General features: G+C 37.1%; 1 protein-coding gene and 1 long non-coding RNA gene across 4 annotated transcripts; one reads left to right on the top strand and one right to left on the bottom strand.

Annotated features, from left to right (window-relative positions):
- The first annotated feature begins 25,298 nt into the window (after nt 1-25,298).
- Nucleotides 25,299-53,244, top strand: LOC129892125 (LEAF RUST 10 DISEASE-RESISTANCE LOCUS RECEPTOR-LIKE PROTEIN KINASE-like 2.1). Of its 3 annotated transcripts, XM_055967841.1 has the most exons (4): nt 26,110-26,253; nt 51,433-51,640; nt 51,815-51,847; nt 51,946-53,244. In XM_055967841.1, the coding sequence occupies exons 1-4, from the start codon at nt 26,239-26,241 to the stop codon at nt 53,097-53,099; spliced, it is 1,410 nt and encodes a 469-aa protein (XP_055823816.1). In that variant the 5' UTR covers nt 26,110-26,238; the 3' UTR covers nt 53,100-53,244. The 3 variants fall into 3 exon arrangements, with proteins under 3 accessions (XP_055823686.1, XP_055823752.1, XP_055823816.1); XM_055967711.1 differs by lacking the exon at nt 51,433-51,640 and having other exon boundaries at nt 25,299-26,253; nt 51,946-53,236; XM_055967777.1 differs by lacking the exons at nt 51,433-51,640; nt 51,815-51,847 and having other exon boundaries at nt 25,299-26,253; nt 51,946-53,236.
- Nucleotides 53,245-53,390: 146 nt separating this feature from the next.
- On the bottom strand, nt 53,391-57,869 carry LOC129892334 (uncharacterized). The gene is made up of 3 exons (XR_008767308.1): nt 57,144-57,869; nt 54,134-54,200; nt 53,391-53,897 (listed from the first exon to the last, which is right to left on the bottom strand). It is a non-coding gene; the product is annotated as an uncharacterized LOC129892334 (long non-coding RNA).
- Between the last annotated feature and the right edge of the window lie 14,220 nt (nt 57,870-72,089).

Here is a 72,089-nt window from a genome sequence, read left to right as displayed (position 1 = left end):
GATGGAAAGTGGTACTTAGTTGGACTCTAGTACCAACACCTTTTTGAAATGACTTACAAAAAAGTGAATTTAATTGAGTACCTCTATCTGATATAATCGACAAAGGAACACCATGATGTTTCATAAGTTCACGAATGTACAACTTACCATAGTATTCGGCACCATAAGAAGTCTTGATCGGTAGGAAATGTATCGATTTAGTCATTTGGTCCACAACAACCCGAATAGAATCATATTGTCTTCTAGTATGAGGTCAACCCGTGACAAAGTCCATATTCACATCTTTTCACTTCCAGGTAGATATTTAAACTTCTTGAGCTAGACCTCCCAGCCTTTGATGTTCAACTTTCACTTGTTGACAATTAGGACACTTACCCACAAACTCTTCTATGTGCTTCTTCATGCCATTCCACCAATACACTTCCCTAAAATCATGATACATCTTAGTGGATTCCATATGAATTGAAAATCGAGAACTATGGGCCTCATTCAATATCAACTCTCTTAATCCATCAACATTTGGAACACACAAAAAACCTTGGTAATGTAGTACACCATCTCCCCTTAGGGAGAAGGCCTCAATGGCTTTTTCGGAACCCGACTTCTTCAATTCAACCAAAATTGAATCATTGTCTTGATTGGCCTTGAAGTCTGTCGCAAGAGATGATTTTGAACTGTTATGTATTAGAATGCCTCCATTATTGGAATCAACCAAATGCACACGTAAACATGACAATATACGGACCTCTTTAACCAATTTTCTCTTACCTTTCTCAACATGTGCAGCACTATCTATAGACAATCGATTAAGAGCATCGGCTACAATATTTGCCTTACCTGGATGGTACAATACGCTCATGTCATAGTCTTTTAGGAGTTCAAGCCACCTTATTTACATAAGGTTCAAGTACATTTGTCTAAACACATATTGCAAGCTTTTGTGGTCAGTAAACACATCAACATGCACCCCATAAAGATAATGGCGCCAAATTTTCAAAGCAAACACAACTTCCGCAAGGTCAAGATATGGGTTGGATTATTCCTTTCATGCACTTTCAATTGCCTAGAGGCATAGGCTATAACATTAACATGTTGCATCAAGACACAATCCATACCAACACGTGAAGAATCAAAATACACAACAAACCCATCCGAAAACTTGTCTCACATTCATCCGACCATTGAAATTTCACCTTCTTTTATGTCAACTGAGTTAAAGAAGAAGAAATAGATGAAAATCCTTCAACAAACCTTCTGTAGTATCTAGATAAGCCCAAAAATCTTCTAATGTCCGAAGAAGATAATGACCTAGGCCAATCCTTAACCGCCTCCATTTTCTTTGGATCTACTTTAATCCCATCAATAGACATCACATGGACAAGAAATGCAACTTCCCTCACCCAAAACTTGCACTTACAAAATTTAGCAAATAATTGCTTCTCTCTCAATGATTGCAACACAATCCTCAAGTGACCCATATGATCTTCCTCATTTCGAGAATAAATCAAGATGTCATCAATGAACACCACTACAAACATGTCCACGTATGGATTGAAAATACGATTCATCAAATACATGAATATCGCAGGAGCATTAGTCAAACCAAATGACATTACTACAAATTCAAAATGACCATACCTTATCCAAAAATCCATTTTGGGAATATAATACTCCCTTACCCTCAATTGATGATAACCAAAATGGGGGTCAATATTAGAAAAATAGCCTGCTCCTGTAAGTTATCAAACAAGTCATCTATCCTTAGAATTGGATACTTGTTTTTTATGGTGACCTTACTCAATTGCCAGTAGTCTATACACATTCAAAGTGACCCATCTTTGTTCCTAATAAACAACACGGGAGCACCCCATAGTGAAATACTCAGTCTTATAAAACCCTTATCAAACAAATCTCTCAATTGTTCTTTCAACTCCTTAAGTTCCGCCGAAGCCATATGGTAAGGAGGAATAGAAATAGGTTGGGTATTGAGAAGTAGATTACACCAAAGTCAATTTCCCTTTCGGGAGGAATACCGGGTAAATCATCAGGAAACACATCAAAAATCTCATTAATTCTGAGGACCAACTCTAGAGTAAGAGTTTTGGAATCGACGTCCCTAACTCGCACAATATGATAAATGCACCCCTTGGAAATTATTTTTCGGACCTTAATACATTAGATGAATCGACCCTTAACCAATGAATCATTACCCTTCCATTTAAGAATAGGCTCATTGAGAAAGTGAAACTTAACCACATGAATCCTAAATGGCATGTAACCAATCCATACCAAGAATGATGTCAAAATCAGTCATGTCAAGTTTAATAAAATCATATGAAATAACTCTGTGCAAGAACCATACGGAAAAATTTCTATAAGGTCTCTTGGCTAATACCAAATCACCAATGGGAGTAAACCAAAAAGGTTCTAATAACACTTCGGGGCACACATCAAATCTCATAGCAATTTAAGTAGTAACAAAAGACAAGTTGGCACCCAAATCAAGCAATGCATAAACATCAAAGTTAAAGACTCATAACATACCCAGAACCACATCGAGAGTCTCATCAACATCTTGCCTAGCGTGAAGAGCATAGAATTGGTTGTTGCATTCGCCACCCTTTGGTTGATCTTGGGTGGCTTATTGCACTTGGCCTCCTAGAGGATGACCTTCTCCACCCTTGTTGGCAACATAAGAGCACTCAAACTGCTTATGGCCCATCTTGCCACATCCTTACCAAGCACCCATTCCCATCAAGCACTTCCCTCCATGACTCTTTCCACACTTTGCACACTTAGGAAAACAAGGGCTATTAGCATTCACACCTCCTCCTCCTTGATCTTTAGGGTATGACACCCTATCCTTAGCAAACTTCTTCTATAAATTTTAGCCTTGTTGAGAGCGTACAAAATTCTTTAGAAACCAAGTCGGACACCCCTGATATGAATTGACTCATTCGGGCATGTGGATCAGCAACTAATGAAGGAGCATACTTAGATAGCGTAGTAAACTTGAGGGAATAGTCCCTCATCCCTATATTGTCTTATCAAAGATTTATGAACTCCAACACTTTATCCTCCCTTAACTCAAGAGGGAAAAAGTGATCAAAGAAAGAAAGCTTGAAAGATTCCCATTCAATAGGACCGTCATCCACCCTCTCCAAGTTCTATTAAGTGTACCAAACTTGAGAAACACCCTTAAGTTGTTAAGCTACCAACTCCACTTTTTATTCCGAAGTCACCCCCATGATGCTCACTCTCTTGTAGACCTTATCAATTAACTCTTGAGGATCCTCATCAAATTATGATCCATGAAACTCCAGAGGATTCATTCGTGCAAAATCCCTCACTGTTATGGCCGGAGTAGGAACATTAGGAGAAGCCTCAATCCCTTAGTTGGTCACCACTTGGGCTAGCATAGTAATGGCAATTCAAAGCTCCACATTATTCACTTGGTCTGATAAAGGACTATTGTTGAACATTGTGCTCTAATACCAAGTTTGTCACTACTCGACCAAGTGCCTAGTCATAACATGATGGTCAAAACCCCGAAGGGATCCAACCAAGCCTCTTGTTCATATCATAAGCATACATAAGGTAAAGTAAAAGTGGAAACTTTATAAGAGAGTCTAAAACATAAATAGTAAATGAAGAATGTTACATGGCAACATAGACTCGAAATATTTGTCCAACTAGATGCCTCTATTCATGAATATGGGCGGAGGCTAATACATGTCCCTAGCTCACCCTCAATGTGAAACATAACAAAAGTCTTTGAAAATAATAACCAACTCGATGACTTGTCCCCGCTATATGAGGACTCACCACAAACACCACCGGATAGGAAAGTTTAACTAGCCACGTGGATAAATATGATCTTCAACCTCAACCCCTACATTATGAGACAATGTAGGCAAAAAATATGCATTAGTACGTTGGATTGTACTAAGTATGAGGTCATGACATGATACTTAAATCATGTGATGTAATGGTCAAGTAAAACATATGATAAGATGAGATAAGTAAAGTCATGAGAAAATCAATGACCAAAGAATTTGAAAAGGATAATTAAGATCATGAAAATACATATGAGATCGTACATATGTGGGATAGGAACTATAACCAACAATAAGACCATGCGAGTTATAACATGGAATTCCGTTGTCTCCTCATACAATGAAGAAAAAGGGGAATCTACTTGCCAAGGTAGACTCTAACCCGCTAGGCGGGTCATACATACGCTATATGTGGATCCAATAGCTAGGCCAAGAAGGCAACCTATAGTGGCACATAGTTTAAGAGACATGAGGTTGCGACTAGGGCATTTGGTAGTGCCCCCACCTCAATTCCACGCGGTGCTAAGTCAAATCCCACGAAATACATACATAGCATAAAAATCATAATGACATATATCATAGTCATGATCATAGGTTTGAAATCAAAGAGTAGCTCATTTTATAACATAATTATAATGTGAGAATTATCCTTTTATCATTACAATAATATTTTCATAATTCATATAGTTAGGTCCTAAGTCACCTTACTTCATAACTTGCATGAAATTCATACCTTGAACGTACTCGTGATTCTTGATCATAATTCATACTTGAATTTAGAGTAAAACTCAAATGCATAATCAATTTTAATGAGATTTATGATAATACCTTTGAAATAATTAAATAAAACTCTCATAGAATATAATTTAAAAATTCATGATCATAGCATATACTTGAAATTAGGGTCAGAAATGAATGCATGACCAATTGACTTGAAAATTATGAAATTGACTTTAAAACATGCATGATCATATACTTTCTATTAGCCCATACATAATTCATAAAGATTATATCATTTGGAAGTATAATTGAAAATTCACATAATTCAGATTATGAACCCTAGATATCAATATATGAGAATTCATGAAAAATCTCTTCAATGCAATAAACATCAATTTATATCAAAATAAATTCATAACCATAACTTGAATCATAATTCATGCAATTGTAATAGAGATCATAAATCCCATAAAATACCATACTTTAATTTGATAGAAAACTTGAGAAATTGATTCGGCTTCATGGATGAAAGAATCCATGAATTAATACACATATACCTTAAGTTAGAAGATCCACGAATTTGGAAGAATTTGAGAGTTTTGATAGAGAGCTTGAGTGAATTTCTTGAAATTCTTCAATGGAGTCCTTGAAAGTCTTTCGTAGAGAGAGAAATATTTGAGTAGGTGAATTGTAGAAGAATGAATAGAATTTGAGATTTAGGGTAGTTTATAGAGTAGAATTAGTCCTTAAAAACATCCAGGTTTATTAACTAAAATTAGGAAAAAGTGTAAAGTGCCCTTACTTAAAAACTGAATTCGAACAAAAATATCGCCCAGGTCTGTGATGCGGAGGTGATCCCTAATAGGCCAATTTTGAGCAAATGAGAGTTTGGCCAGATTTTAACTTGGAGAAAAACTTCACTGAATGGGAGCAAGTCTGTGAGGCGGAGATGCCGCACACATCACTATTTTGCGCAGTTTCTTAAAAACTTTATCTTTCGATATACAGGTCCTAAAAATCTACCGAGCCTATTTTCCCACAGGTTTTGACCCCTTGATCTATATTCAAGACTCGGATTTTCTAAAAATATTAAGAATAATATATTACGTGAGTGGCCTATTTCCAAGTCATTCTTAAGGCACTTATGAGCATTTTGAGGAATGTTGCACATGCATAGTTTACTCAGCCTGGGTAGTATCTTGATTTTATGCCACCTCCAGTTGTAGGTGGTGCTCAGAGTGTTGCTGATGATGGTTTAGGTGTTCAGACAAAGGTCGGTCATGATCTATTTTATGCTTCTACAAGTCAGTGTGAGGACGAGGATCTAGTTATCGATCGTATTTGCTTGATATCCTTGTATTGCTTTGTATTGCTCATTTTGTGTGGTTTTGGGGTTTTCATGTACATACATACCTATTTGACTTCTTAGTTACCTTCTGACCATTGTGGCTGCTTTATCTTGACTTATGTGTGTGTGTTTTAGTTATGTAGTTGATTTCTTTTAGTAGTGGATCGACTAGGTCGAGTTCCTATTTTGAGTAGTGGTGATTGAGAAACTCTCTGTGTCTTTTCCTTGGTGGTTTTAGATGAGTTTACAGAGGGCTAGTTAGTTGTTACCTTTTTATCTCCCTTACCATTGACTTTGTTGTGGTGTCGACCCTTGTTAGATAGGTAGGTAGAGCAACTTTGTTATTACTGGGAGTGATGATACTAAAAGATCTAGTTGACTTCGAGGGTCACCTTAGTTGTGTGTTTTTCTGTTGGGTTAGTGGTTGAATGGTTCCTTGTATCTTTGTGTATACCTAGTGTTGCCTTATCTAGTATTTCTCTCCGGCCATTCTAGTTTCCTTGGCTTAGACGTCTATCTTTGTTGCTTGGCATTATTTGTTTCAATTCTAAGGATGTGAAGTTGAGGTTTGCTCTATTAGCCTACCTAGTTGGGTTCTTTGCAGTAGTCTCGGTATTTGGGTTTGATGTTAATTGGGAGAGATCTAGTTACTGGACCTGGAAGTATGGTAGTGTAGCCTTTAGTGGTGAGGAAATCCTAGTTGTTGTCTCTTTCCTTTTCCTTAGACTTGTTACCGGATCTGAAGTGGTGGTCCGTTCATTCTATCTTTTAGGGAGCGGTCTCTTTTGAAGGTCTTGGTGCTTGGTTGCGGCTAGTTAAGAATTTGGTATGTATGTAGTTACTGTTGTTACTAGTTCCCTGTGGTAATGTTGGTAACTGTTGAGGCTTTGAGTGTCAGATAGAGTCGAAGTAGCGGTTTTTGTGATTGGATCCTGATGTAGCCTAAGTGGGAAGATGGGAAGTTGGTTAGAAAATTCATCTACAAGATGGGGTCAAAATAAATGTTGGAGTCTGTAATTTTGAATTTGTTAGGTTGTAAGGTTCTCTTTTAGAGTATTTAGTGGATTGTGGAGTTTGTGAGTGAGAGTTAGTGCTCTTGGACCATTACCAATTAGTTTCCCCTGGTTGTATGCCTCCTACCGGCTGAATTTCCCTTGGACTGGAATGGTTGTCTCAAATTTGAGGTGTTGGATTAGTTTGTGGGCAGGTAGTGCTGGTGTTTCAGAAGTTCCTATGGTATGAGCAAGTTACTGGAGTTAGGATTAGTGTGGCCTGGTCATTCGCAGGATAATCGTCCTTTGGAGTGGAGTAATTAGTATTAGAAGGTGAGTTTGATCTTGGGTTCTTGGGTTTTGGAGTTGTGATTTGAATTTTGGAGCTTTGCTATATGTTGTCTTCCCTGTTCTGGTTGTTGTAATCCCTTGAAAGTCAGCTGTGGTAGGTGATACTCTAGTGATTTTGGTCAATTTTGGGCGAACCTAGCGAGAGATGTAGCCCAAGAAGGAATTAGAGTAGTTTTGGAGTTGGAAGTGAATTTGAGGATTTTTTCCTCTCAACTTGAGTTTTGTGATGGCGTTGTTTGACTCGAGAGGGTATCCGAGGACCATGCAGAGTGTGAGATCCTGGTACCCTCATCCTTTCATTCCTTCAGATTGTGACTATCCTTTTACTTTCACGGACGAATGTTCGTTTTAGTAGTGGATGAAGACCCTTTGAGTCATTTTCTATGATTTCTAATCTTTTCAGCATTTAGAGTTTTCTTGTAGTGACCCCAAATTATTTATGACTTGCTAGCACCGAAAGCTTGGTGGCTTGGTTGTTCTTTTGGGTTTTATGTAAGTTTCTCTATTTTGGAGCTCTTAGAATTTAAATGGTTGACTTCGGTCAAAATTCAAAGAAAAAAACTTAGAACGGAATTCTGATTATTCCATTAGATTCCGAAAGGCCAAATTAGGTTAGTAGCATAGTCAGTATGAGTATCGAGGCTTCTAATGCGAGTTTGGGGCCATTTGGTGCTTTAGCCTCTAAATTTGGCCTAAGATTGACTTTGGTCAACATTCTTGGTAAACGCGCTCGGATTGAAATTTCATCAGTGTGGTTAGCTCCAGAATGTCGAGTTTGGTCTAGAACAACCTTGTGTGTGGTTTTCAAGGCTTCTGATCTCATTATGAGTCTTCTAGTGGATTTTGGCTTAAAATGGTGCTTGGGTATAGGACCCATTTTTTATCGAGATAACCTCGGATGGAAATTTCAAATATGCATTTGAGTCTGGAATATCGAATTGGGTGGAATAGCATAGTTCGTTTGAGCGCATGGGAATCCAAAGAATCTCGAGCACCCGATCGGAGAATTTTTTTCACGACCCAACCTAGGACTTTGCCTAACACGGCGATTAAAATCCCGAAGGACCCCAACCAAACCTCTTACCATAACATTCATGAGAATACATAAGGTAAATGAGCAATAATAATAATTCAAGATATGGAAGCAACATCTCAAATAGAACATAAGTCTCGAACGAGAAAGCGACAACATAAACTCATTACTATCTAACATGCATCTATTAACTCGATGGGGGCATAATACAACCTCCTAGCTCACCCAAATAGATAACATAAAAGTAATAAAGTAACAACTAACAAAATAGGAAATAAATGTCATGTCCTCAAACTGTGAGGACTCACCATTAAGGTATAACTATAAGAATCTCTAGCCAGGAACGTGAGAACGATGAGCGTAATTGTTAGACCGTACATTATGATATAATGTGGGCAAAAAGTATGTGTTAGTACATGGAATGCACTAAGTATTCCCCCATATACGGCTCAAGTGGCGAAGGCCCTTTCCTTCACGCTTGGTAAGCACTTCGTTGTAGCAGTACATGGAATACACTAAGTATGTGAGAATATGCATGAACAGTAAACATAGGACATAATCAATATGAACCATGGGATGCAAGACCAATTTCTTTAAAACATAAATAAAACCATGAAAACATTAAAACATTTATCTCATTGGTCAATGCATTACAATCTCATAACTATTATAAGAACTCATAACTCAATTGGAACTGGTGTGGGATAGGACCTTTAACCGACATATAAGATCATGCAAGCTAATACATAGAATTCAATGACTCCTGCATCGAGAGGAAGAGGCTACCTTGCTAGGTCATACTCTATTAGTAACTCATCTAACTGTTCTATGTGGATCCACTAGCTTCTCCATATTGGCATCTATAAACCTACGTGGGAAACGTAGTTTGGAACTTTAGGTTGCTATTAGGAATCCCTTTGGTAACAAACCTTTGGTTACCAGACTGAACCCAACCTAAAAGTCCTCTCGTTGCTTCGTCATTATCCCAACAGAACATTTATAAAACATAATCATAAACATCATAGGGAAAGACAATAATAAATATCAATCCATCTTTATAAAATAACATAAGAATAGCTCATCTATCAATATCATAGTAAATTCATAGGATTAGCTCATTTATCATATAACTTATGTAATTTGGGTGTGGCCCTTCCACATTACATATCTTAACTCATAAAAATATATTTAGGGTCTAACTTGGCCGATCATTAACTTGCTTGAAACATCATAGAATTATCTTTCATAAACTTCTTTGCTTAAAGCATCTTTAAACTTATCCATAATGCTTTTATTGAAGTAACTTGAAAATCATGATCATATCTCATAAATCATACTTAAAACTAGCATAAAGCTTGGTTCATTGAAAGTTAACTTGAAATCATGCAATATGATGTAAATTATGCATTATTAGGCTAATAGCATTGAAGTATAACGTAATTGAAAAGACCCACTGCAAATCATGAAATTGGGGCTTTTAATTGAAGAACTCGTAAGAGAATTTGAGAAGAAATCTTTGGGATTCGATGGGTGAAAGGTACCCATGGATGAAGTTCCACATACCTTGAGTTGAAGCTTGACCTTGAAGAAATCCTTTGAAATTGCTTCAGGAAAAAGAAGGCTATTGATAGGAAACTTGGTAGAGAAGGTTTTGTGATTTTGGGAATTATGGGGAGAAAAAGAGGGTTAAGGGATTTTAGGTTAGTTAATAGATAGGAATCTACTCCCAAAATTGTCCAAATTCATTAATGAAATATAGGAAAATGACCAAAATAACCCTAACTTAAAATTGAATCTGGAACCCAGAATGGACCATCTCCACGGACCGTTATGGACAATACGGTCCATGGTCCTCTTCATGGTGAGGGACTCAGGATTTTCTAAAAATGGGGTTTTGGAAGGCTGCCCAATACGAGACCAACCACGGTTTATTTTGGGAACTATAGCCCGTGGTTGTCGTCCGTGATGCTAGACTTGGGGCTAAAGTTTGAGGCTCCAAGGAAGGTGTCTACCATGAAATCCACCACGATACATGAAGGGAAATATGTCGTTTAGTAGTTGGGACATGGTCCCCGACATGGAGTGGAATCTGAGGTCTTAGGGGAGGGGTCACCACGGAGAGCACTACGGCTCGTGGTGCTCACTACGGCCTATGGTCCCTATTACGGACCCTTCCCTGTAGGGTCTGAGTATTTGAATCTCCACCATGATGGCACACTACAAACCATGGTGAGGAACACAACCCATGATGGCTTTCGTGATCATCACCTAGTGCCAAAAATTGAGTTTTTCAGGAAATTCATCTTTTGATCCTCATTTTTGGACTTTCCAACTTTTGGGGTCTTACAATTTTGGAATTTACCAAAGTCTTGGCCTCAACAATTGCTGGTTCCATCACTTTAGATACCCTAGCATCTCCAAAGTAACCCTTTCTTAAGCGGCCAAGGTATCGCTTAAGCGAGGCATACCAGCGTGGCGCCTATTGCTTAAGCGGCCTAGGCATTGCTTTAGCGATGCTCACTTAAGAAGCTAGGGCTCACTTTACCGAGGCCCGTTGATGTGTCAAGTATTTACAACATTTTTTATGCTCAAAACAGTGAATTAGTATGTGCTCCAAGCATGTTTCTATAGATATGATGTGGGTTTTTTGTTTGTTTTTATAGGAAAACTAAGTCGCGCAGAAGTTTTGATGATCCAGTGGGTGTGAATACTATTTTGCTGAGTATTGAGGAGTACGAGCCTCACCACGGACTGTAGTGCCTTGCACGTATCATGGTGATGGGTGTAGAGATGATGAGAGAAGGAAGTTGTGCTGGAGGTGCTAAGTACAACTCCATGAAACCCACCACGGACCATAGTGCCTTGCACGGGCTATGGTGGGTGTCATACTGCTGATCATATAAAGGTTCTGATTGTAAAAATTTTGGCCGTGTAACTCCACGGAACCCATCACGGGCCGTGGAATCCACTATGGATCATGCTGGATGATTATGAAGGCTAAGGGCAGATGTGGGAGAATCGGCAAAGTCTATCAATATGGAGGTCAGTACGGACCGTACTCATCATTAAGGGCTGTGAGGATTGCCCATGAAGAAGTGAAGAGATACACAGTATTAAAGCCCAAGTTAAACACTACGGAAGAGGGACCACAGACCGTGAACTCCAGTACGGTCCATAGTAGTCGAGCATGAAACGTGCCGACTTCAATTTTCCTAGTTTGTTTAGGATTTGGTTTTGTATTTTTATAAATATCCGAAATTATTTTATTTTTAGGGTTCAATGTTTTTTTACTAGTTTTGGAGTACTTTGTGAACATAGTGAAGCTAGACTTAGTTACTTTTGGAGATTGATTCTTGGAATATCATTTCGATTTTTATCCTTGATTTGTGATTCGTGTGATTGATTCAAGATTTACTTCTTCACTTGCATAGGTATTAATTCATGAATTCATCACAAATTATTGTTCTTTTACTTACAAGTATGAGTAGCTAAACCCACAACTAGGGTTGTGAGAACCATGACAACTTAACTAGAATAGGTAAAAGTAGGATTGATATTCGTGATTTATTTTTGCATGTATCGTGATTTCTTCATCTAAAAGTCTTTCTTAGTGAGTGCACGCATTAAGAACTTTCTTTTATTCATTACTTTTCCGGGAGGGAGGTAGTGATTAGAAAAAGACTTCACAATAGAAATTCGAATAGTCTGGCTTCGAAAGAAGGGATAAACTTCATCTAAGTTACTTGAGATCGGAAGGAGATAATATTCTGGGATCCAGGGAGAGGGTTAGTAAAGTATACATTCTGAGACCGGGAGGAGATGAATGATATGCGTCTAAGAAGGACTAGAAGGTGAATTATATATTACCCAACTCGCTAGATTTTGCATGCAATACAATGAACGATATCATGAATATGGTTAGCCTATTAACTTATAAGTCATGGAAAACACAATTCTAGTCTAGTCTTCATATGGTTTACAACCTTAATCTTGTTTTCTTGTTATTATTTTGTCATTTGTTCTTAAATCATAATCAAAACCCCCACTTTTACTTAATGCAATTTTATTTTCGGAAAGTAGTAATTACAACTGAATAGTGATAGCTAATAGAACTTTCTTCAACCTATGGCATGTGGGTTCGACCCCGACTCTTAGTTGGATAAAATATACTTTTAACGATCATCTATATCTCTTTCGAGAGGTGTAATTGAGCGTTATTAAAATGGCACCATTGCTGGGAATACGGTTTTGAAATAGTCTATTAGTGAGCACTATGAAAAAATCCTTTTGTGTATTCCCAGGATGGTTACTCAGGAACAAAACCATATTCTTCAAAGTATTCTTACTATGGAAGAGTTAAAGAAAGAATTATTCTCTATGAATCCTTATTCAGCTGCTGCACCTGATGGTTTGGGGGAAATTGTTTTAAAAAAAGATAAAAATTGAACATGTAGTTGTACTCTTTTAAGATTTAGTTTTTCTTTTCTTCATATAATTTTTCAAAGTAGATGGAAGACTCATTAAATTTCATTGAATTAGAGGGATGGTATAAGTAAATTCACCCTTTCAATTCTTATTAATTGGTTCTTGTCCTTACTTAACAAATTAAAAGCTTAAGACAAAATACTAAAAACATGTAAATTCATTCAATTCAACTTCCAATGATTTGGGACGAAAATATCAAACTCTTTGCTTTTTCTAATCTTAGGGATGGTTACGTTGGGAACAAGTTATCCTGAAATTAATTATTTCGGGATAAGTTATCTCATAATAAGTTATTCCATAACTATGGAATAAATAATGTGATAAATAATTCAAGGTCTACATAATACCTCCAACCAAATGCAGGATAAAATAATTTTATATTTTATTCCAAAATTATTATATCTTATACTTCACATCAAACGACTCTTTAGGATGGGTTGGTTAAAATTTAATTTATCCTAGAATTATTTTATAAGGATATTTTATACGATGACTAATAATCTAATAATTTTTAACGAGAGACAAAAGTCATTTTATGATGCCTTCTAAAACTCCAAATAGTGTAGTGAGCATGATCAAAGAAGCTACTGGATTTACCCAAAAGGATAGTCCCATTACTTATCTGGGATGTCCTTTATATATTGGAAGAGAAAGAATCATTTACTATTGAGTTGGTTTCCAAAGTGGTTAAAAAAATGGCAGTCAAGAATATTGAGTTTTGGGGGAAGGTGACACTAGTTAAACTTGTTCTCCGGTCTTTCCCTATTCACACTTCGTCTGCCATATCTCCTCCCAAAACTACTATAAAGTACATCAAAAATCTAACTGCATATTTCTTTTGGGAATGGGATAAGGATAAAAAGAAATACCACTGAGCTTCTTGGGATACTTTTAGCTATCCCTATGAAGAGGGGGTTATTGGTGTAAGGCATCAAACTGATGTATGTGCTGCTTTCCAGTATAAACAGTGGTGGACCTTCAAATTTAAAATTTCCTTATAGGGATAATTTCTAAGGGACAAATACTTTCAAACATCAAATCCTGTGGCAAAAAAGTTTGAGACCGAAAAATCATTGGTTTGGAAATATACGATGAGAAAAAGGCAAACCATGGAAACTCATATTGCTTAGAAAATCAATTCAGGGAGTAGTTTCTTTTGGCTGGAATGACTGGTTGGGTGTTGGTGCTTTGGCTAATAAGTCCATTTGTGTCCTCATGTGAGCCATATCTTGATGACGCTCCTCCTCTTTTCACTTTTGCTCTGCTGACATCTCAAACGTGAATCCCGAACGATCTGCATCTATGGTATACCAAGCCCTATTATTCTTTTTGAGCTGATCTAGAATTGTTGTGGCTTCTTGAAATGTCCTAGACATAAAGGAATCCCCATAAGACGCATCTATCACTGGCTTGGTCACAATGTTACAAGACCTATAGAATATCTCTTGCAAGTGCTCATAAGTCAAATTGTGATTTAGACACTACTTTAGCTTCTGCCTGAATCTTTTCTAAGTTTCATGCACTGCTTTATTAGGTCGCTTTTTATGAGCATTAATCTCATCCTTGATTTGCAGATTCTTGGATGGTGGGAAGAACTTTTATAGAAATGCCTCTCTCAACTCCCTTCAAGTTGTGATAGAGTCATGTGGAAGTTCATTTCTCCATTTCATTGCCTTTCCAGATAGAGACAATGGAAATTGATTGGCTAACCCCAGGGATTTCAGATGAATTGCAAGTGGCGATAAAGTTCATCAAGTGTTGGTTTGCATCATCACTAGTTGTTTCACTAAATAGTCCCTTCAAATTCAGTATTTGCACCATAGTACTAGTGATAGTGAAATTCACACCTTAAGGTAGTGGTGGGAGGACTATAGCTCTAGTATCCTCTACACCATCCCTATCAGCATAATCATCAGCCAGAGCAAAGTTCACAGGTCTCTAATCTCTGCTCCACAAAGCTCCAATGAGTTCATCCCTTGCTAGATTTTTGGCTAGCTCTCTCTGCCTTTGCACCTCATTCTCTTGCACATTCATCTTTTGAATTGACCTTTGTAGTTTAGGATCATATGGAAGTAGTGGTTCACCCTTGCTTCGGGTGGTTGGCATGCACTATCTGTTCCCAAAAAAAATAAAAACAAGAAACCAAAACTAAAACTAGGAAATAATTGAATGATCAAATGAAACAAGAGGTTCGAATTAAGACTAATATTGATCGCAATACCTTAGTTGATAGATTAAATTCCATAGAACTTTTGTCAAAGGATAAGGCTACTATTTCATTGACCGATTCAAAAGATAATGATCAGTTGTGTGTTCAAAAAGAGCAAGATCAGATGAGTTCTTTAGATCACAACCAAGGAAACAATGTTAAAGGAATTAAGGAGCAGCCAAAGAATGGTCATGTTCCTAACACTGATAAGGCAAAAGAAAAAGAAAAAATAACAAATGATATGAGACTGCAGCACATCAGCAGGAAGGAGGGCAAGGACCAGGTAAGTTTGCTAATTCTAGCCTTGTTCAATCCATTGATTATGTTATTAATACAAAGGATGTTCCTTCGCAATCTAATGCAAAGGATCATATTGGTATAGTCTTAACCCATCCAGTGCAGGCAAAAGATAAGGATTCCACCAAGTTAGGGACCAATCCAAGTTCAACTGTCCAAAGAACTACTCAAGGGAATGATCAGGGGGATTGATCCTACCAATCAAAATAACAGGACCATCACCAACCAACAAGTTCCAAAGTCCAATTAAAATTAGAATCCAAAGCCTAATCCCAACTCCCTCAACCAGCTCCATATATTGTCATCCAAACCTTTGCCACTAGACTTAGGATGAACCAAGCCAAAAATGAAATTCCTATTGAATTGTCCAATCCCAAAATCACCACTAAGTAAGGTATCCCAACTGTAATATTCAAAAAGGAGGATTTTGTGGTGAAATTGGCCGAAAGGTTCAAGTACAGTTTGGTTGGGAAATTCAATAACAATATGCCTAAAGTAGAGTTTCTCATGAAGAATTTCATTCTCTAAACTCAACTAACCGGTGGTGTCAAAATAGCCCATTTTAATGCCAGGCATGTTTACATTGATTTAGATGATGAAGCTGATTATATTACTATATGGTCCAGACAAAAGATGTCTATTGAGGGTCAATTGATGAGAATACAAACATGGACCCCAATTTCCAGGTCTGAAGAGGAAACATCTATTGTACCAGTGTGGATTTCTCTCCCAGAATTACCCCGGCACTACTATAATAGAGAATTTGTAAGTGCCTTACTTTTCTATATTGGTTAGGTCTTATATTTGGACACTGGTTCAATCTAGAAAGCTAGGGGATGTTTGGCTAAAGTGAAGGTGCAGATTGATCTAACCAAAGATAGAGCCCCTGCAACCACTCAACAATTCTCTTCTAATCAACACACTCAAATTCAAAAATGAAAACCAACGAATGAATGAAAATCAATGGAATAGTGATATAAGTATTGATAAGGAAGGTTTGAAAGGGGATTTGATCAACAAGCAACAAACAGAGGTTCAGATAGGCAACATAAAATTACATCTGGCCACTACAATTCAAGGTTTCAATACTCCTGCTACTGGTCAACACATGCATGATACTCAGAAGCTGCAAGAAACTACTGTCAGCAAAGGTAGAGGTAAAGAGGAGTTAAAATATCCTAATAATATGTCCCAAGAAAAATTGAGTAAGAAGAAGAGAGATTCTATCAAAAGAAGACAACAAACAGAAGTTGAGCAACAAGGTAACCAGATGGATATTGCATCAGATCAACAACATAGTTCTGATAGTCCTAAGGAGCCCTACATTATGATCATATTTCCTCACATCAATAATGAGTATGAGGTCCTAAATTCAGAAGATGAATATGAAAAAGACACTCAGCCTATTGAAGATAATGAAAAAGATGATGACGAGACTAGTGAGCACCTGATCAAGGACTTGGGTCTGCAGTAGAAAGGGATCTTCACTAGGAAATTCATGAAGTTTCTGATAAACAAGGGATGTTCACAAGAGGAAGAGAAAAAGAGAAGAAAACCACCAAACCAAGTTATACAAGTATATCTGCTAACTCTAGCAGACCCAAAACTAGGTCCAAGGTTAGGGATTTATAATGATCAAGACCATTTGTTGGAATGCACGAAACATTAATACTATAGGTGCTTTGTAAAGGATTCAAAACCTCAAGAAACTCTACAACCTATCTCTAATAGCTATTTTAGAGCCTTTTGCTGATAACTCTCACATTAATACATACAAAATACTTCTATATATGGAGCATGCCTACTATAATCCTAATGGAAAAATCTAGATTTTTTTGGAGCATTGATTATGATTGCAAAGTGGTGGAAGCTGATGATCAATATATAACATGTGAGCTCAAGCATGTGAAGTATACAAAAAGGTTCATCACTTCTTTCATACATGCCAAATGTAGAGATCACCTTAGGGTACCTCTGTGGAATAGACGATTACATTTCTCCAATCTGTATTGTCCATGGTATACCTTTAGGGATTTCATTGTCATTACTTCTATTGAGGAGAAAAAATGAGGATTCTCTATAGCATGAACAAAAGTTTTGAGTTTATTAGTTTAATTGAAGCTTGTGTTTTACTAGAATTGGGTTACCCTGGTCAGCATTTTACTTGGGGTAACCAAAGAACTACTAAAAAGGGTTTGGAAGTGACTAGGTAGGGCTATGGTGAATGACAAGTGGCTTGAAATCATACCCCAAACCACTATAACTCACCTTCTCTCTGATGGTTTAGAAAAGGGGATGTCAATTCCAAATATTTTCATGCCCTTATGAGAGAAGGAAGAAGAAGATTACACATTCACAAGATCTGTAAAGAAAATGTTCCCCCAGAGGGATCATTTCTATCCTTAGCCAATTTTTCAGTTGCTAAATTACCAAGTGTAATGGAATGAATTTAATCATAGGGAGTATCAGGTTCACTAATGTTACACCCCGTACTTTTGTACCTTGAAAGACTTGTATCTTGAGAGGTTTTTGAGTTTCTTGGAAGGTTCTCAAGCTTCTTAAGTTTCTTGAACCTCTTAAGCTTCTTAAGTTTCTTGAAAGGATCGTAAGCTTCTTATAAGTTGTCATGTGAGCCGGATAATCTATGACACTATCAAACAACTCTAAGGAAGGTAAAATGTGGCACTCTATAGAAGGGAAGATTGGAAATGTGGTTATGAGAATCCAGAAGGAATTGGAGGCCAAGTAATAAGTCGTAGGACTCGACTTACTTACGTAAGCTACCAACTTGAAAATCTTACATACTTAAGCTACTTAAGTACATACAAAGGTTACGTAGTAAGGATTACATAGGTTCGTAAAGCAAGATGAGATTACGAATCCACGAGGAGGAAAAGAAAGCAACACGTGGCAGCCCATGAGAGAGTGCCACATGGAAGCATGAGGGAGTGCCATGTGGCAGCAGCTGCAGCAAGAGGGTAGGCCCCCATATGCCATATGGTAGCCCCTAAGTGGAGGGGGTGATGCATTGGCCCTATAAGGGCTTGACATTTTTTATGCCCAATAAAAATGTGCTGGAAGTGGAAGAATTTCATAAGGATGCTTGACGTTAAAAACAAACTAAATTAATGTCGCTAGCATTAAATCGAAGTCGAGTAGTGGGTTATCGTTGTGGTGCTGCGGGTGAAGCTAGTTGGATTACGTGTTGCAGGGCTTTAAAGTGTTTTAACAAGGGTGTGGGTGCTGCTGGTTGCAGCCAAACGACCCTCCATTTGGTATAGTTAAAGATTTTGTGAAACAAAGATTAAAAACTTTATTTTTGTATCGTAGTTTGAAGCTAGTTGTTTGGATCTTGTATTGTGTAAGGTTGAAGTGATTTACTTATAAATATTCTGTTGGTTGTTGTTGTTGGTATGGTTTTTGACATTGTGGCCGAGTTGACGTATCGGAGATGTTGAAGTTATAGAGGAGATGCTGCCCAATTTTCGGTAGGTTCAGAACTAGTAACAAACTAGTCGAGGGTAATGGATAAGGAAATAACTCCTATGAGTACTTGGGTGTAGAGTTGTAAATTGGAAAGTGAAAGGTCATTAACCTTAGTATTACTTTCATGTTAAATAGGTTCAAAAGACGACGAGGCGAACGTGTAAGAGTAATTCGTAAGAGGTATATGAAGTTATCCTTCTTTTCTTTTGGCATGTCTTAGCCTTAAGTGATTGATATACGAAATGTGGGGATTATTCCATTAATAGAACTCCAAGTATGACTCATAAGTCTTATTCACTTCTCGGTGGTAGAATTCCTATACTAGTTTAGTTATTGCCTCTCAAGGCTTCTATATGATGGAGAGTAGTAAGTATGTGAAGTTATCTCCTTTCTCTTGGCATGTTTTGGCATAAGTACGTAAAGCTACCCTTCTTTTCTCTTGATATGTCTTTGACATAAATGTGGTTCTAGGATGGTAAGGTAATCCAATAAGAAGGTTATGATACCAAGACCATGACGGGCCGGGTACGATATATGTAAATGATGACTCCTTGAAGAAAAGTAGAGAGTAGGTAAAGCTTATTGTTTCTCTTCCTTTGGCATGTCCTAATTGTAAGTAAAATATGATACGAGCTTTGGGGTAACTCCACTCTTATGCCCTAAATGTAATTCGTATCTCTTATTCACTTTTGAATGTCAAACTCTTGTAGTAGGTTGAACTACTTTCCTTGAACTCCATAGGTTGAGAAGTATTGGATACAAAAGCTCCTAGTCCTAAGGACGATGTGATGACGGGTATCCCTGATTCTATGAACTGTTAGTATTACTTTAGTACATGTCTAGTGTCCCCGAGATCCTAAGTGGTATAGGCCTTAATGGAATTTAGAAGGCACTCGAGATGGCTACACTACTATTCTGGTCCTTAGACAATAGCTTAATCTTCTTACATTGTCGAGTCTCTGATAATAATTTAGATTGTATATGGCTACTCACTACCTTACTCGTGTATATTATAATACATCTTTCACCGAGTCCCATAAAGGGCCAGGTATGGTATATGATGATTATGACACCGAGTCTCATAAAGGGCCGGGTACTATATATAATATACGGATAGGGCCGAACGTTCCTTGGTATTACTATATAATATACGGATCGGGCCGAACTTTCCTTGATATTACTATATAATATATGGATTGGGCTGAACATTCCTCGCCATTACTATATAATATACGGATCGGGCCAAACGTTCCTCGGTATTACTATATAATATATGGATTGGGCCGAATATTCCTCGGTATTACTATTTAATATACGGATCGGGCTGAACTATCCTCGGTATTACTATATGATATGTGGATCAGACCGAACATTCCTCGGTATTACTATATGATATGTGGATCAGACCGAATGTTCCTCGGTATTACTATATGATATGTGGATCGGACCGAATGTTCCTCGGCATTACTATATAGTATATGGATCAGGCCGTATGTTCCTCAGCATTATTATATGAGATAGCACTAATAGTATTTAGATGCTTATGATAACAGAGTGATGTAGTCGTTACACCAAGTCCTCGAACGGGATGGGTACAGTACATGATGATAGTATGTACGACCTTATGTTATAAGCTATAAGTACAGTAAATGATTAGATCTCACACTTGCCCCTACATCCCTACGCCAACTGTAATTTTCTTATGATGTCTATGATTTAAATACTCAGTACATATGTCGTATTGACCTTCCTTTTCTTAAGAGGGCTTGTTCATGCTTGCAAGAACAGATGAACACATTGGGGATCCGTCAGTGTAGGAGTTCCACTCAGCAGGTCAGAAGCGCTTTATAGTGCCGGAGCTTAGTTTTGGTATTAACTCTCGATGTATATATTTATTTGTTTACAGGTACGGTGGGGCCCTGTCCCACCATATGTTACTGCTCTTACACTTAGAGTTCTGTGGACATGTATGTGGGTTGTATATGGGTTGTATATGCATGTACGTACAGTGGTACCTATGATAAGCCTCATCGGCTTATATGTTAGCTTGCCTGTTGATGTGCTATGATTTAAACAGGGAACAGATTTACTTACAGATAGCAGGGATATACGCGAGTGTCCATTTCAGGCACCCTTCGCGGCCTATGGAATTGGTTCATGACAACTAAGGAGCTCCTTTTGACTATCTCCCTTGTCTGAGAAGATTGCCGGAGCTCCAAGGCCTTCGCTGGAATTTGCCACATCAGAAATTCCTTCATTATTTTGAGAATTGAAGACATTGGCAGCTAGATTAAGGCATGGGGAGGATTCCTCAGTGGTGGAAACACTTCGAATCTCCTCAGAAATAGTCCTAATTTGTAGGAGATTCAGATGCAATTTTTCCACATATTTCTCTGAAAAATCACCTAAGAAGAACTTGGAATTGGCTCGATGGAATGGTCTGAATTTTTGTTTGTAAGAGTCTCTTGTGATAAGGAATCATCTCCCATAATTCCTTTGAACTGAATCAAACCACTTCAATCCAGGGAAATAATTTTGCGAGCCCAGGCGAGTTCTTCATGTGAAACTACTACAGTGATTGCAATTTTCTTTTGCAAATTCGAAGACCTATGCGATGATTCGAAGGATGATTCTTGTTGGGTTTTGTTCACCTCTTCATTGTGCTTAGAATGGGAATGGTCTGGTGGTGATAGGACTCCCACTGGTTGCGTGGTAGCCATTCCGACAAAACTGCTTTAGTGTAGTCACGCGTCCTTAGAGAGAAGTGAGAGGATTTTTTAGAGAGAGAAAAATTACCATTGCTCGTAGTATTTCTTTATTTCAATTGTAGTACTTTTTTTAAAATATGAGTGTTGCAATCTGTATGAATCCTTTAATTCTTTTTTTTCAAATATAAATTCAAGGGGTTGTAATCTTGATTTTGAATTTGATTGAAATTAATGGATTTGATCTTGACTTATACTTGAATTCAAGGTCTTTTAGGGTTGATCTTGAATCTGGTGGTCTTGATCTTGATTTGTGGATTTGATGAACTTGATTGATGAAATTGATCTTAAGTTGTTCTTTAGCTTGATCTTGATCTTGACTTGTAATTAAATTCATGGAATTTTGAGTTTATTCTTGAATCTGGTGGTCTTGATCTTGAGTCATTCTTGAACTTGAATGCTTGTGTGCTTGAATTCTTGAACTTGTAGCTTGTAGAAAAATCTATGGCGTTTGATCCACGAGCTTTCTATGATTTCTTGTTAAAATTCTAGTGTGATTTCTGAATTATGAGGTCTTCTATTTATAATTGTAGAATATAAGAGTTATGATGTGAACAGGTTTGCTTAAGCCAATAGGATTTAAGTGACATGGTGATATTTGATTGGTTGAAACACGTCACTTGTACACGTGGCACACACATGTCATTTTGACACACAACATGATTCTATTGACTTGTTCATTTTACTTGGCATGCCATATCATTTACATGTGGCACCAAACTGGACCTCTAGGATGAGATGATACTGGGTTAGCAAAGTGGACTCATCATTTTAGCTCATATTACTGAAATTGGACTTTAATTAAATGCATATTTATTGGACTCAAATAATTAACCCATTTACATTAATCCATAGTATTTATTTCGACTACTATATCTTGATTTTAATATAATCTGAATCATTTTATAAATTTACATTTAATAAATTTTAAAATGATTACACCATGATCTCTAACTGAATCAATTTTGAAAAGGATTAAAGTTACAGTCTCTTTTGTTTTTAGGATTAGTTCAAACTTCATATAAATGGGTCTAAAGTTTGGCCTATCCAAACTTCGGACAGAAATATTTGGGTTAAGTTCACAAATGACCCTATAAGGCCAGTCTTGATATTTTATCCTTATAAGAAAATTTTTATAAAAATAGTATTCATTCATTTAATAAAAAATTTCTTTAGACAAAACTGTCCTTCAAACCAAACAACATAAATAAAACTTGTATTTTGATAACTAAATGAAACTAATAAAGTAATATTCCTTTCTTCTTTTTTTTCCCTTTTCTCTTGTTCTTGGTTTTTTTATTTCCTTACTTTTTTTTCTTTTCCTTCATCTTCTTTCTTTCTTACTTTTTTCTTTTCCTCCTATTTTTTTATTTCTTTCTTTTTTGTCTTATTTTTTTTGCTTATCTTTATTTTTTCTTTCTTTCCATTCTTTCTTCCAATTATGGAACTAATTTTTTTATCTATTTTATGCAACATTAAAAGATATATTATACATATTTTAAATTTAAAACCTTAAAAATCTTTTTTTTTACATCCAGTCAATTAAAATATGGAAAAAGGATAAATATACCTTCGAATTATCGTAAATGGTATGTGTATACTCTTCGTTATACTTTTAGAACATCATTGTCCTTATCGTTCAAATTTTGAAGCAAATATACCCTTTATACAAACGGTGAGACACGTGTTTTAGTCCTATCCTCCTATCCGATATTTATTAAATTTTTATCAAAAATTACAAGTTCCAATCGGTTTAATTAAAAAGACGGCCTAAATAATACCTACACCAAATACATAATACCCAAAACCCTCAAATATCTTATGGACGACGACTGATCACTGGTAGGTTGCAGTTTCTCAACATCAACATCAGCATCATCTGAATTAATTATTGTTGATTTTAAAATTCAATTGGTCTTAAAACACAAATTGATATTCCTTGTGTTTTCTATCTTTTGATCCAAAATTAAATTTTGAATTGTGGATTTGATTTTCTTCCCATATTTTTTGTGGATGAATCTCCTATTCCTCCCTCCTATACTCATCGGCATCGTCACACTACTTCTTCTTACTAAGTATTCACGTTTCTCTACTTGGATCAATTTTTTAACTTTTTCAAACAAAATCTGCTCATCTTCTATATCATCTCTGAGTTGATTTAATCTCTTCTTCTCCCTATTCTTCAAATACTCCTTCCTTGAAACTTTCCTCAATTTTTCAATCATAAACTTGTCTTCTTCAGTACGTCTCCCTAAAAGTGCATTAAATACAAAACCCTAGAAGTGTATTTTTGGGGGGTGTGATTTAATTAAATTTTGTGTATGTTACGCCGGCAAAGATCAGTCGAAGAAGATTGGAGAAGAAACTAGGGTTTTGGGGTGTAAGTTGCAATTGAAACTAAGTGAATTAATTTGGGGGTTATGAGTATTATGTATTTGGTGTATGGGTATTATTAGGGGGTGTTTTAATTAATTCGGGTGGGGCTTTTAATTTTTGGTAGAAATTTAATACACATCTAATCGACGGATAGGATTAAGACACGTGTCTCGCTATTAGTATATAGGGTATAGTTTTTCTAAAATTTGGACTATAAGGACATTGATGTTCTAAAAGCGTAACGAAGAGTATGCACATACCATTTATGATAATTCGAGGGTATATTTGTCCTTTTTGCTGATTAAAATGAATAAATTGAAATTAAGGGAGTAATGGAAAAGCTAAGTTGCAAAATTTTAAATGAAACCAACAGGATCAAAACATATATGTCAATGGAAACATAAATTAAATTTTTTTTTATCTATTTTATAACTCTTTCCTTAGAGGCAATACTTATCCAAAGACTTTCAAAGAACAAGTTATGTCCCATGGGCAAGAGTAGACATTATCTTATTGTGTCTTGATTTATGAGATGCTCGATAATTCTTGTCTTAGAGGCAAAATATAGACCAAAAACTTCACAAGTTATGCCACATAGACAAGACTTGACACTATTACATTGTGTCTTATTTTATCATATGTTCTATAACTCTTGCCTCTTAGCCTAAGGACTTCCAAACAAGAAGTTAAGCTCCATGGACAAGATTTGACAATACCTCATCGTGTCTTGATTTATGCGATACTAACTATTGCCCTAGAGATAATACTTGTTAACCCAAGGACTTCCAAACAACAAGTTAAGTCTCATTGACAAGACCTGACACTACCACATTATGTCTTGATTTATTAGATGTACTATAACTCTTGCCTTTGTAGCAACACTTAGTCGGAGGATTTTAAAGAACTCATTGTGCCTCATGGGAAATATTTTACACCATTGTATTTTAAGTCTAACTTATACGGAATGAAATCACTTTTGCTTTAGAGGCAAAACATAGCTCAGAGGTTACAAAAATAAATAAAAAATAAAAGAAAAATAAAGAAAGAGAAAAAAGAAAAGGTATAAGAATTTTCTTTTAAAAAAAAGAGAAAAGAAAAAATAATAAATAAAAGAAAAGGAAAGAAAACGAAAAATGATAAAAAAAATAAATAAATTGAAAGGCAATTGAACATACAGAATTGTTTAAGAACATATGAGGTGCAGGGCAATAATGTACATTTAGTCTAATTAAAGTGGAAGAAAGCTCATCATTTAAAATGATATATAATCAAGATCACTACATTTGAGGAATATTGTGTAATTTCCTAAAAAAAATTAATTGCTTGCTTTTAAAATGTTTGATCCTTGTTTTCCACATACCTACCAAGTGCTTGTCACTCTCTTCTACATTTTACCTCTCTAGATTCCTACACAATAATCACAATCGCACCAAATTGTCTAGTTTCTATCTGTGACTGTCTTGACTATAAGGTATGGAAGGGAAATTTAGCTACCAAATTCAAAGTTTCGTACAAATTCCTCCATGTCAACCAAGTCAAATATAAGAAATATAATACATTATTTTGGTAGTACAAACTACATGTAAACCACAATCAATTTTCAATTCTTCAAACATCAACTCCTAACAATGTGTCCAAGTCAATTATTCTTCATTGTCTCTCTCCTTCTTCTTCTCTTCATCATCAACTCCAGTAGAGCTAATAATAATACGTCATCTGCCTATTGCCCTTCATCTGTCTGCAATAATGGACTTAATATTTCATATCCTTTTTGGAGACTTGACAGTTACTACAACTCCGCCTCTCACCAATACTGTGGTTATCCAGGATTTGGGATCTATTGCTCTCAAACTGATTCTATTTTAAACATTTCTGATGAACTTTTCAACGTTACAAATATTAATTACAGTAGCTACTCCCTTACCCTGGTGGATATTGATGCTGTTGATAATAGAGGATGCCCGAGAGCACATCAAAATCTTAGTCTAGGACACTTGCCATTGAAATATTCGGAGGTTGATTTGTACCTTGGTTTCTATTATAACTGTACCCGTTCCCCTTCATATGTTGCCCGTCAATTTGATTGCATAAACCCAGGTGGAAACAAATCATATTATGTTGAGGATCATGAGACGGAAGATTTAGATTGGTTTGAGATTTGTGAGAAGAAAGTGGTGGTGCCAGTGACGGAGGGTTGGTTGACTAGAGGACTTGGTGCGGTGATGGGTGAGGGATTCTTATTGCATTGGGAGAACGTATCAGATTGCGCTCAGTGTGAGGCCACAGACGGGCGTTGCGGTTACGACAATTCAATCCAGGAATACTTGTGCTTCTTCAAAGATGGCAACACCAAAGGTACGCCATTTTAATAAAAAAAAATTTAACTCATATACATTACTAAAACTAATTTAATTCTTTTTATACCATTAGTAGATTTAATTTATCAGAATATATACCTTATTTTCAGATATCTTTTTATATATTATAAACATTTAAGTAATGTAAATTATTTTAAGTTATTAGCGTATAAAAGTTAAAATATTATTTATGGTGAGAACTTTAGTGTGGCTATTGTCCTTCAGTGTCAAAGTTAAAGTTTTGGTTGGTGTATTAGTATTATTTACTTATGATCAAATGGTTGACGCAACCCGTAGACTTCTTCCTCTCATTCCCTTTCAGGCTTTAGGTGTTAACTAGGACAGTCATTAACTGAGATCTATTAGGTTCATTGACTAGCAGGCTTTAGAATTTTGACCTCGTCATAAAATATCAGCATTTGGAGAGAATTTTTATTTTGTACCTCAATAGACTACTTTTTATCTTATAAGTTGGTTTTACACTTTTGAGTCCACATAATTTTGGTCTCATCTATTTGTGAGATAAAAAAAAAGTCGTGTACAACTATTACCCAATTTATACGAGACAGAAAATAAAAATTATCATCTCAACATTAGTGCCTCATCTAAAGTCATTACATAGAGTTTTTGGCCAAAAACATCCTTAAACTATACTATAATTTAAATTACATTCTTAAAATATACTTTTTGACAGAAAACAACCTCCAAGTGTTTGAAAGTTGACAATTTTCATCCTTCAGTTAGATATTGTCAAAAAATTAAAGGTTCCTACAAAAATATGTGCAATTCATGTGAACAAAAAGTTTTTCTGCATAATTCATTACCTGCTATAAAAAGTTCTTGAAAAAAAATATTAAAAATCGTGGACAATATTGCTTGCTGAAACAATAAATGTTAGGAAGGTGTGAGGATACATGATCTGCTCTTCTTCTCTTTTACCAAGGGAAAGAAGCTGAAGCTTAATTATCTTCACCTTTTTAAAGTCAAATTGTAGTTAGATCAATAATTTTTTGGCGCAATCTGATATCAAGGTGATCAAAATTCTAAGTATGTTTCGCATTCGAGTTTTTAATCAAAATTATGATCATGTCTCACATTTGAGTTTCATTCTCTATTATTAGAAGTGGAAGTCTCCTACAAACACCGCTTAAGTAGATTCAGTTGAGAAGAAACATATTTTAACTAGTAATTTTTTAATATTAAATCACATAAAAATGAATGAAAAAAACTGTTAATTAAAAGACTTTGCATAATGTTAAACTCAATTGCCCAAAAAGTTCATGATAATATTTTTAGCGTATGTTAGAATAATAAATAAAAATGGGTGACTTGATTTTTGTATGATCGGTTAGTTTTTGAAAAAATTCTAACATAAGGATGATAATTATTAAATTTTAAATACTTGGGGGATGTTTTTTGCTAAGAATAATATTTTAAGGATGTAATCTAAGCTTGAAGTATAATTTAATGATGATTTTGGCCAAAAACTCTCATAATATAGCTCGCGAAGTTTCACAGCAAGTCATGTTTGTTTTTAAGAAAATTTAATAAATTACGTATTTAAGAGTGAATATTACTAGTTCTAACAAAAAAAATTATTTTTTAATGTATAACATTAGATTTCTAACAAAATCTAACAAATAATGATTTAATTAAAAATAAAAACAAAAAATGAAATTAAAATAATTCTTAATCAATTAATTAACATTATTTTTTCCTTAAATATGTCAATCCCATGATTTTCTCTTAATTAGTTGGTTGTTATCATTCTCCTATTTTGGTTCTTCCTTCATCCTACTATTTGTTTTTTTTAAAAAAAAAAAAATTATTAGGTAGTTGGGATTCTACAGGAAAAATATTTACTTCCTAAAAATGTTGGGAAAAAGGCACTGACTGTTTTTCCACCCCTTCTGAACCGCATTCAAATAGAAAATAACAGAGAAATTTAAAGAGAATAACAACACAAAGATTTAACGTGGAAAACTCCCCAATTGGAGAAAAATCACAGACCACCTAGAAAAATATTCACTATATAAAAATTGTTACAACCATATAATACACAATATTTTTCTCACACACACAAACACATAAAATATTACACCCAAGATATCTTCACGAGAAAATTCTTTAAATCTCACATGTGTTTCTCTAGAATTTTGTTGCTATGTGTTCATGGTGGAGATGCCTATTTATAGGCAATTTAGAGCAATTTATGCCACCATATTTGATAAAATGTGTGAAAATTATTAGCCTTCTTTCTTGATTTTCACCAATCAAATGCCCATAATTTTGATATTTTTTCTTCTTTATTCAAACAAATACAACAAATCTCCACCTTCGAAAAAGAAGAAAAATATAACTCTTTGGCTTCTGCAGTTTTCCAGCTACACATAACAGAATCAATTCTCCACCCGATTCTAAACTCGGCCAACCATGAGCAGCTGCAACCTTCACATTGTCTGCTATCGACAATCATAATTCTAATATCAAGAATTATCATACCTCCATCATAAAGAGTACACCCACTCAAATTAAAAAATCAATCCAATAATTTTTAATTGAAATCACTTCACAATTTCAATAATTTCAATTTCGGCTCATATCGAAAAACATGCTAATAACTTATGGTGCAACCCTCTTATTGATTTCTTGAAAGTTCATTTGTCATCGACATCTTTTCTACCACATACCTTGCATCACATATCAACCAACGCCCATGTGCAAACTTATGGACCAGCTACCAATTAAATATCCCCTTCTATGGCAATTCTAAAGGTAGCATTCATGTCATAAGGATTTTCATCTTTCTTACAAACGAATATCATCCCCCTCTTCTAGGGAGACAATATTAGCAGGATTTTCTTTAGAGCTTCCAGCCTTACTAGCCCCATTATTTGAATATTTACTCTTAACATGTCCCGATTGACCACAATCCCATCAAAGGATCTTCTTCTTTGAGCTTTTATTTTGCTTCCACTTTCTTTTAACAACAAGAACTGAATTGTTTTGAGATTTTTCATCTCCATTCTTTAATCTTTTTTCCTCAGAAATCAATTTGCTTGTCGCTTTCGAGAAAATCACAATTTCCTTCTCATACATTAAAATGAGTTGCATGTGCTTATAGGAAGATGGAAGAGACCAGATGAGTCGAAGTGCCTTGTCTTCATCATCAATTTTCTCCTCAATAAATTCTAATTCAAATACAATCTCATTCAAGACACTCAGATAATCAGAAATAATTGTACCTTCATCCATTCACAATTTATGAAATTGCTTCTTCAAATATAGCCTATTTGAAATACTTTTGGTTTGGTACAATTCTTTAAGTTTCTCCCACAACTCCTTTGTTGTAGACAATCCAATCACATTAGCAAGAAAGTTTTCAGAAATGCTTCTACCCTTAACAAAGCCATATTGGTTCAGTGAAATTAGTCTTGATAATAAACCTTCTAATCTAACATGCACTGTTCTAGAAATTACCTTGTTGATCAAGTTACTTAAACTAATTTGTCTTAAGTCGGTAAAGGTGTTAATAACATATTTTTTAGGCAATAAGACCAAATTAATATGATGAATTGATTTAGGAAGAGTATTACCCAGAAAGAAGGCTTGAACAATCCCCACAATATCAACATTAAGAATGTCCCAACAAACCTAAAAGAAATATCTTGTAAAACCATCTGTTCCACATGCACTATCCTCATTAAGCTCAAAAACCACTTTTTAATCTCAGCCTCCTCTGGAATTGCTTTCAACTTTTTCTTATCCTCTTTAGTCACTAGAGGCTGAACATTCTATAGTAAAGAAAGATCACTAACTAAGTTATCTCCAAAACATCAGTTTTGAAAAAACCTTAGTTCTTCAGGTACCACTTCAACTTCACCCTCAACTCATTGGCCATCAGCTTTCTTAATTCTCTGTAGATTCAATCTCTTCCTTCTATCTTTTACCAAGATATGAAAATACTTGGTATTCCTATCTCCTTTTGAGTACCACTGAATATTTGCCTTTTGTATAAAAAACTCATCTTCATAGAGTAGATAGAGATTATATTGTATGACCCCGTAAGACGAAGAGATGAATGAAAGGGAAATATTTCAAGAATAGATCACTAACCCTAAGTTTATGAGTGGGTCCATGACCCGTAGGGACCTTTATGGGTTGTAAAAGCAGGTCGTGAGACAAGGGTTCAAGGATAAAACTATGGCTAAGTCAAGGTTGGGGTTGACGAGGACTTGGACGACCCATAGAGGAAACGACAGCTCATAGAGATGAGTCGTTATGGCAAAGAATGTTTGGATTACAGGCATCACCCGCAGGACTTCATCTACGACTTAGCAGGATGAGTCGTAGAGAAGTTTATGGCTGGTAGGAACTGGTCGTAACAAAACTTCAGAGACTCCTCAACTTGAAGGTTTTGGGACCTGCAGGATAGACCCATTTGATGACGCGTAGGAATAACAACGAGCCGTAAACACAGACCGTAGCAAAAGATCATAGACTTGGTTTTTCTTGGTCATTCTCAGGACCTGCAGGACGAGCCATGAAGATGACCCATCATAATGTCTACGACTAATAGACCCACGTCGTAGGGTTGCCCAAATTGGATTTTAATGAGGGGTAGTTTAGTATTTTTCCAACATTCTAATAATGTATGTGGACATTTTTATGGGCTAAATTCATTACGAATGGGATTTTAAATACTTCTAAAACTCTTTAATTCCCTCATTAATTCCCAAACAAGTTTTTGACTTCTCTCCTATTAGGGTTAGGTACCGTATCCTTATTAAACTTCAGAGTTAGAGCACTAGATGAAGTTGGATCTTGGTTTGCCATCCCCAAGTACAAATCATAATCCACTTAAAAATTATGAGTTTAAAAGGCCTATTTTTTTACACAATTGAATGAAGATACATTATTGGATCTTGGTTTGCAATCGGTTCAATAGTTCAGTCGATATTTCTAAGGATCTTCATACTTTAGAGTAATATAGATTTCTATACATACTACCAAACGATAATGTTAGTTATACATAGCATAATACCAAAATAGAATGTTTAACATAGATTAAAAAAATGTATCAAACAAGATCTTAATAATTAAAAAAAAACAAAAAGAACAACCAAAGGCAAGAAAAAAAATGAATCCAAAATATGGCAGAACTATACTTATATACAAACTAGTGATGAAAATGCATATTAATGAATAACTGGACGGCGCAATAAGAATATCAGACAAAAATTATGAAGTCGTCTCATTCATTTACCAATAATTCCTTTATAGTTTTCAAACTCAACTTGTCTTCCTTTGGCAACTTTGTCAAACTCTCAATTATTTAATCAGGACAAAAGAGTGATTACTCTAAAATATTTGATGAATTGTGTACAAGTATAATCCCAAACCTAAATTTCCTCTATACCAATATCTTTGTCCTGTTCCTCCTTCTCATAGCCTAGTCATGGTCAAGAAATCTGTTTCTGTTTCTGTTCTTTTCATTGTATTTCTTTTGTTCACCTTAGCAGATGACACTCTTTCTATATACTTCAATTCTAGTGCTTGCATTACACAGGATTGTGGTAATGGAATAAAGTTATCATACCCCTTTTGGATTCCTGAAAAACAACCATCCTACTGTGGCTTACCAGCATATAATGTCACCTGCAACAAACATAAGCCATTTCTTCATATTTCTGAAGAGGAATTTGTTATGACGGAAGGACGCAAATCCAAATATAGAGAAAATAAATAACACCAAATTTAACGTGGAAAAACCCTTCAAATCGAAGGTAACAACCACGGGATCTTCAAAATCTAAATTGCTCCACTATAATAATAAGAGGGTTATAAATATTCTCATAAATGGCTACATAATAATTGCCAAGAAAGGAGAAGAAATAGCTACACCAACAAAAGTAATAGGAAGAAAACTATCCAAAATAGAGCTACTGTTCGGAATCTAAAATAGGATATTTCTGAACTTCAAATCCGATATGCACCGTTCAAATTAAACACTAAGATGTTAGGAATACTCAATAAAAATTTCACCCCAATCCAACGGTTAATAAATCTGAAAACGCAATTTGAAGGCTGCTGATCGGAGAGACAAAACTGTTGCGAAAAACACTCTTTTCTTCTCTCTTCTCTCTTGTTGAAAGCTCTCTCAAAAACCTCTCTTATATTCCTAATGTCTCTCAAAGACACTACCAATGAGAAATCATCATAATTCTCTCAAATCATCCTATTTATAGAGTGATACTTTTTCCTAAAGCCAAAACCAACTCCAAATAGGATTATAATTCCAATCCTTTTCCAAATAGAATTGGCAACCAAATTAGGAGAATTATTCCAATCCTTTTCCAAATAGAATTGGAAACCAAATTAAGAAAATTATTCCAATCCTTTTACAAATAGGATTAGGTTATGGGCTTTTGGCTGGAACATGGGTCATAGCCCAACAAACTCCCCCTCCAGCCAAGGGGCCAAATGGACTTCAAGCGGAGGAACTCTTGAAAGGCTTCATGCCTGTCGCTGTAGTACAAAACTCCTATTTTTCTGTCATCACCACTTTAGTAAGCATATCTGAAGGATTTTCATGAGTGTGTATCTTCTCAACCTCAAATAATTTCTCTTCCACGGCCATTATGATCCAATGATACTTTCTACTAATATGCTTGGACTTACAATGAAAGGTGGAGTGCTTGGTGAGATAAATAGCACTCTGATTATCACAGAATAAGACGAACCTTGACTGCTCAAAGTCAAGATCTTTCATAAATTCCTTCATCCAAAGTAATTCTTTGGCACCTTCAGTGATAGCAATATATTTGGCTTCTTTGGTGGATAGAGCTATGCACTTCTGTAGTCTAGATTGCCAGGAAATAGCTCCCCCTGCAAAAGTGATCAAATAACCAGAAGTGGATTTTGAATTGTCAAGATTGACTCCCAAATCAGAGTCTGTGTAGCATACAAGTTCAGGCTTGCCACTACCAAAGCACAACTCCATATCTGAAGTGCCCTTCAAATATCTTAGTATCTATTTCACTGCATTTCAGTGTTCCTTTCCAGGATTACAAAGAAATCTTCTAACAGTACCAACAGCATGTGTAATATCTGGTCTGGTGCAAACTATAGAATACATAAAACTACCAATTGCAGAAGAGTATGGAATACATGACATCTCCTTCTTCTCTTCATTAGTAGATGGACTCTAGATCGTACTCAACTTAAAATGTTTAGCAAGAGGAGTACTAACCACTTTTGCTTCTGTCATATTGAATCTCTTGAGTACCTTCTCAATGTACTGCTTTTGGGATAATGATAACTCCTTCTTTTTGTCTCGATGAATTTGTATGCCTAAAATTTTCTTTGCTGGCCCCAAGTCCTTCATTGCAAATGATTTGCTCAACTCATTCTTAAGGGATACAATTCTAGATTTATTTCTGCCAACAATCAGCATAGCATCCACATAAAGTAGTAAGATAATAAAATCATCATCAGAGAACTTCTGAAAGAATACACAATGATCTGAAGAAGTTTTCTTGTATCCTTGATTTTCGATGACAGATTCAAACTTTAAGTACCACTGCCTTGGAGCTTGTTTCAAGTCGTACAAGCTCTTTCTCAATTTGCAGACATAGTTTTCTTTTCCTTTAACCACGAAACCTTCAGGCTGCTCCATGTAAATTTCTTCTTCTAAATCATCATGAAGAAAAGCAGTCTTGACATCCATCTGCTCAACATCTAAATCTAGACTTGCAGCTAAGCCTAGAACCATGCGAATAGAAGACATTTCCACAATAGGAGAGAAAATTTCATCAAAGTCAACACCCTTTCTCTGGCCAAAGCCTTTGACAACTAACCTTACTTTATATCTAGGTGCAGATGTATGTTGCTCTTGCTTTACTCTGAAGATCCATTTATTTGTCAAAGCTTTCTTACCTTTCGGTAACTCCACTAACTCATATGTGATATTCTCATGAAGTGACTTCATCTCATCTTCCATGGCTTCTATCTACTTATCTCTATGAGTATCTAGCATGACTTTATCATAATCTTCAGGTTCTCCCATGTCTGTCAAAAGTATATACTCATTAGGAGAATAACGTGTTGACTTTAGCTTCTGCCTAGTAGATCTTCTACAAGAGGTTTTTGGAGCATCTAGAGTAGTCATTTGAACATGAGTTAGTGGATGATCAATCATAACATCATTACTAGGAGCATCTTCAAGTTCTACAGTCTGATGATCATTCTGATCTTGATCCCCATCGACATTTGTATCTTGGATTCCTTCATGTGCAAAAGATGTGTCAGTACTAGGAACTGGATCAACATCAACGAAGCTCTCATCAATCTGAGAATATATTTTCTTAGTCTTATTAATATCTTCAATTGTTTAGTCTTCAAAGAACACAGCATCACGACTTCTGATAAGCTTCTTATCAATCGAATCATAAAAGTGATATCCAAACTCATCTTGACCATAACCAATGAAGATGCACTACTTTATTTTAACGTCCAGTTTTGATCTCTCATCTTTTGGAACATGCACACAAGCTTTACACCCAAAGACTTTCAAGTGATCATAGGAGATATCCTTTGCAAACCAAACTCTATTTGGAACATCACCATCCAAAACAACAGTGGGAGACAAATTCATAACATAAGCAACAGTGTTAAGCGCTTCCGCCCAAAAGGAATTTGGAAGTTTAGCCTTTGAAAACACACATCTAACTCTCTCAACAAAAGTTCTATTCATCCTTTCTGCCAAGCCATTCAATTGAGGCGTCTTGGGAGGAGTCTTCTGATGAAGAATTCTTTGCGCTTTATAGTAGTTGTCAAAGGGACCAATATACTCACCACCATTGTCAGTGCGAATACATTTTAATTTCTTTCCAGTTTGTCTCTCATATAAGGCTTGAAATTCCTTAAACACATCAAGTACTTGATCTTTGGATTTTAAAGGATATACTCACTTGTTAGAAATGAAAATAATTAGGTTTTATGCAGAAGCTAGCAAAGCAAACCTCTAATGACCATGAATAATAAGACAAATGAGAAATATACCAAAAGAGACACAAGCATTTAATGTGGTTCGGTCAACCGACCTACATCCACATGAGGAGATAAGCAATCCACTATAAATATGAGAGTACAAATAATCGAGAGAAATAACTTCATATAATTCACTCGGAATAAAAAAAAGGTTCACACATGTGCTAACGCAATACTTGTGTCTCACTGTTTCTCCCCCTAGACAAAACTCTCAAAGCCCCTAGGACTACATTGTGAATGCTACCCAGTTAGAAGGAATAAACCTCTATTTATAGAGTCATAAACCTTTTCCTATAAGAAAAAGGATTAGCCAAATATGGAGACATTGTGCTTTCCTTTCAAGAAAATGAAAACCTAATTATACTAGAAAAGTCAGGGCAAACACCCAACAATTCTCCCCCTTGGCCTGAATTTATGATAAAATAAATTTGTTCCACCTTCTTCACATAATCTTTAACAAGTTGCATCTCTATCTTCAAAATCTCCTCTGCAAAATCTATGTCTCGGCACAGAGAATTTCTCTGAAACATTTCTCCAACAAAAAAATTCATTATTGTCAAAAGAGTTATAGCTAGAACTGAACCCGCCAAGATGAACACCCGTTTTTAACCTTGCTCTGATACCACCTTTTGATTTTACTTTAAAAGGACCACACAGGTCAAAGTGTACTAGCTCTAGTAGTTCAGACTTTCTTGAAGGAGGATGACTGTGAAAAGAAACTCTTTTCTGTTTCCCAGCTAAGCAATGAACACATCTTTTCACCTTTGCTTATTTCACACCAGCAAGCAAATTCTTTGTAGCACCACTCAAAATTTTTCCCTAAGAGTCGGACCCTTCTTGTATTCGGGTAGGGTCAAACTCGAGTATTGTGGAGCATTTGCATGAGTTAAGACGAGTCCTTGAGAAATTGAGAAGTGTTAGGGGTGATGTGGGGTCACAAAGGACCCCTAGGACCAAGCTAAGTCCAAAAGATTCGTCGTGGCTAAGTTTTAGGATAGGTTCATATAAGGGGTCGACTTCTAATGACCCTATCTTTTGAAATATGACGATATGGGTGGCCCACGACCTATTAAATTAAAGGTCGTCGAGTCTTCTTTCCAACTCCACCAAGAATGTATATTTTGGAGTTTGGAGTCAAAAGATATGACGATCCTAAGACGAACTAGCACGGTAGGAATTTCATTTTAGGCCTGGAATGCAACTGCTGGGGAAATGGCCTTGGCGCTGTAAGGGCGCGACGCGCCACTATCGCGCCAAGAATGTGCCTCAATAGTTTGGTCCTTGGCGCGACGCGCCACTAGAAGTTGTGCAGGGTTTTTCAAGCCTAATTTCCAGAACCCAGAAAATATGGCATTGACGCTGTAAGGGCGCGACGCGCCACTATCGCGCCAGAAACATGCCTCAGTAGTTTGGTCTCTGGCGCGGTGCGCCACTACGAGGTGTGCAGGTTTTAGGCGTAATCATCCTGGCGCTACAATGGCGTGACGCGCCACTATCGCTCTAGGAGCATATTTGCCTATTTTTCAAAACTTTTGAGAAGGGGCAATTTGGGAATTGTCCCAAATTATATATGTATCATCCTTGAACATTTTGGGGACATATTTGTAGCCCCCACTCTCTGTCTAGAAAAGCCCTAGAAGCCCCTCTCTCTCTCTTCTTCTTCTTCTTTATTTTCAACTAAGATTTGTCCCAAGAGCTTCAAGATTCAAGTTGCCATTTTTTTTATCGAAATTTTCATCTTATATATATAAAAGTAAGCTTACAAGTACAAGGAGGGGGACGTGAAAGGCCTTACCTCCGAAAATAAAATGTAAGATATCTAATGAGAGGACTCCTCTCGACTAGGAAGATCAAGTATAGGAAACTAGTTCTATTCAACTAAGGTGCAGAACCTAGCTAAATTGAAGAAAATCAAATATACCCAATTTCCTTTGCATGGGTCGAGATCAGTCATATCTTCTGTGGTGGTCGACTAACGTTTCCGAGAATCCATTCGGGCTTTAAATTCTTGGGTCCATATAATAGATAACATACAAGTTGTTGAAAGTTGTTAAAATTCGGACATTGCCAAAGAAGAAGAAACAAAAGGGTTCCATAACAATCGGCTATCTTTTTCAAGGTCGCTCGACTAACGTCTTTGATTCTCCGTTCGGGCTGAAATTTCTTGGGCTCTACAATTATTGGAGTTGCTGTATTCCTGCAAAATTTGGAGCATTTTTGATGATGTATACTGTTGCTTCTCTTGAGAGTTACTATTTTGCCTGCAGCATCGGCTGTCTTTTTTAATGTTGCTCAACTAACGTCTTCAGTTCTCCATTTGAGCTAAAATTTCTTGGGCTTAACCATCTTTGGCGATGCTATTATCCTGCAAAATTTGGAGAATTTTGGATGTTGCATGATGCATGTTGTTGAGGGCTGATAGCTGTTGCTGAGGTGGTGTGCTGTTTCTGGCATCTGCTTCTCCTTAGTTTGGACAACTTGTTGCAAGAAACAGCCCCTCTTGTTTTTGATCTTGGGATCTTGCTAAATATGGAGATCTGTAGATCTGCATAGCTGCAAGTTCAAATTATCACAGCTGGAGTGTGTTGTGAATCTGTACTGATAAACAATCAAACACAGATGGCTCAAAAGGTGCAATTTCAGGTTGGTAGGAGTTGTTGAGAGGTGTTCCTGATGAATGCTTTTGGATTGTTGTAACTGTTGTAATCTTGGAAGAGGCTGGATTATTATTCCTGCTGTAGTTTGTAACCTGCACAGAAGCAAAAACAAAAAACAAAGTCTGGAAACAAATCTATAACCCCAAAACAAAGAAGCACTTCCTAAGTGGCTCCTCTTGTTGTTACTGATGTAGAAAAATTCCAGGATGTGTAATATGGTTCTTTGTGTATCTGCACAGACCAGCAAACAAAACCAAAAAAAGAACTTGAATGTGTCCCATGTGTGATGCAAGGAAACCAGTCTGGGCTTCCAATCAAGATTCCTATACTTGTTAAGCTAAGAAAGAAGAGAAGACAAAATAGAAACTACTCTACTCCTTACCTCTAAAGTTAGACTGGTTATTCTAAGAAAATAATAAAGATAGTAATAAGGAAGGGAGATTTTCCCTTGTACAGGAATTCTAACTGTGAGATCTTCAAGGTATTTATAGCTATGCATAGACAAAACCATGTTGAAGTTTGAGTTAGAACCAAAATGGAAGGAGTTAGGGAGGTTTCTTGATTCTCCTGAGTTTCTTTCTTCTAAAAGAAGGCATTTCCAGCTTGTCCATCTCAAAGTATGCCTTAGCTTATTTGGGGAGATCATGCACAGTGAAATAGAGTTCAGGAGATTTGCATTTGTGGTTGTGTTTGGATAAGACATCAGCTGTGTAGTTTGCTTCTCTAAGGATGTGTTGTCAGCTGAAAGTTTGGAATTGGTTGATGATGTTGTTTAAACTGTCCAGCAGATCCTTGATTGACCAAGGGGGTTTTGCTTCTTGTTGTAACCACCTGATTAGGTGTTGAGAATCTACCTCTAACTCTACCTGTAAATAACCAAGCTGAATACACCAAGATAGACCAAAGATAGCAGCCCTGATTTCTGTTTGGTTGTTAGTTCCTTCCCCCAATGGAACTGCATAGGCAAAGATAAGGTCACTATCAGTATTTCTAAGTATTCCTCCTCCACCAATGTTGCCTGGGTTGTTAAGGGAACTACCATCTGTATTTAGCTTTACCATGTGATCCCCTGGTTTGATCCAGCATACAGGGGTAATTTTGGTGTCATGATAGCATTGTTCCACTGATATGACTAGGTCCTTCTAGTTATTTGGCCACTCAATATAAGGAAAAATTGTGATGAGCAGGTTAGAGATGTCTTTGTAGACAGAAAATTTGACTCTTGAAAGGTTAGATTTCTTCCCTCTATATTTGGAAGCACATCTATTCTTCCATAAGTTCCAACAAATAAAGACAGGGACTACTTGTAACAGAAGCTTATGTACTTCATTCTTGTATTTAGATGTCCACCATCTCATAAGCATATTTCTAAGAGGTGTGTAATCCTTGTTTATGCCCAAAGAATCAGCAAACACCCTCCAAGTATTCTTGGCAAAGGCTCCTGCAACAAATGTGTGATCAATGGTGTCTTGGCCAGGTCTATCACAACAATGGCACTGAGAGGGGGCTTTGCCAAAGCTGGTTATTTTCTCATTGGTAGGTAATTTCCTTCTAAGAGCTCTTCAAACAAGAAAGGAGCATTTGAAAGGTATTAGTTGGTGCCAAGTACATGCATTCAGCATAGTATTTATCCTCTTGTCTCTAATGAGCTCTCAGGCAGAAGAACAACTGAACTCCTCATTGGTATTAGGAATCCAGCAAGGATGGTCCTGTTTGAGAGGATGGTAGCTGAATTGAGTTGCTAAAATATTAGGAACAAACTGAGGAGGGGCTTTTTGGATAATGAGATAAACATTCCATTGGCCATTAGTTAGAAAAGTTGAAACTTGGGTGTGGTTAAACCTACAGTTGTTAGCAAAAAAGTGAGCTAAAGGGCCAACACCTAGCCAATTGTCCCACCAAAAAAGGCAAGAGCCAGACTTAATTTTCCACTGAATGTGAGGCTCAATGTTGTGTTTGTTGTTCATGAGGTGCTTCCAAATTAAGGACTGACCAGTGTCCCATTTTTTTGTAATAATATTGGCCCTTTGACAATATTTGGATTTAAGGAATTCTCCCCACAAGGTGTTCTTGGTTCTAAGACCCAACTACAAGGTTTCTTCAAGAATCTATTCACCCATGTGCTCTACTCTTGCTTTGAGGTTAGAGGTCCATGAGAATAGAGTTTCTTGGTATGGTTTATATTTGAATGAGTTTTGTCTCCTATAAATTTGACTTTATTTGTGTTGATGTTGTTGAGCTAAGAAGTTTTCTAGAACCTTCATGTTAGTATGAGTTGATGGAGATGACTTGTTAATATGTTTTGTTGATCTCCTTAACTATGTGATTATGTTGCATAAGTCAACTTCCTTAAATGTGTTATTCTACTTGAATTGTTGAGCTAAAGCCATAGAGTTGAGATGAATCTTGAGGAGATGTCATAAATGCTTATCTAAATGAGGCTTGATTGAGTTGATTGGAGGATGGAATTGACGAGTGGACAAGGTCCTAAATGAGACTTGCCATTATGACTTAATTGAGTTGAAATGAGGATATAGTTGATGAGTGGGCAATGTTCCACATGAAACTAATCATGAGGGCTTGTTTAAGATGATTGGAGGGAGTCTTATGAGAATAGAGTCATGGGAGGAGTATTGAGCACCGAAGCGGGTAAGAGTATAGTCCATACTCGAACCCTAGAAACTACGCCACCAACGTAGGTAGGGATGGAACCGTTAAAGTCGGATGATTCCCGTAGGATCGAATGGTTAAAGTCGGATGTTTCCCATTTTATTGTCCTAAAATGATAGGACTTGACTAACCGATGGTATCCATGATTAGGGAGGCGTTCATGCCCTGGCAAGGTATGGATAGTCGTGGCAACAACGTCTGATTGTTGTACTATCACTGGCTCATAAGTAATGGTTGTCGGATAAAAGAAACTCCCATTAAGGTCTTGATAGTACTCCGAGTCAGTTGAGTTGAGTGGCTTATGAGTTAGTCCCATCTAAACTATTCTTGTTAGACTTAGGACACTTGAGTGAGTTGTTATGTATATGTATATGAGTTGAGATCCTGAGTTGATATTGATGTCTTCTTGATGTTTGTTTCATATTGTCATTTTACATACTCGTACATTCCACGTACTGACGCCATTTGGCTTGCATCATTTCATGAAGCAGAGACAGGTACCAGAGATCATCAACTGGCGCACCGTTGATTATCTACACATTTCCAGCTATGTGGTGAGTCCTCCTAGTTTCCGGAGGATTTTAAGCTCCCTGTATAGTTTTATGCTGTCTCCTTTATTTTGATTGTTGGTAGCCATGAGCTTGTCATTGGCACCTTTCAGACCTTGATAGAGGCTTCATAGACTAGAGTGTGGGGAGGTTGGACTGTTATTTTGAGGAGTCCTATTATACGTATTTTGTTGAGTTAAACATGTTTGGCCTCCGGCCCCCATATTGTAAATAGCATGTTATGATTGAGCCTTCCTTTGAGAGTATATGACCGAATGATAGAATGATTGAGTCAGGTGGTTCTCTTGAAGGTTAGAAATGGTTTTCAAGTGTCGGTCACGTCTAGGGTACCCTCCCGGGGTGTGACAAACATGGTATCAGAGCCTAGAGTTCAAGTGTCCTAGGAAGTCTATGAAGCCGTGTCTAGTAGAGTCTTGCTTATGGGTGTGTTTTGCACCACACTTATAATCAGGATGCTATAAGACATTAGGAATTGTTTCACTTCTTTCATACCTTGAATTCGTGCGATAGAGTTAAACTCTATAAAACTCTTTTCTAATTCGTGCGTTTATACGTTATAGATAATGCCTCCTAAACGTACGGCTAGCCAGAGGAATGTTGATAACCCCAAGATGCCTCATTCAGAGGTACGCCCTGCGAGGGCTAGAGGCCGACCTGCGAGGTACTCGGAAGCACCTCAAGTGCCTGCTACTCCACCTGCACCCGTGTTAGAGGCAGAATTTAAAGGGGCGATTTCAATGCTCACTCAATTAATGGCTGCCCGAAATGGTAACCAGAGTTTGCCAACTCCTAGCTCTAGTTCCCAAGAGCCATCTGCTGCATCCAGGATTCGAGACTTTCTGAGAATGAATCCGCCGGCATTCACTGGTTCTAAGGTTGATGAAGACCCCCAAAATTTTATTGATGAGATATGAAAAATTTTGAAAGCTATGCATGCTATAGAAATTAAGGGGGTGAGTTGGTGTCCTACCAACTCAAGGATGTGGCAAACATCTGGTATACCTAATGGGAACAAGGTAGAGGTGAGGATGCTGAACCGGCTATATGAGATGAATTTGAGGGAGCCTTTCTTGACCACTTCTTTCCCCGAAAATTGAGGGAAGCGAAAGTGGAGGAATTTGTGAATCTGAAACAGGAGGGTATGACAGTTAAAGAGTATGGCCTGAAGTTCATCCGGTTGTCCAGGTATGCTCTAGAAATGATCCCAGATGTGAGGTCAAAGATGAGTATGTTCATCTCCGGATTAGGGAGGCATGTGAAGAGGGAATGCAAAGAAGCATTGTTGATCTCGGATATAGATATTTCCAGATTAATAGTGTATGCTCAATAGGTGGAGGATGAGAAGAGAAAAGACAGAGAGGAGCATCTGAGCAAGAAGGTAAAATCAGCGGGCCATGAGAATGAACAGAGGCAAAACAAAGGCAGCATGTCCTTCTTCCAGAACAGGCCTCCCAATTATGCCTCATCTACCGCCAGTGCACCTATGTCGCAGAATAAGTATGATCGACAGAGATAGAGTTGCCAGAATCTCAGACCCCAGGGTTCTCAATCCCAAGGCAGCGTAAGTCAAGGCTCGAGAGGGAAGCCACCTTGTGGCAAGTGTGGTAGGCTCCACTTGGGAGAATGTAGAGTAGGAAGGGTTGGTTGTTATAAATGCGGCCAAATAGACCATTTTTAGAGGGAGTGTCCAACAGGGGGAAACAGAGTCCAGCATTCTGCCACCGCACTTCCGGCTAGGGGTAATCAGAGGGGCACTGCTTCAGGCACTAGTGGAGGTACAAATCGCCTATATGCCATGGGTAGTCGTCAAGATCAGGAGAACTCTCCAAACATCGTAACGGGTATGATTCGAGTCTCTTCTCTTGATTGCTATGTGTTGATGGATCCGGGTGCCACACTATCTTTTGTGACTCCTTATGTTGCTAATAAATTCAATAAAGTTCCTGAATATCTTTGTGAGCCTTTTTGCGTAGATACTTCTATCGGTGATTCTGTCTTAGCTGAGAGAGTCTATAGAGATTGCACTGTGTTAATCCATCACAGAGATACCTTGGCCGACTTAATTGAGTTGGACATGGTCGATTTTGATGTGATCCTTGGCATGGACAGGCTTTATATCTGCTATGCCTATATTGACTGTAGGACTCGAATTGTTAAGTTCAAATTCCTGAATGAAGTTGTCATGGAGTGGAAGGGTAGTCTTGTTGTGCCTAAGGGTAAGTTTATTTCTTACCTTAGGTCCAAGAAGCTAATCTCAAAAGGATGTATCTATCATATGGTCTGAGTGAAAGGTGACAATGTTGAGTCCCCATCTCTCGAGTCGGTCTCGATTGCCAATGAGTTTCCCGACGTCTTCCCCGAAGATCCGCCTAGAGTCCCTCCTGATAGGGAGATCGACTTTGGGATAGATGTTCTCCTTGATACCCAGCCAATCTCTATCCCTCCATATAGGATGGCTCCGGCTGAGTTGAAGGAATTGAAGGAGCTGTTGAAGGACTTGTTAGATAAGGGATTCATTAGGCCGAGTGTCTCACCATGGGGTGCTCTGGTCCTATTTGTGCGAAAGAAAGATGGGTCCCTTAGGATGTGCATTGATTATAGGCAGCTGAACAAGGTCACTGTAAAGAACAAATACCCTCTCCTCAGAATATATGACTTATTCGACCAACTTCAGGGTGCCACTTGTTTTTTAAAGATAGACCTGAGATTCGGCTACCATCAGTTGAAGGTGAGGGAGTGTGATATCCCAAAGACAGCTTTTCGGACCCATTATGGCCACTTTGAATTTTTGGTCATATCTTTTGGGTTGACTAATGCCCTCGCAGCTTTTATGGATCTTATGAACCGAGTATTCAAACCATATCTTGATATGTTTGTGATTGTATTCATAGATGATATCTTGATCTACTCCAAGAATGAGGAGGAGCATGCCCATTATCTTAGAGTCATCTTGCAAACTTTGAGAGAGCAGGTATTGTATGCAAAGTTCTCCAAATGTGAACTGGAGATGGTATTTAGGTTGACGCTCAGAAGATTGAAGCGGTGAAGAATTGGCCCAGACCCACATCCCCGACAGAGATAAGGAGATTATTGGGTTTGGCCGGCTATTATCGAAGGTTTGTAGAGGGATTCTCATCCATATAATCACCATTGACTAAGATGACCCAAAAGAAGGCTAAGTTCCAATGGTCCGATGCTTGTGAGGAGAATTTCCAGAAATTGAAGACCAAACTAACCACTGCTCTTATTCTAACCTTGCCCGATGGAACAGAGGGCTTTGTGGTCTACTGTGATGCATCCAGGATTGGTTTGGGTTGTGTGTTGATGCAAATGGGGAAGGTGATAGCCTATGCTTCAAGACAGCTTAATATTCATGAGAGGAATTACCCAACTCATGACCTTAAGCTGGCAGTTGTGGTATTTGCCCTTAAAATATGGCGCCACTACTTATATGGAGTGCACATTGATGTATTCACCGATCATAAGAGCTTACAATATGTTTTCAGCCAGAAGGAACTCAACCTGAGGCAAAGGAGATGGCTTGAGCTACTCAAGGACTACGACATGAACATCCTCTACCATCCAGGTAAAGCTAATGTTGTTGTTGATGCCCTTAGCAGGTTGTCTATGGGTAGCACTGCCCATGTAGAGGAGGGAAGGAGGGAATTGGCAAAGGAGGTACATAGATTAGCCCGATTGGGAGTTTGTCTGGAAGAGAACAATAAAGGCGGAGTTACTGTTCAGGATGGGTCTACATCTTCACTTGTGGCAGAGGTAAAGGAGAAGCAAGACCAAGATCCCGTCCTTCTCCAATTAAAGGGAGTTGTTCACAAACAAGAGGTAATGGTTTTTACAAAAAGGGGAGATGGTGTGTTGAGGTACCAAAATAGATTGTGTGTGCCTGATGTCGATGATATTCGAGAGAGGATTATGGCCAAAGCGCATAGTTCTAGATACTCTATTCATCCAGGATCTACAAAAATGTACTATGACTTGAGGGAAATCTATTGGTGGAGTGGGATGAAGAGAGACATTGCGAAATTTGTTTCCAAGTGCCCGAATTGCCAACAGGTGAAGGTTGAGCATCAAAGGCCATGTGGTTTAGCCCAAAACATAGAAATTCCGGAATGGAAGTGAGAGATGATCAACATGGACTTTGTTATAGGCTTGCCGAGGTCCCAAAAGCAACACAATTCCATTTGGGTGATTGTGGATAGAATGACGAAATCAGCTCACTTCTTGGCAGTTAAGACTACTGACACCACAGAAGATTATGCGAAGGTATACATCCAAGAGATCGTCAGAATGCATGGAGTCCCCTTGTCCATCATCTCGGACAGAGGAGCTCAATTCACTTCCCAATTCTAGAGATCTTTTCAGAAGGGACTGGGTTCAAGGGTGAACCTTAGTACAACCTTTCACCCCCAGACGGATGGCCAAGTAGAGTACACCATTCAGACGTTGGAGGATATGTTAAGAGCTTGTGTGCTTGACTTCAAAGGAAATTGGGATGATCACTTACCTCTCATAGAGTTTGCATATAATAATAGCTATCATGCAAGCATTCAAATGGCTCCTTATGAAGCTTTGTATGGGAGGAGGTGTAGATCACCAATTGGATGGTTTGAGGTTGGTGAGGTTGAGTTGATTGGGAATGACTTTATTCACCAAGCCATGGAGAAGGTGAGAGTTATTCAAGAGAGGCTAAAGACAGTCCAAAGCCGCCAAAAATCATACACCGACGTGAGAAGGAGAGACTTAGAGTTTGAGGTGGGTGACTGGGTATACTTGAAAGTGTCACCCATGAAGGGAGTCATGAGGTTCGGGAGGAAGGGGAAGCTTAGTCCCCGATATATCAGTCCTTACCAAATTTCAAGGCGGATTGAGAGTGTTGCCTATGAGTTAGAGTTGCCTTCAGAGCTAGCCTCTATTCATCCGGTATTCCATATTTCGATGTTGAAAAAGTGCTTGGGCGATCCCTCGTTGGTAGTCCCCATTGATAGTATTGAAGTTAAGGATAGCTTATCCTATGAAGAGGTTACGGTCCAAATTCTTGATCGCCAAATTCGCAAATTGAGGAACAAAGAGGTCGCCTCAGTCAAGGTCCTTTGGAGAAACCAATTTGTTGAGGAAGCCACATGGGAAGCGGAGGAATCTATGAAATCTAAATATCCACATTTATTCGTGCCTACCGATGAGAATGTTGAAGGTAATGTCCATTTCCTTGACTTGAATTTATTTGTGCATTTTGAGTTTGATCGGTAATTGATTGGTTGAGTGACTGAGTTCTGATTGTGATTTGTACCCCGAGTCCATTCTTGGTCACTCGTCATTCGAGGACGAATGATCCCAAGGGGGAGATAATGTAGCACCCCTTAAAATTTTTCCCTAAGATTCGGACCCTTCTTGTATTTGGGTAGGGTCAAACTCGAGTATTGTGGAGCATTTGCATGAGTTAAGACGAGTCCTTGAGAAATTGAGAAGTGTTAGGGGTGATGTGGGGTCACAAAGGACCCCTAGGACTAAGCTAAGTCCAAAAGATTCGTCGTGGCTAAGTTTTAGGATGGGTTCATATAAGGGGTCGACTTCTAACGACCCTATCTTTTAAAATATGACGATCTGGGTGGCCCACGACCTATTAAATTAAAGGTCGTCGAGTCTTCTTTCCAACGCCACCAAGAATGTACATTTTGTAGTTTGGAGTCAAAAGATATGACGATCCTAAGACGAACTAGCACGGCAGGAATTTCATTTTAGGCCTGGAATGCAACTGCTGGGGAAATGGCCTTGGCGCTGTAAGGGCGCGACGCGCCACTATCGCGCCAAGAATGTGCCTCAATAGTTTGGTCCTTGGCGCAACGCGCCACTAGAAGTTGTGCAGGGTTTTTCAAGCCTAATTTCCAGAACCCAGAAAATATGGCCTTGACGCTGTAAGGGCGCGACGCGCCACTATCGCGCCAGAAACATGCCTCAGTAGTTTGGTCTCTGGCGCGGTGCGCCACTATGAGGTGTGCAGGTTTTAGGCGTAATCATCCTGGCGCTGCAACGGTGCGACGCGCCACTTCGCGCCAGGAGCATTTTTGCTTATTTTTCAGAACTTTTGAGAAGGGGCAATTTAGGAATCGTCCCAAATTATATATGTATCATCCTTGAACATTTTGGGGACATATTTTCAGCCCCCACTCTCTAGCTAGAAAAGCCCTAGAAGCCCCTCTCTCTCTTTCTTCTTCTTCTCCATTTTCAACTAAGATTTGTCCCAAGAGCTTCAAGATTCAAGTTGCCATTGAAGACCCTACTACAAGGTTTCTTCAAGAATATATTCTAAGGTATGTAAGGCTATCCAAAACATGGGTTGAGTCCACCAATGTGCTCTACTCTTGCTTTGAGGTTAGAGGTCCATGAGAATGGAGTTTCTTGGTATGGTTTATATTTGAATGAGTTTTGTCTCCTATAAATTTGACTTTGTTTGGGTTGATGTTGTTGAGCTAAGAAGTTTTCTAGAACCTTCATGTTAGTATGAGTTGATGGAGGTAACTTGTTAATATGTTTTGTTGATCTCCTTAACCATGTGATTATGTTGCATAAGTCAACTTCCTTAAATGTGTTATTCTACTTGAATTGTTGAGCTAAAGCCATAGAGTTGAGATGAGTCTTGAGGAGATGTCATAAATGCTTATCTAAATGAGGCTTGATTGAGTTGATTGGAGGATGGAATTGACGAGTGGACAAGGTCCTAAATGAGACTTGCCATTATGACTTAATTGAGTTGAAATGAGGATAGAGTTGATGACTGGGTAATGTTCCATATGAAACTAGTCGTGAGGGCTTGTTTGAGATGATTGGAGGGAGTCTTATGAGCATAGAGTCATGGGAGGAGTATTGAGCACCGGAGCGGGTAAGAGTATAGTCCATACTCGAACCCTAGAAACTACGCTGCCAACGTAGGTAGGGATGGAATCGTTAAAGTTGGATGCTTCCCGTGGGATCGAATGGTTAAAGTCGGATGTTTCCCATTTTATTGTCCTGAAATGATAGGACTTGACTAATCGATGGTTTTCATGATTAGGGAGGCGTTCATGCCCTAGCAAGGTATGGACGAACGTGGAAACAACGTCTGATTGTTGTACTATCACTGGCTCATAGGTGATGGTTGTCGGATAAGAGAAACTCTCATTTAGGTCTTGATAGTACTCCGAGTTAGTTGAGTTGAGGGGCTTATGAGTTAGTCCCGTCTAAACTATTCTTGTTAGACTTAGGACACTTGAGTGAGTTATTATGTATATGTATATGAGTTGAGATCCTGAGTTGATATTGATGTCTTCTTGATGTTTGTTTTATCCGGCCATTTTACATACTCGTACATTCCACGTACTGGCGCATTTGGTCTGCATCATTTCATGATGAAGAGACAGGTACTAGAGATCATCAACCGGCGCACCGTTGATTATCTACACATTTTCAGCTACGTAGTGAGTCCTCTTAGTTTCCGAAGGATTTTGAGCTCCCTGTATAGTTTTATGTTGTCTCTTTTATTTTGATTGTTGGTAGCCATGGGCTTGTCATTGGCACCTTCCAGACCTTGATAGAGGCTTCATAGACTAGAGTGTGGGGAGGTTGGACTATTATTTTGAGGAGTCTTATTATACGTATTTTGTTGAGTTAAACATGTTTGGCCTCCGGCCCCCATATTATAAATAACATGTTATGATTGAGCCTTTCTTTGACCGTATATGACCGAATGATAGAATGATTGAGTCAGGTGGTTCGCTTGAAAGTCAGAAATAGTTTTCAAGTGCCGATCACGTCTAGGGTACCCTCCCCGGGCGTGACATTCTTCTTACCAAACATGTGATCCCCCTCTCGCTCATATGACTGAGTCTCTTGTGCCATAATTCTGATAAAGTCTCACTTTCTACCAAATTATAGAGTCCCCAAGAATTGATCCTTGTGTCACATATAAATTTGAATGCTTTCTTCCGTGAGCTACAATCAATGAGCCTTTGGTGAGCTTCCATTGGCCATTGAACAAGTCATTATGATAGCCATCATTATCTAGTTGTCCTATAGAGATCAAATTCAAAAGAATGTCTGGAGCGTGCTTTACATTCTGAAGGACTAACGTTTTACCAAGATTGGTCTTCAAACAAACCATGCCAACACCAAGCACCTTAAACTCACCAGCATTACCCATCTTTAACACGCCGGAATTAACAGGAGTATAAGATGAAAAGAAGTCTTTCCTTTGTGTGACATTCGATGTAGCTCCGGAATCTACTATCCAACTTATATTTTCAGATACAAAATTGATGATATTTTTATCACAAGCAAAGAGAAGGTCATCTCGGACAACAGCAACAACATTGTCTCCATTATTTTCTTTTTTCTTTCCTTCTCTGAGGTCTTGCTTAACTTATTGCAAAATCTTTTAATATGCCTTTTCTTTCCACAATGATGACATGAAACATTTTGATACTTGGATCTTGACTTACTTCTACTTTTTCCTCTACTTCTCGAACCTCTTGTTTTATCTCTTCCTCGATCTTCTGTAAAGAAAACGTCTGAATGTGAGGATGTGCCTTAAGATCTTCTTATGACTTCTTCATTCAACACACCACTTTTTGCATATTCCATAGTAACCTTACCACCAGGAGCAGAATTTGTTAAAGAAACTCAAAGAGTTTCCCAAGAATCTGATAGAGTATTAAGAAGCCAAAGCCCTTGTATTTCATCATCAAAATTGACACTCCTTCCTGACAACTGATCAAGAACACCTTGAAAATCATTTATGTGATCAAGAATAGGACTGCCCTCCTTGTATTTAAAGGTCATCAATTGCTTTAGCAAAAATAACTTGTTATTGCCAAGTTTTGAAGCGTAAAGCGTCTCCAACTTTTCCCACGATGTTCTAGCATGTGTCTCATTCACAATATAGTTGCGAACATTATCTTCAACCCATTGCCTTATATATCCACATACTTGTTGGTGCTCAAAATTCTAATTTTCATCTGTCACATTCTTGGGTTTATGAGCAGCAAAAACGGGAAGATGCATCTTTTTCACGAACAGTAAATCTTTCATCTTGCTCTTCCATATATTGTAGTTACTACCATTTAAACACACCATCTTGCTCATATTATCCTCCATCAAAAATTCTTTGATAGACAACCAAAGCTTTGATACCACTTGTTATGACGGAAGGATGCAAACCTGAAAATAGAGAAAATAAATAACACCAAATTTAACATGGAAAAACCCTTCAAATCGAAGGTAACAACCACAGGATCTTCAAAATCTGAATTGGTCCACTATAACAATTAAAGGGTTACAAATATTCTCCTAAATGGCTACACAACAATTGCCAAACAAGGAGAAGCAATAGCTACACCAACAAAAGTAATAGGAAGAAAACTATCCAAAATAGAGCTACTGTTCGGGACCTAAAACAGGATGTTTCCGACGTTCAAATCCGATCTTGACCGTTCGAATTAAACACTAAGATGTTAGAAACACTCAGTAAAACTTTTAGCCCGATCTAACGGTTAATAAATTGGAAAACGCAATTTGAAGGTTGCTGATTGGAGAGGCAAAACTATTGCGGAAAACACTCTTTTCTTCTCTCTTCTCTCTTGTTGAAAGCTCTCTCAAAAACCTCTCTTATGTGTCTAATGTCTCTCAAAGACACTATCAATGAGCAATCATCATAATTCTCTCAAATCATCCTATTTATAGAGTGGTACTTTTTCCTAAAGTCAAAACCAACTTCAAATAGAATTATAATTACAATCCTTTTCCAAATAGAATTGGCAACCAAATTAGGAGAATTATTTCAATCCTTTTTCAAATAGAATTGGCAACCAAATTAGGAAAATTATTTAATCCTTTTACAAATAGAATTAGGCCATGGGCCTTTGGCTGGAACATGGTCATAGCCCAACAGAATTTATCATTAAGGAAGTATTTTACACAAACAACTCGATTCTACTAGCCAAAGCAGACGTGTTTGATGAAGACAACACATGTCCAGTACCAAGAGATAACTTTAGCACAAGAGGTACTCCATTTTCCGTGGGGCCTAAAACTGCAGATCTCTTCATTTTCTATGACTGCACTCAACCTTATGAAAGGGAGACATATGTTGTCAATTGTATCCGCAATGCCACTCGCCATTCTTTTGCAGTTTTTCATATTGAGCTTCTGGACCACTCTAACTATTCAGGCGAATCGTGTCAGGATCCTTTTCATGCCCTTGTTGAGGCTCATTCCCTAGACAGATTGCTAAAAATGAATTACACACAAGTTCTACAAAAGGTATTCTTTCTGCAGTGGGATAGGACTAATTGTAGAGATTGCCAGAATAGTGGAGGGCGTTGTGGTGCTCAAAGTAATGAATTTATGTGCATTTGCAAAGACCAAACCCAACCAAGAACATGTCTTCATGGTAAATCTAGAAACTATATCTATTTATTGGGTAGATAATATCTCCTAAATTCCGAGATTGAAAAGAAAAAACTAGCAAAGCCAAGCTTCAGACATAGGTGCAAGTAATTGATTACTTATACTTTATTATTGTTTGGTATCAGATGTTCACCTTCCCTTTATGTCTCTGTTTCAGGAAGAGGAAAACTCGGAATAAAGGTTGCAATAGGTTATTATTGTTTGAAATTTGTTCACCTTAATTTATCTTATTATTTTCCTCTTCTTAAGAAAATTCCAATAAGCATTTCTTCTTGTGTCCTTATATAGGATTAGCCGCGGCAGGGACTGCAATAGCTGTAGCCTGTGGCTTGATGTGCTGCTTCCGATTTAGGAAAACAAATAAAACGTCAAAAAGAGAAGATCATAACGTAGAGGCCTTCCAGAGGCAGTTTGGATCCCTAGCATCAACGACATATAGCTATTCAGACATAAAGAAAATGACAAATTCCTTTAAAGAGAAACTTGGAGAAGGAGGTTACGGAGGGGTCTACAAAGGTAATCTTAATGGTCATCCTGTTGCTGTGAAGATCTTAAAAGAGACCAAGGGGAATGGAGAAGAATTCATTAACGAAGTTGCAAGCATCAGTCGAACTTCTCATGTCAACATTGTTACTCTGTTGGGATTCTGTTTGAATCGTAAGGAAAAAGCTCTTGTATATGAATTCATGCCAAATGGATCTCTTGATAAACACATATACAATGAAGATTCTAACATGGGATGGGAAATGTTATACAAAATTGCACTCGGGATAGCTCGAGGATTACAATATTTGCATAGAGGGTGTAACACCCGAATTTTGCATTTTGACACAAAACCTCACAACATTCTTCTAGACGAGGACTTTTGTCCCAAGATATCTGATTTCGGTTTAGCAAGACTATGTAATCGAAAAGAGAGCATAATGTCCACAATAGAAGCCCGAGGAACTATCGGTTACATAGCTCCAGAGGTGTTTAGTAGAAACTTTGGAGGAGTGTCCCACAAATCTGATGTTTACAGCTATGGAATGATGATTCTTGAAATGGTCGGAGGAAGAAAGAACTACAGTGCTGAAAGAAGCCATAATAGTGAAATATACTTTCCACGTTGGGCTTATCAACGAATATTGTTAGATGATGACCTAAATATAAGGGATATGATGACCAATGAAGAAGAAGAGATTGCAAAGAAAATGATATTAGTTGGCTTGTGGTGCATCCAAACAGATCCCTTGCAAAGGCCAGCCATTGGTAAGGTAATTGAAATGTTAGAAGGTAGCTTAGAGGCCATGCAAATGCCACCAAAACCTTTCATATGTTCTCCTTCACAATCAGAAGGATCGACATTGGAGCGACCAAGGAAGCCACTCTTATTTTCTACTTTGAGTTCGACGACGCTCGAGTCTACAGCCTCAACAATTGTACAATTTGATGAAGAGTAAGTTTGTGGATAATATTGGGTTATAACTTATAACAGTAATATTCATGACGAAATTACAAAAATTAAAATCATGTAGAGAATTGGGGAAACATTGATTTTATAGTTTTTATGTGATTATATTTTTATATCCTTAGATCTTCATCTTTACGCGTAAGTCACATATGGAGAAAAAAAACCTAGGGAATTAACACGAGGCACATGTGAGCCATTTTCAATACATTAAGTATTATTGGTCCTTTTCTATAGAAACCATGATTTGGTTCAGTAAATACATATACTCTTTGATTAAACATGTAGTGACTTAATAGAAAATACGAAAAAAGGCTCAAAAATGTTCTTCACCTTATAGAAATGGTTCAAAAATATTTTCTTCCACCTATTGATTTAAAAATTCCTTTAATGTTTTCTTTAGGTTCAAATGTCCTTTAGTTGAGAGATATCTGATGTGTAATTTAACTAAACAAGTGGTCGATTTTCATTGGTGCACATAATGTTTTTAATCTAATTAAATGACCCAATTCAATCCAATTTTCATTAGAATTTAAACTTTTGCTTGCCCATCATCTGTGCCAAACTTTTTTTATTCTTTTTTCTCAATTTTAAGTGGAGGAAATACTGGTATTTGGAACATGTCTTTTAAGAATATGGGAGTCCTATTCTTGCTGATACCATGATCTCTGGCTGAAACAGTTCTGAAAAAAATTAAAGTTGCAGTCTCTTCTTCTGTCATGCCTCGAGATTCCACCCTAGACATGACATGGCACTTGAAACCCCATTAGGTCCGAGAGTATCGACCAACCTGCTTAATTCAGATAATTTGAAATAAATATCAAATTAAATATCAATGCAGAAGATAAGGCCCATTTCATTACTATTCAAAGAATCCAAAAGAGAAAAATCAATTCGATTCTTGATAAGAAAACCAACTCTAATATCATAGGTCTACGAAACTTCTACTAACAAAAAATAAAGTCATGTCCCTGACATATCATAAAAATAAAGAAAAGTCCTCTTTCCGGAGGATGGAAAGCTTACCACAATGCTAACTGTTGTCCCGAAAAGATCTACTACTTCCCCGAACCACAAACTTGTGTCTCCGATCCTACATGATGAAACAATGTAGCGTCCAAGGATGGTCAGTACGCCGATGAGTACTGGCATGCAACCCAGGGGAAGGGACAACAGTATACATACATAATATAACCGAAAAAGAAAGACAAAAATCATATGTAATCAATTTTCATGAAATCATCTCTCAACCCTAACCTCAATTTATAAATTAGAAAAATACAAATAAAAGAATATGAACCTTGTATGAGTAATTTGAAATAGGGAATGTTCAAACATACCTTTTGATTAAGAACTTAGGAAAGATACCTTGAGAGTTAACCTTAGATCTTGCTTAGTGAAGCCTTGAGGGTTTTTGTTTGAAGTTCTTGAGAGTAGTAAATTAGGAATGAATGATGTTATACCCCAATTTAACTCGAGGTCAAACAGTGTACAACATATTGGTGGTTCCTAATTAATTAACTTAAGGAGCCGCCACCCAATTATTTTTTAGGTAAATTAGGATGCCTAAATAATTAACTAATTTAATGCTAAAGTTAACTCCAAATAATGATCCATTTGACTTTATATGATTCTAGGTAAGGGTTCTAGTTATCCTAAAGGGAAGAAATTAAGCATCCTTTAAGATCCTTTAAAAACGGTTACCAGTCAAACTTAGGTTAATAAAAATATAAAAAAAACTTATTAGATGGAAAAGAAATGTTTGAGAGTATTTTATGAGTTTTAACAATAAGAAGGTTGGAAAATAAGTAATAGTACGATGAACTTGTATGTAAATTAATTAGAGCAATATTTAAAGAAAATGCTTAGAAAAGAATCAATTTATGTTAAAATCAAATGGATCTTAGCCTTGAAAGATTTAAATTCTAAAAATCCATAGCTTATTCTTTCAAATTTTGGGCCAAAGGCCCAAGAGTTTTATTAAGCAAATCTTATCAAGACACTCATTTTGTTACAAAGTTTACACGAATTCTCCAAAAGCTTCAAAATCATTTTTAAGACTAGACATATGAATATTTCTCAAATGGGGTTGTTTTTTTTAAAAAAAGACTGAGCTTCCTAATTAAACAAATCATTTGCTTCGTACATGAGAGAGCCAATTGATTTCAAGAGAAAATTTAAAGACTCATTGAGTAACAAATATTTAGCGACTCTAAAAAAAAGCTCTTTCAGACTTGTAGAAAAAATAATATCCCAATCACCTTATCTAAAGGTTTAGATATTCTAAGGCAGCATTCTAACAATAAATCAAATAAACATTTGGACATAAGGAAGATAAAAATATCAAGCATTGGACAGGTCAAATGCAACAGACAATCTCATCTCCTCTCCTCTCTTCTTACTCCTGTTGGTCATTTTATAAGGGAGGAAGAGAAGTTTTGATGAAAAAGTGAATTCAAAATCCCAGAGTTTCTCTATTTTTTTGTTTAAAAAACTTTAGAGAGAGCGAGAGAAGTGAATGGAGATATGCGTTTGGGATCTAGTAGCAACATCGAGTCTCAAAGAGAGACTGCATGGCCAGTATGAGTCCTTTACAAAGACTCCATTTTGCTACAAAATGTACATGTAAAGAAGGGAAATAAAGAAAAATTAGAAAGAAAAATAGGAACTCGATCAGTATATTAAAGTGAAATACTCAAATGGACAAAGAAACATTCCAAGAACCAAATCATAAAATTTGTCATACAAGAAAAATTAAATAGTATAATTCAACATGGTCTCCAATTAAAATCTCTTTTCAATAGCACATAACCACATAAACAATGCCTTTATCTTTCACGATCTAAAAAAAAAAAAAAAAATTCAAAAGGAGACTACTTTTAATTTCTAAAAAAAAAGCTTTTGTCGGGTATGATTTTGGAGGACCTTTAATTATTGTCTCTTTTTCTTTTTCTAAATCAGCCACAACACCCATTGTTTTAAGTCTAATCCAAAACAATTACATGCATATTCCTTCTGTTCCACTTTGGTTAATGTTTCCCCTAGATCAGTCCTAACGATATAAAATAAAATAGTACCTTTTCGAGGGTTTACCCAAGCTAATCACAAAATAAGCAAGGAAAATAGATTGATTTGTATAAGATCATCAAGTACTGATTAACTTGGACTAAAACATAAGATTCAAAATTTTGATTCGTGATTTCCTGAATTTTTTAAATTTGTTTCATTTGAAATATGATACCCACACATTTTCGTTTATCCTTTTAAGGCTTTAAGAATATTTCTAATCCTTGAAACACAACACAACACAAATCAGTGCTCATAGCAGAATCAAATGACACGTAAAATCATACTTAACGTAAAGAAATAGATGACTAATACTCAAACAAAACTATGCTTATCACAACACCAATCATATATAGAGTAACTTTGAATAAACATCACAATTTCTATAAATTTGAATCAACAAACATAGGCACGAATTGAGCCAATGCGAATCAGTTCTGGCCTAAATAATACCTACAGATATGAACTCCAAGTCATATGAAATTATCATGTAAATTGTAAAGCAAAAATTGGGATAGCGCGTCTAAAATGGAGTGCGGGTACTAGCAAACAAATTCATGTATTTTTTTACTGAAGAGGCACACACTTTCTCTAAAAACTCGTCAAAAATAGACTTTCAAAAAGGACTAGACATGATCTAGGCAATCTGGACATAGTCACTTACATACAGTCATATACAAGCATACATTAAATATTTTAATGACACATTTACTTACAAAATTTGTTTCCTATCTTTTCGAGCTAATGCAGATTATTACAGCAATGTTTTCAAGAGAAAATCAAAACGAAGTGTTGAGTATATGCATCCTAAGGCCAATTTTTTTTTTTTAATGAATGAGTTCTAAATCAATTTTTTTTTACAAATCATAAACATATAAGAGAACACTTATATGAAGAATGATCCTTAACCTTACACACAAACAAGCTGCAACACATTCTTAAAAAAAGAACCAGACTCGAAGTTACTGACCTATTTCAGGGCAGCGAACTGGGGCGTCGAACTTGACCACTCAAATCTACTTCTTTGGCCGGTTAAGAATCAAACAAAAAAAATGCAAGGCAGAAGATACTCTAAAGTAGTTTGTAAAATGAGTGAATAATGGTTTTTTAAGGAGCAGGGGCGGCGGCCTCAAATCTACTCCCTTAAGAGCAGATTTGGAACCAAAAAAAGTTCGAATGTCTCTGTTCTGGCCGCAAGTCAACAGAGACAGAATAAAAATATAAAAGATGCAGAGAGTTAAGATTTCTGTGGTGCTTCTTGTGTGTATTCGAACATGTCCTTTGAAGAAGAGATAAGGTTATATTTATAGGAGAAGAATGTTAGAGTTCGAGTTAGAGATTTGAGAAGCTTGATTTTTTAAAACCGAGAAGATCAATTCGAAATTTGAATAAAATACTGTCTAAATCTGTTTTTTGGTGGAGAAAATCAGAACTCTTAAAAGTGTCTTGGCCTCATGCGCTGATTGAATCCATTGTTGACAAACTGAGTTTACACACAAAAATGGAAGAGGAAGATAAGTGAAATGGGTGTGTTCATCGGGTAGTTGGGCTACTGCATTTGGGTCTATTTTTAGACAGATTTGTCATTGAATAAGGGCTGAATATTCGAGTTATGTTTAGGGAACTTGGCTAAAACGTATGAGCTTATTTAGGTTAAATTGGGTTGTGTTTTGGATAGCCAAATTACTGACTTTAGAAGTGCAAATGGGTTGGGGATGACCTTTTTCCATCTTTAAATTAATTCTTTTGAGCTTCTCATTTGATAATTAATACAATATATATTATGCGATAAAAGTTAATAATAAAAATGCAGAAGGTAAAGTACTAATATCATGAAACTCACCATTTAAAATTAAAATATTATAGACATAAATATCGAGTTATAATTACTTTGGTGAGTATAAACTTGAAATAAAGTAACGACAATTTATTTTTAAAAAGTTGGTAATATGATAATAATAGTAATTTTTGTAAGGTTAAAGGTAGTGAAAAATAAGAATAATAAAAATTAGAGTAACAGTAGTAATAGTATATAATAGATAATGACGGTAACAATAGTAATGAACAAAAAATAGTAGTAAAATATAAAGTATTTGACTTATTAGTAATTTAGAAGCTCGAGGAAAAAAAAGGTGGGACAAAATTGGGTGTCAACAAATGAGAGGGTTATAATTATGAAAAACTTATTTTATATGTGTTTAGAGCTATTTAGATAACTTCTCAAAGGTTTTTAAGACAAAAATACCCCTAGAAAAATGAATAATATGAGCTGGAAGATGGAACGTAATTCGAGCGGACAGTGAAGTCCGCTTTGTCTCTGTGCCGCGGAGCCATCATGCACTTGTGGAGTGTCTGTGGTAAATCAGCCATAAATTTTTACTCCAAAGTCGAATTGACACAAATTTGGTGGTGTTGGAAAGAAGACGTGTAGACTTTAATTTGATAAGTTATGGGTCACCTAACTCTTCATTTTCTAAGAGATATAACCATTTGAAATTAACTCCAAGTAAAATCTTATAAGGAAACTCAATTGGAAAAGAAGCTTTCAACTTAACTTTGAGCTAGAAGTTCCTTATGACCTTAATCCATATTCAAAGCTCTTACTACAGTAAAGAATTGTTTTCAGTACCTATGCAACATTATAAATCATTGGGTTTGAGATCTATACGCATTTAAAGAACGATTAGATCATAGTTTGAAATTTCAGGGTGTTACAATATCCCCCTTTGAAATCATTCGTCCTAGAATGAGTAGTTAAGACGATTTCAACAAGATGTGGGGAAGGTACACTACAAAAGGAATCCATTTTAAGACCTTCATTTCCAAGACTAATTCTTTTAAAACGCAATATAGCACCTATGAACCCAACCATTTTAGAGATGTATTTAAGAATAGGCATGAAGACAAGAATACGCAGTGATATAAGATCATAATAGAATTGGTACCTTCATTAAAATCACCCGGAGGAGTGAAAAAAAAGAGGTACCTACATGTCATGTCTTTTTTCCGATTTTCAAGTAGTTTCCCCTATCCTTTGATTCCTCCGTAATACTTTCACTGAAACTATTTCCTTAGTCCTCAATTTTCGTACTAAACGATCTAGAATTTCAATAGGGACCTAACAACCTTGTCTCATCTAACCACCCAATAGGAGAACGCCACCTCCTACCATATAAAGTTTTGAATGGGGCCATTTGAATAATAGAGTGGTAGCTATAGTTATATACAAACTCAATTATAGGTAAGTGGCCCGCCCAACTTCCCAAAAAATCAATGACCCGCGCCCTTAAGTTTAGCAACACATTTCAACCATCTTTCTATGATGTCTACCTCCCTTCATCATTTCCAACTTAAAACTCCCTTGCAAAATACATAATCATAAAAGCCCGAGTCTACTACATAGTGAAAATGTGCTAGCCTAATCTACACGGCTCCATACTTGACACCCCTCAAAGAATACTACACCATCATACCACTATAATGAAATGAACTCAATCTTTAATCAAGGAGTACTAGACTCATAGTATCATAGTCTGCGGATCTATCAATCATAATATTCAAGCCTAACATACTACACCTACTTTATGGGTCTCCTAACCAAAAATCAGCAACTTCAATCATTTTTGTATGGATCTAGACCACATATCTCCTTTCTAATCATTCCACATAATGATTGTCCATCACATTCTTCACCCTTCAACTGGAATCTTAGTTCGAATTGTTACATCACAACCTTTCCAATAAGAAACATTTACTCTTTTATCTATATCATTGTTCTCTCACTTTAAAACACACACTATATACCATCATAACATAAGAAAGGTTACTGAGATACTAGAGTACGAGCTTCAGGATATAGAAGTAATGTTACTCAATTATGACTCATATTTATTACAATAATCAAGAGAGGAGTAAGATATGGTATAATAGATATGAATATGTCATCTATAAAATTCATAGAGAATGGATAGATGATTGTTCTGATATACATATAACATGGCATGAGTTCTCAGGTAAACGAGCATATTAAGAAACATAAATTCGTAGCTCATGAGTAGGGTACCACAAAATTTTGGATCCATCGAATATTATGGTGAAACCAGAATAATCGTATTAGACATTTTTCTCCTTGCTTGAGGAGTGAAGCATGGTTCAGAATTTGCATAAATTTCTTGGGCCTTAGATATAGTCATGGAATGAGTTTGTAAGGAATGAGTTCGTAAGACATGAGCCATGTGCCATCTTGGTCTTAAGCATAACATGATACAGATTGGTAACCTATTACAGAGTAAGGTTGTTTAGAGTTGAGCATAAAATAAGACACAATCTTAAGGATCGTGAGCATCACATCATCATACTTGAATATCAGGAAGTTTAGAGAGGAACTTGTATCATTTGAGAACTATTATTGCTTCCGGTCAATAGGACATACATGAATAACTGTACACTGAATTTGGAATATCTAAGACATAATCATAGCTAGAATGAATAAACATAGGTAAAGTGTTTTCTTAAACAGAATTATGAGACATGCGTTAGAATAAGAAGGGATTCCTATGGAACTCATAATAGACCTCTCTATGGAACTTAAGGTCTGCCATGGTCCAATAATTATCATCTCCCCGTTAGTTTCAAGGTCACCATCCTAGGTTTGCGAACCTATTATATAAACATATCTATAAACATAATACTCGGTGCGATGGGTAATTCTATACACATGAATAGTATAATTGGAAGGTACCAACTACTTTCTGGGCCATCCTTTCAAAGACACTACCCTTACCTACACCAAGTTTATCATCATTCTAAAACTTAACTCTCATGGGACACATATCCCTACAATTTAACACTTAATAATTTATTCTCCACTTCTTAGTCTACTAGCATTAAACATGTAGTCTCATTTCCCTCCAAATCAAAGGGAATTGGTACTATACAAAGGGCTCACACCATCTAGCTATAATTCCCTTAATTCAACTCTAATGAGCACTATATATTAACCACCTAAACTCCTTTATGCGAAGCAAATCAAGAATACTACTAGGTACACAACACTTATAAACTTAAAATATTATCTAACAATATTATACCTTGGGTACAATATAAAAGGGCAGCCCGGTGCATTAAAGCTTCTGCTATGCGTAGGGTTCGAGGAAGGGTCCGACCACAAAGGTCTATTGTACGCAGCCTTACCTTGCATTTCTGCCACAGGCTGTTTCTAAGACTTGAACCTGTGACCTCCTGGTTACATGGTAGCAACTTTACTAGTTACTCCAAGCCTCTCCTTCACCTTGGGTACAATATATTCTTACAAATTTAAGGCTCTTATTCATTTAATGACTAAGAGACAATTCACTGCTTCAACACTGGTCCTCACATAAATCATATGCATATATTAAAGATTCTCAAGAGATACCAACTTAACTATTCCTCATACCACATCTGGCCTAATCGATCCATTTCCACGAAGATTGTTCTACCATCCTTAAGATAGATCATTTTTTCCTACCACAATCAACATCTAGAGTTCAAATTTGTGTCTAGCACAAATCATGGACTACTGATGGAACCTCCACAAACTATAATTGTCCATCAAAAATTTTGATAAGGAAATCAACCTAAATTTCTAATTTCATGTAAATATGGCCTACACACACATCTTCTTCGCAAAGTTACTACTACACCTTAAAATTTACTATACACCTCCTCACCTATTAGACCGTCTTGAACTACTAGAAAACAAATTGAGCATCAACAGTCCACTAATCTCCATGATAAAATAAAAAAAGTTATCTTACACTATCTGATTATAATCTCTTAGGACATTCTTCTCTTTAACATCTATCTATCTACCCATATATACATTTAAACCACACATATAGTTCTAAGCAACAAGAAGTTCCTCCCCAAAACCACCAATTTAAACTTACACTTGTAAATTCTTAACTGCCCTATCTTGCCATTCATCACCTACGCTTGTTCTTCGGGAACTCTTCCTTATTTCAAATAAAATTAAAACTATCTTAACTAACCATATTTTTTCTATGGACTACCATACAAATTTTCTAATCTTGCTAGCCATAACCAACACCATAAGGACGTACGACCTCCATCACTCAATAAATGGGTACAATACTCTCGCTATCTTCTCTGATCAATTTCTACTCCCACTCTTAGACTTCTAAATTTATGGCTCCACACTTCAAGCTTTGAGGTCATATCACTGATCATGGGTCATAACACCCTAATTTATACTTTACCTCTGGCGGAAATACTAATCGAATATTCATATACATATATATTCCCTTAAGCTGGCATCTAGAAACAAATATGAGAACACCTGGATACCCATCCTACCTTACCTCAACTGTACGATTCATGAAAATAAGGGTATATACTTGAACCAATAAACTTCATACACTAATTGACTCCTCTTAACTCCTAGTGCAAATTCCTCACCCTTTTTTATGACAAAATATGAAAAGATCGCATTGTTAGAATGTAAAGACCTGTTAGGTCATTTCGAAAATGAGATCTCTCTTTCTCATAAAATACCTTTTCCGTGATGAATATTCGTGGACTGTATTATTATTATTGTACAAAGTGTAGAGTTGGGCTGGTTTTATATAGGTTGTAGTTAAGGAGGTTCGGTTAGGATGACAGGAGAATTTATAATCTATTAAGCTTTCCTTAGTTTTAGTTGTCCATTTGCTGAGTATCGTATTGTTGGTACTCAACCCCTGCTTCTACACTTGTGTAGGTTGTGATTCTGGACCTATTTCATCTCCAAGTGTTTCCTACCATATCTGAGGCTATCATTTAGTGTTGAGGTAACTGTTACATCCATCTAGCAGACACATCTTACTCTTTTATTATGTTTTAGTCCTATTCTAGAGACAAAGACATTGTAACTATATTTTTTTCATACTTTGATAATGTATTCGGGACCTGTATACGTGACAACCAATCTTGAGGGATTTTTGAGATTATTTTACATGTTTTTATTTAAGTTAAAGTCTAAATCATTTCATTTTCTTCCGCATTTACTTTTCATTGGGGATTAGGCTAACTTGTCTCAGTGGGTTGAGATGAGTGCCATCACACTCAAATTTAAATCATGACATAGAAATATGAGATTTAACTACGTCCCTCACCTCGAAATTAAGGCATAGCCAACGAAATTAGAGTAAAGCAGAAAGTCTAGATGAGTTTATTATGGACGACTCGATTTCACGATCTGAAGTATTAAAACTTTGGAAATAATTCCTAAATGTCTCATAGACTCCTCGTTATAAGTGTGGCACGCTATACATTCATAAAAAAGACTCTACTTAACACGGTATCATAGAAGGATTTGTGGTTTATTGTGATGCTTCAAATATTGGTTTGGGTTGTGTATTGATGCAAAATAATAAGGTCATAGCCTATGCTTATAGGCAATTGAACATGCATGAGCATAACTATTCTACCCATGATCTTGAGTTGGCAGCTGTTGTTTTTTCTTTAAAGATTTGGTGGCATTACCTCTATGGGGTGCATGTGGATGTTTATATCGATCATAAAAGTCTCTAATAGGATATATCAAGGTTCATGTATGAATGTTTGAAGTACCAACAAGTGAAGGCCAAGCATCAAAGGTCGGGTGGCCTAGCCCAAAACATTGAAATCTCTACCTGAAAGTGAGAAGATGTGAATATGAATTTTATAGTGGTTTTGCATCATATTTGGAAATGTCATATTCGATTTGGGTAATTGTCGACAGAATAACTAAGTCGGCTCACTTCCTACCAGTCAAGCCTTCTTATAATGCCGAAGATTATGCCAAGTTGTATATTTGGGAGTTAGTGAGGTTACATGGTGTGCTGTTGTCCATTATTTTGGACCGTGGTACCCAATTTGCTTCTCACTTTTAGAGGATATTTCAAAAGGGCCTCGGTACTAAGGTAAAGTTAAACACCACATTCCATACTCAAACTGATGGGCAAGTCAAAAGAACAATTCAAACGCTAGAGGATAGGTTAATGGCGCGTTTGTTAGAGTTCAATGGAAGTTGGGATGATCATCTAGCTCTCATCAAGTTTGCCTATAATACTAGTTACCACTCAAGTATTGGGATGGCGTCATTTGAGGATTTGTATGGGAGATAGTGTAGATCTCCAATTGGTTGGTTCGAAGTAGGTGAGATGACCTTGTTGGACCCCGATTTGGTGCTTCAAAGATTGGTTTGGGTTGTGTATTGATGCAAAATTATAAGTTCATAGCCTATGCTTCTAGGCAATTGAAATTGCATGAGTGTAACTACCCTACCCATGATCTTGAGTTGGCGGCTTTTTTTTTCTTTAAAGATTTGGCGGCATTACCTCTATGGGGTGCATGAGGATGTGTATACCGATCATAAAAGTCTCTAATTTGTGTTTATCCCTTATTGCATCGTATATTATGAACTTGACTTGATATGATTCACTTGATGAGACTATTGATGATTATTTTTGGATGTATTATTATTATTGTACAAAGTGTAGAGTTGGATTGGTTTTATGCAGGTTATAGTTAAGGAGATTCGGTTGGGATACATAAGGTAAGTAGAGCAGTAAGACTAAAACATAAAAGCAGAAATAAAGTCTCAACAAACATAGTCTCAATAGAAGAGAATAAGTCTCAAACTTGAAATAAAAAGACAATATAGACTCCGTGATATCAAACATGTCTCTACTAATCTAGATGGGGCATACATTAAGCTCCTATCTCACCCACAATACTTAAGAAAAGTCATAAGAACATAAGGACAAGTAGGCTGCCACCTACTAGAAATATGAGGACTCACCACAAATGAGAATAGTATTAAGCTCTATCCACGAACGGGAAGATGAGCATGATCGTCGGACCCTACATTATGATACAATGTAGGCAAAAATATCTATTATATCACGACCCAATTTCTCAGGTCGTAATGGCACCTGCTAACACCCACCATCATATAAGCCTAACCCTCAACCCTTAGCCTAGAACCAGAGGCAATGGGCTATCAAGCGAACGATTTATAAATAAAGTAGAAAGTAAGTACTAATGAGGAGAAATAGGACATTTGAAACAAATAAAAGAAACAACCCCAAGACCTGGTATCAGTTAGTAATTGAGCATCTAAACCAAAATAGAAGTACAAGGCCTTTAAAAATATAATATGAGTATAGACAGTCTTCGAAAGAAAGTAAAGACTAGTCCTAATTTGACATGCAAGGAAATCGGCAACTTCGAACGTCAGGAGCTCACCAAATCTCCGAATCAGAAGCTATTCTGCACCAGTCCAAATCAACCGCCATAGCCCGTACTATGATCTGTAGGAAGCAGAAGTTAGTATGAGTACCAAATGAATGGTACTCAGTAGGCATAAGCCGACTAAGCTCCATAGATAAAGCAAGTATAATTAAGATATAATCAGACAAATACAGAAGTAACTAATCAGGGATTATCATAATAATGACAGGAAATAAGACAAAGAGAATGGAGACACAGATAAAGGAGCAGAGTCAAAGAACGCACCTGAAACACAATCCAACAACCTACTGACAAGAAGAATGCATCATAAGAGTCTACTAATAAAAATATAGTGCTAACTGGCAACTCTAACCACATAATCGCCTAGGAACTATTTCGACTAAGCCTAGCAAGAAGGACCAACCACCATCCAACTCAAATACCACATAGACCAACTGCCAATACAACTGAAGGTATCAATAACAAGTACAACAAGAGATAAAAGTAAGCATAATCACATAATAACCGACCGGATGGCAATACCCTCAAAAGGTGCAAAAATGACAAACATACCCCCGACCCGCATAAAACCGGTGACTATACCATACAAGCATACTAGTGATAAGTGATGCTAATAAATGTAAGTTTGTAGTAAAATCTAGTGACATCATCGGTGGCTCTCAGAGATCAACAACAACAATAAGTGTATAGACCCACCCCTCCCCCCTGCCTTCAAAGTGGGACCTATGTTACTCCCTCATCCATTTCAGTAGTGCACTGGACAGAGGGGCCCATAAAGGATGCCAAAAGTCCATATACATTGTCTGGGCTCGAATCAGGTCTTATATAGACATATAAAATCTCCGTAGTGATATCGGAGAGCGAGCAACCAAGCCGATATAAAAGGTATGGTTGGAAAAATGTAAGACTTTTGAAATGATATTGATACTTATTCTATAATAAAATACCTTAATCCCGCTATCCCTTTATGTTTTCGCTTGTTTTGATTATCATTACCGATGAAATCTTAGTGAATGCTAAGAGGCTTGGGTGAGGTACCTCCGCGTGCTTCATTCATCATGTCACATCTAGAACCTAGGCTTGGATTTTGATATTAACCCAAGTCATTTATGACTTGATGGCCCTAACAATTTGGTCGCCTAGACGCTCATTTGGGTTTTATGCCAATTTCTCTGTTCTAGAGCTTTTATAACTTGAAAGGTGGACTTCGGTCATCACTTCAGGTAAACAAGGTCAAAACAAACTTTTGATGATTTCATCAGCTCTGGAATGGTAACATTAGGCTAGTAGCATGGACGACATGAGTATCGAGGCAATCGATACGAGTTTGGGACCATTTGGCGCTTTTGCCTTCGAAATTTATCTTATGATTGACTTTGGTCAACATTTTTAGAAAATGTTCTTGGATTGAAATTCCATCAACTCGGTTAGCTTTAAAATGTTGAGTTTGATCTAGAATGACCTTTCGTTCATTTTTTGAGACTTTCGGTCTAATTTCGAGACTTGTTGTGGAATTAGGCTTAGATTGGCACTTAGGTGTGGGACCCACTTTCAGTCATAACGACCTTGTATGGAAATTTCAATTGCGTTGTTGAGTCTGGAATATCGATTTTGGTAGGGTAGTATATCTCATTTGTGTGCATGGGATTGCAAACTAATTCCGAGCACCCCATCCGGGATTTTTAAATTGCCAAAATAACTGATGCAGCACCTTGATTGTGCAGGGGTATTTTACCTTTCATTCTCATGAAGGACAGGTGAACTGGTCTTCGCATTCATGGGATTCTGCATTTGCGAGGTTCAAGGGAGTAAGCCTCCACATTCGCGGGAGTAAGCCTCCGCAGAATACATTTAAATATCATAATAACATAAGCATTGCATAACTTAACATCAAATCATCATTTGGTGGAATAGCTCATTAAAATATTTCATATGATTCAATGCGAGAATTGTCCTTTCACATTGAAACCTTACTTTGGCTAAGAAGCCCTTTCACTGTTCAATCATTTCATAAGACTTACTTATCATAAACATTTACTTCATAACTTTCATATGGAGTCAAAAGCTTTCATTTCAACTTTACTTTAACATAAGGAAACTAGGTGGCTTCATTTCATAAAACCTTCAAATGCATTTAAAGAATTCTTGCATGCATGAGAGTGATGGAAATGCATCAAAATACACATCTTAAATAACCCACCATATACACTTCAAAACCACTTTCAAGCCTTCATATAGGCACTTTATCAAATCATTCATTACATGCAATTGAGAGTCAATATACATCAATATAGGTAAATAAACTTAAAATATATTATAATCTATGCATTTAGAGTCATCATGTAAAAACCCATGAGAATTTATCATTTGGAAGTTAAAATATCAAGTTGGAAAATCATTTGGGCTCCATGGGTGGAAGAACCCATGGATAAAAATCCATATACCTTCAGGGGGAAAATCCCTAATGAAGACTTGAGGATGAAAGGAGACTTGGAATGCCTTGAGTAGAAACCCTATCTTGCCTTGAAGTTCTTGGGAGAGTTTGAGAAGATTGGATTTGAGATTCTTAAGTCTAAGTGTGAAGAATGAGGTCTTGTAAGGGTTTAGGGTCTTTAGATGGAAGAAATCAGCCCTCAAAATTGCCCGTGATGGGGTCATGTTGTAAGAGACTTAGAAAATATTTTGGAAAAGGCCTGCAGGGTAGGTCTCTGAAGTTTCACCACTAAGCCCCTTCATGCTCCGTGAAGGGCTTCATGGTCCGTGAAACATTGTAGTTGTGTAGGTCCTACAAGTGGACTTGCAGAGTGTCCACCAAGAGGACACACCACAGTCCATGGAGGGTTCCAGAATCCATGGAGGCTATCCGTGGACCCTGTCTTGGGAAATTTCCTGAGGGTCTTGGGGAGGGGTCACCACAGAAAGCTTCACGGCCCGTGGTGCTCACCACAGTCCATAGTCCTCCATCGTGGTTCCTTCCTGCAAGTCTACGTCTCTGAATCTCTACCACGATTGTTTACCATGGTCCGTGATGCTTACCACGGCCCGTGTTGGCTTCTGTGGTCAACTCCCAGTGCCAATTTCTGCAACTTTCTGAGATTTTCTCATTTGTTCCTTCATTTTAGAATCTTCTACATATCTGAGGTCTTGCAATATCTCCCTCTTGGGAACATTCATCCTTGATTGATAATCATTAGCATAGAAAAGGACATCGCACGAGGACTAGCAAACCAACATGTATACAATGACACTTGAAATGCATCACACATGAAAACAGTAAACTTTAGCATAAAACATAACTTTAAAATTCAACTTCATGAATATGCATGCATATGAAGACTGGGAAAACTAAAACATAAGAGTCTTAAGTACTCGACCATGAATGACTTAGTACCTTAGTCTTGAGTAGAATGAAAAAGATGAGGGTAACGTTTCATCATATCCTCTTCCGCTTCCTATGTAGCACTTTCAACTCGTTGATTCCTCCAAAGGACTTTAACGGATGCAACTTCTTTGTTCCTCAATCTCTTGACTTGTCAGTCCAAAATTTCAATCAAAACCTCTTCATAGGTTAAATTTTTCTCAACATTGACTATCTCCAAAGTATAATGGAACTAGGATCTCCCACACATTTCCTCAACATACACACATGGAACACCATATGAACCATGGCCATTTTCGAAGGCAACTCTAACTCAAAAGCGACTTCGCCCACACACTTCACAATCCTATAAGGACCTACATAAATAGGGCTCAATTTTTCTTTCTTACCAAACCGAACCACACCCTTCATGGGTGAAACCTTCAAGAACACCCATTCATCCACCTTAAACTCAATATCCCTTCTCTTAATGTCAGAATAGGACTTTTGACAACTTTGGGCCATTTTTAACCTCTCTCTAATGGCTCTCATTTTCTCTAAAGCATCAAGCACCAAGTCGGGGCCCAACAAGGTCATCTCACTTACTTCGAACCAACTAATTGGAGATCTACACGGTCGTCCATACAAAGCCTCAAACAACTCCATCCCAATACTTGAGTGGTAACTATTATTATAGACAAACTCGATGAGCGGTAGATGATCATCCCAACTCCCTTTAAACTCTAACACACACGCCTTTAATCTATACTCTAGCTTTTGAATTGTTCTTTCGGCTTGCCTATCGGTTTGAGGATGGAATGCGCTACTTAAATTTACCTTAGACCAAGGGCCCTTTGAAATGACCTCCAAAAGTGATAAGTGAATTGGGTACCATGATCTCAAATGATGGACAATGGCACACCATACAATCTCACCAACTCCCAAATATAAAACTTGGCATAATCTTCGGCATTATAAGAAGTCTTGATCGGTAGAAAGTGAGCCGACTTAGTCATTCTATTAAGAATTACCCAAATCGAGTCATGAAATTTCTGAGTATGAGGCAAAACCACTACAAAATCCATATTCACATCTTCCCACTTCCAGGTAGAGATTTCAATGTCTTGGCTAGACCACACGGCCTATGATGCTCGGCCTTCACTTAATGGCAATTTAGATATTCAGACACGAACCTTAATATATCCTTGTTCATTCCACCCCAACAATAGAACTCTTTTAAGTCTCCGTACATTTTCGTTGAACCAGGATGTATGGAGTATGAGGAATTATGAGCCTCCATCAAGATCAAACTCCTTAGGCCATCCACATCTGGAACACATAACCAACCTTGGTAGTATAGCACCCCATATCCCCCATGTGAAAAGACCTCTACCTTCGTTTCATTCACCAACCTCTTTAATTCAACAAATATTGGGTCAAGGTCTTATTTTGACTTGACATCCACCACCAAAGAGGATTTGGACCCACTATGAACAACCATACCACCATATTTGGTGCCACTCAACTTCACCCCTGATATAGCCAACCGGTGAACATCTTTCACCAATTCCCTCTTTCCTTCATCAACATGGTCCACACTTCCCACAAACACTCTATTAAGTGCATCGGCAACCACATTGGCTTTACCCAGATGATAATGCACACTTATGTCATAGTCCTTGAAGAGTTGTAGCCACCTCTTTTGTCTTAGATTGAGGTCATGTTGGGTGAACACTTGTTGGAGACTTTTACGATCGGTATACACATCTATATACACTCCATAGAGGTAATGCGCCCAAATCTTAAAAGCAAAAATAACGGCCGCCAACTCAAGATCATGGGTAGGGTAGTTACACTCATGAACTTTCAATTGCATAGAAGCATAGGCTATGACTTTGTTGTTTTGTATCAATACACAACACAAACTAATCTTTGAAGAATCACAATAAACCACAAATCCTTCTAATCCTTTTGGTAGAGTCAAAATAGGAGCGATGGTAAGTTGATCTTTCAAAATTTGAAAACTCTTTTCATACTCATCTGTCCATACGAATTTCACCTTTTTTGGGCCAATTTCATCATAGGAGATGAGATGGAATAAGCCTTTCAACAAAACTTCTATAGTACCCAGCTAGACCCAAGTAGCTCCTATTGTCCGAAGGAGACAATGGTCTAGGCCAATTCTTGACCGCTTCTATTTTCTTAGGATCAACCTTGATCCTATCACCAGACACTATGTGACTAAGAAATGCAACATCCTTCAAACAAAACTCATACTTACTAAATTTTGCAAACAATTATCTATCCCTCAATGTTTGGAGAACAAACCTCAAGTGATTCTTATGTTCTTCCTCATCCCGAGAGTAAATCAAAACGTCATCAATGAAGACCATAACAAAGGTATCAAGGTAGGGTTTACATACCTTATTTATTAGGTCCATAAATACCGTTGGTGCATTCGTCAACCCAAAACTAATCACTTCACACTCGAAGTGGCCATACCTTATTCAGAATGCTATCTTGGGAATGTCACATTCCCTCACCCTTAGTTGGTGATAACCAAACCGAAGATCGATCTTAGAGAGGTGACTTACCCTTTTTAATTGATCAAACTAGTCATCTATTCTAGGGATTAGGTACTTGTTCTTAATGGTCACTTTGTTCAATTGATGGTAGTCTATGCACATTCAAAGCGAACCATAATTCTTCCTTACAAATAGCACAGGAGCACCCCCATAGTGAAATACTTGGCCTTATGATCCCCTTTTATAATAAGTCCTTCAGTTGTTCCATCAAATCTTTCAATTCTATCGGGGCCATTCAGTAAGAAAGAATAGAGATAGGTTGGGTACCGGGGAGGAGATCGCTACCAAAATCAACATCCCTTTTAGGAGGGATATCGGGAAGGTCATCGAGAAAGACATTAGGGAACTCATTGACTATGGGGACTGACTCAAGAGGAGGACTTTCGGAGTTGACATCTCTAACCCTCACAATATGATAGATGCAACCCTTAGAAATCAACTATAGGGCCTTAAGATAAGAAATGAACTTAACCCTAACTAATGAATCACGACCCTCCCATTTAAGAATGAACTCATTTGGAAATTGAAACTTGACTCGATGAATCCTACATTCTATGGAAGCATAAGATGCATGTAACCAATTCATCCAAAGTATAACATCTAAATCTACCATGTCAAGCTCTATGAGATCATAAGGGATAACTTTATGCAAGATTGACACGGGACAACCCTTATTGGCCTTTCTAGCCATAACTGA

The sequence above is a fragment of the Solanum dulcamara genome, chromosome 1, assembly GCF_947179165.1.
Source record: "Solanum dulcamara chromosome 1, daSolDulc1.2, whole genome shotgun sequence".
NCBI classification, from domain to species: domain Eukaryota; kingdom Viridiplantae; phylum Streptophyta; class Magnoliopsida; order Solanales; family Solanaceae; genus Solanum; species Solanum dulcamara.
This window is presented reverse-complemented; position numbering and strand designations above follow the sequence as displayed.

Bases quoted from the DNA above. Each gene is read 5' to 3' on its own strand.
- LOC129892125 (XM_055967711.1), top strand. From the start codon at position 25,527: ATGTGTCCAAGTCAATTATTCTTCATTGTCTCTCTCCTTCTTCTTCTC. The intron at 26,254-51,814 runs GTACGCCATTTT...TCTCTGTTTCAG, and splicing joins CAAAGATGGCAACACCAAAG to GAAGAGGAAAACTCGGAATA. The intron at 51,848-51,945 runs GTTATTATTGTT...GTCCTTATATAG, and splicing joins CGGAATAAAGGTTGCAATAG to GATTAGCCGCGGCAGGGACT.